General features: G+C 41.2%; 2 protein-coding genes across 11 annotated transcripts in view; one reads left to right on the forward strand and one right to left on the reverse strand.

The window, feature by feature from the left end:
- Nucleotides 1-223: 223 nt before the first annotated feature.
- Nucleotides 224-49,052, forward strand: KL (klotho). 3 transcript variants are annotated; one of them, XR_005257046.1, is made up of 6 exons: nucleotides 224-1,049; nucleotides 32,571-33,081; nucleotides 37,870-38,138; nucleotides 40,582-41,698; nucleotides 44,672-44,771; nucleotides 45,358-45,492. XR_005257046.1 is itself a non-coding variant. In XM_038137670.1 (5 exons), the coding sequence occupies exons 1-5, from the start codon at nucleotides 246-248 to the stop codon at nucleotides 45,693-45,695; spliced, it is 3,039 nt and encodes a 1,012-aa protein (XP_037993598.1). In that variant the 5' UTR covers nucleotides 224-245; the 3' UTR covers nucleotides 45,696-49,052. The 3 variants fall into 3 exon arrangements, 2 of the variants coding, with proteins under 2 accessions (XP_037993598.1, XP_037993607.1); XM_038137670.1 differs by lacking the exon at nucleotides 44,672-44,771 and having other exon boundaries at nucleotides 45,358-49,052; XM_038137679.1 differs by lacking the exons at nucleotides 44,672-44,771; nucleotides 45,358-45,492 and adding an exon at nucleotides 41,880-41,939.
- Nucleotides 49,053-55,251: 6,199 nt separating this feature from the next.
- STARD13 (StAR related lipid transfer domain containing 13) overlaps nucleotides 55,252-71,537 on the reverse strand; it is a 287,606-nt gene continuing 271,320 nt past the window's right edge. For 4 of the 8 annotated variants that reach the window (XM_038133168.1, XM_038133210.1, XM_038133201.1 and 1 more), the window contains exons 8-14: nucleotides 69,585-69,783; nucleotides 66,279-66,486; nucleotides 65,339-65,453; nucleotides 64,382-64,603; nucleotides 62,270-62,487; nucleotides 58,997-59,173; nucleotides 55,259-58,656 (exon numbers count right to left, since the gene is read on the reverse strand). In XM_038133168.1, coding sequence (XP_037989096.1) covers nucleotides 58,539-58,656; nucleotides 58,997-59,173; nucleotides 62,270-62,487; nucleotides 64,382-64,603; nucleotides 65,339-65,453; nucleotides 66,279-66,486; nucleotides 69,585-69,783 — 1,257 coding nt within the window. In that variant the 3' untranslated portion in view covers nucleotides 55,259-58,538. Of the gene's footprint in view, nucleotides 58,657-58,996; nucleotides 59,174-62,269; nucleotides 62,488-64,381; nucleotides 64,604-65,338; nucleotides 65,454-66,278; nucleotides 66,487-69,584; nucleotides 69,784-71,537 lie in introns of all 8 variants that reach the window. The other 4 variants (XM_038133183.1, XM_038133175.1, XM_038133160.1 and 1 more) reach the window with 3 other exon arrangements.

Genomic DNA, 71,537 nt, shown 5'->3' on the forward strand with positions numbered 1-71,537 from the left:
TTGAGGGGCCGTGGGGGTACTCACGGGCACCCTGAGGGGCGAGAGGGTCCACCTCTCCCCGGGGAGCCCACGCCCCGCTTCCCCCCTTTCCTCCCCGCCCGCCCCGTCTCACGTCCTGGCTCCCGCCCCCGGCGGCAGCTCTCCCCGATGGAACCGGCTGGGAAGGATGCAGGCGGCAGCTCCGAGGTAATTATTAATGGCCGTGCCCACCGGGGCGGGAACGGGGGGGCGCAAGGTGAGATAAAATGGGGCGGCGGGGAGCTGGGAGGCGGGAGCTGCCGTCGCGGAGCCCCGCCGGGAGCATGGCCCTCGTCGCGTCGCTGCTGCCACCGTTGCTGCTGCTGTTGGGGCGGCCGGGGCTGGGGGCGCCGGGGCAGGGCGCGGGCACCTGGTCCCGCTTCGCCCGGCTGCCCTACCCGCAGGACCAGCTCTTCCTCCACGACACCTTCCCCGACGGCTTCCTCTGGGGCGCGGGCAGCGCCGCCTACCAGACGGAGGGCGGCTGGCGCCAGGGCGGCAAGGGCGCGTCCGTCTGGGACACCTTCGCCCACCGCCCGGCCACGCCGTCGGGGGCCGCCCCGCCGGGGCCCGTGGGCGGCGACGTGGCCAGCGACAGCTACAACAACCTGTTCCGCGACATCGAGGCGCTGCGGCGCCTGGGGGTCTCGCACTACCGCTTCTCGCTGTCCTGGGCCCGGCTGCTGCCCAACGGGACGGCGCCGCCCAACCCCGCCGGGCTGGCGCACTACGGGCGGCTGCTGGCCCGCCTGCGGGAGCTGGGCGTCGAGCCCGTGGTCACCCTGTACCACTGGGACCTGCCGCAGGCCCTACAGGACGCCTTCGGCGGCTGGGCCAGCCCCGTCCTGCCCCAGCTCTTCCGCGACTACGCCGAGCTGTGCTTCCGGCACTTCGGCGGGCAGGTGCGCTACTGGCTGACCATGGACAACCCCTACGTGGTGGCCTGGCACGGCTACGGCACGGGGCGGCTGCCGCCCGGCGTGCGGGGAGGCCCGCGCCTGGGCTACCTGGCGGCCCACCACCTGCTCCAGGTAAATGGCGGCTGGCGCCAAGGGGCCCCGGCGGCTCCTCGGCCGTGCCGAGGTGCCGGGCTCGCAGGCCGAGCTCAGCCCGCCCCACTGGCACACCTGTCCCCTGGTCCGACACTGGCGTGGAACACAAATCCATGTGCCCGACAGGGTGCGGGCGGCAGATCTATAGGCAAAGAGGCAAAACTCGTGGGGTAAGGCAGGAGCTTTGCGACTGAGCGGGTGGAGAGTTAAAGACCTCTTCTGCCCGCAGCAGTTCAGTTGCCATTCCGGGTGGGTGAGGGTCTGCAGTCCCTGGACTGTGTCACTCCAGTGCTGCCTTTCTGAGGTGGAAATGCTTAATATGACTATAAAGAGAATTTGCATGTTTGATAAAAAAGGCTTACTGAATTAATGGAGATAGTAGAGATGGCCAGTATGTCAAACAGACATTTTCTTGGTGAAGTATGATGGTTTTTTGAGTACTTTTTGGGGAAAGAGACCCTTAATTCTCCAGTTAGTCTTGTAAGTGACACAAGTTGTTTGCTATACTTAATTTTTATTCTGAGTATCTGTATGATGTAGTTGTAATATTTGCTGGGAGCACCCAATGGGGATTTGCAGAAAGAATGAAGCAGAAGTGTGTACAAATCCTTCCAATGATAGGAGAAAGGATTCCTAAGTGGAATGGGGTGGTCATTTAGGCATGATCTCTTGTACTTTAATATACATTTACATTTCTGCTAATGTCTGTCTGTCAGCACACACTTGCTGGCAGGAGTTGTATCCTAATGAACATTGTATATTAGATGTGGGCATGAAGAAAACATCCAATGCATGCCTTATTTGACTTTTTTTTCTACTTTCCTGTATTACTTCTGCATTCTTCAATGCTACAAATAAGTCAAAGGGAAAATAGAGATGGAGAAAATGTGGGTAAATTTTCAGGTTAATTTCCTCGTCCTGAAAACTTTTAGCTCTTCATGTAGTTACCACGGTGTGTACTTGGCCATGTTTCATGCTTGAGTATATCCTGCATCACCATACTATCAGAGTCCCTTATAATCTCCAGCATGTGCTTCTTCTCATAAAAATTCTGAGAAGGAAGATACTTTTCTATTTAATAAATGAGAAACTGAGGCACACTCTTGGCCACACCATGTCAAAAGTGTGATTAAACCAGGAAGGTCTACCAATACCTGCTTTAGTGACAGAACCGTAGTATTTAGTTTTGTCCCAGTGACTGTCGGTCAGGATTTGCACATTAGTGAACGTTTCTTTTTACGTGCAGGGGAAGGCATCAAGATACCACTTTTCACCCCCCACATTTTATGAAAGAAGAGCTGAAACACAGATGCAGTTAACAGCCGAAGTGGCCAACTAGTTGTTAGTGCACTTTTCCTGGCGTGTGATCTTTGTAGCATATTGGTCAGTTACATTATACTTCCAGTGCTTCTACAAGTCATATTCCCAGATCTCAAATCACCTGCAGAGAAAATCAGGGACATACGTTATGTGCAGAGGAGCTCACATCCCTGACTTCTCCAGGTAAGAGTCTTCACGGAGGCAGAGGTAGAGCTTAGCTCTTGAAGTGAACAGCTTTCATCTGTTTCTCCTTCTCCTTTTTACTTCTCTGTAGCATATTATTAGACCTTTCAACTTGTGCAAGCATTGAGTTAGGAGGAAGCTATGTAGTATGGCTTCCACAGCCTGATATCCATAGAGAAAGTATGTGCATTTGTGTAAGAAAAGATTAAAATTCTACCATAGATGGTAAAGAGAGAATTAGATTTCACGTGGAAATTAAAGTGTCTTACACAGGTCTGGAGTGATTGACTTTGCAGCTTGAATGTTGTTCTTTAATATGTGTCTGTGGGTTGTATAATTTTGTAGGTGAGTTTGGTCATTTTTTGGGAGCATGCACGTCTTTGGTTTGTAGCAGAAGGGTGCACAGTAGTACTGCTTTATCACATAAGCTGCGGGATGTGTGCAGTGCTGGACAGTGTTGCTGGGACATACAGTCTTCTTAGACCCACTGCAAAAGATGTGGCTGAATCCTCTCATGTGAAAAAAACCCCTTTCACTGTCTAACCTTTTGCTCCTTATGTCATAAGATTTGGTCCCTGGTTTCTTCTTATCCTTTTTCCTTCTCATTGCCATTCCTGTATTTTATGTTTTTCCAGGGAAATTGAGTTTGCAGAACATGTTTGGTTTTTTTTTGAAGTTAGAATTTGTTGTCATAATTGCTTCTCAGCAGATGTACAGACTAGCTCTGACTATGCATGATTTCTGACTTTTTTTCCCCCTTATTTACAATATGCAGGTAAAGCTGGTGCCTCCTAATTTATTTTACTGGATTCTAATTATGTTAAAAAGTAAAATAATTTCCTGTAAGTTCTTTAAAATTCAGCAGATATAAATGTGGACTTGGGGCTTTGTTTTTCTGAGGGACTTATTTATTATCTGAAGAAATAATCAAATAAGAGTTTGATTCAATTTAGGTTGTTCAATTCAGACTGGTGAAAACAGGGCAATGAAGTTTGATTTAAGTAATGATGTTTGAATTCAGCTTGAATAGATTTCATCATATTGTACTGAATTTTTAATTACCTCTCATTTTTCTGAACTTCCTTAAGTGAATCATAACAGATACTAAATTGACAGAGACACTTTTTATAGACAGGACCAAATAAAAATAGTGTAAAAAACTTGTAAGGAAAAATTATTTCTTAATGCATTCTTGGTGTGTTCTTGAGGGATGCTCATCAGCATTCAGTGAAAATTTCACCCTTTTATAGTATTTCCACTGACGCTTGTCGCTTTTGAGATGTCTAAGCCCTTCAGATGTGGTAATAAATGGAGGAAGCAGTTCATGTTTATTCACAAAATAAATGGAATGGATCAAGTATTTTTCATAAAAGTTGGCAATCTCTCAAGTCAACAGCCAGAAAATGTAATGCCAGCAATCTGTCATGTATATGATGCATCTCTTTTCTCCAAATAGGAGGTGAGAGAGGTCAGTGTATTATGTTCTGGTTTTTGCAAATGCGTTTTTTCATTAATAGTTCACAGTATGTTGTCTGAGTTGAACATACTTGGATTTACTCAGTATAAACAGCATTTGCAGAAACAGAAGAACACGTCGTTTCCCCGAAGAAGTGAGTGGAACTGCTGCCTGGAAACCAGTCACATAGCAACAGACTGATTTCTATTCCAAAACTCTTTCCAAAACAGAAGGTAAGTACTCTTTTGTTGACCTTCAGTGCTAAACCTAATAAAGTGTCAGTAATTTCAGCGTAGGAGAGTGGTCTTTTCTTGGTGTGCATTGTTTCTTTCAAAATTGAGACAACCCTCAAACTTTCACTCAGTGCAAATGGAATGATTTGGGATTTTCCTGAAAGCATCATAGTTGTGAAGGCATGCCTAATTTTTAGGAAAAAGGAGGAATACTGCTAAGTAACAGTATTTTTTCCTATTTGTGCTTTCTTAAGGCATAATTCAAAGAAGAACAAAGAAGAAATTGATTGTTACCTGTGTTTTGAGTATTAGTTGGGTGGTATATGTTTGCACTTGTGATTATTCTACTCATTAATCATTTGAATCAGGTTTCTTTCAAGTACCAGATTTGACAAAGAAGTGCAGTCAAACTGTGCTACAAGTTCAGGTCTGATGCTGCAGTTTTCCGTGCCAGTAGCTGCCAAAAGCTAGGCTATGTTCTCAAATTATATTAAAAGCTGTAGCAAGTTGTTTTTAAGTTTTAATCATGAAAAGAAAAAAAAATGTAGTGAGTTTCATTTTAAAATGTGATAAACAGAGGAGTTTGGGTTTCAAGAATACTCATTTTATTAAAATTAGCTCCCAAGATAGACTACATAACTTTGCTTTTTGCCATTCCTACCTGATTCCATACATGTTTGCAAAAGGACTGTTGTTTTCAAATACTCCATTGTAACAAACATTGTAACAAAACCAAAAATCCATTGTAAAAAAAATTTAGAGATAATAGGAAATCTTAGCAAAACTCAACAGGCAGGACCTGGAAAGATCACACTGAAGTGACTGAAATGGAATGAAAGCAGAATTTGTTTGTTCTCTGTGTGGAAGAAAATCAGGTCAAGCCTGTAGGTATGTTAAGTCCCACCTCAACTCTTTTACTGTTCATTATGAGGATGGGGATTTCTTGAGAGTCTGTTCTTCGTGAGGTTTTTTAGTGCTTGGTAGTTGTGGCTGTATAGCTGTGAATCTCAGTAAATTCCATTGGCAGCCCCAAATCTGTGTTTGCTTGTCTCATTTTAAGTGCCAACTGCCTGATTTCTAATTGTTGTTGTAGCTGTTGCTGGAGGCGCCTAGGTGATATTTCTGTTTCCTGTCCAAGGTAGTCCAGTATGCTTCCTTTTTAAATAGCAGTTGTTCATGTTGGGCAGGGCTCTGCTCGGTACTGGGAAAATAATGACCGCTGGTTAGCAGCAGTTTGATGCAGATAGGGGTGTTTAGATTGGCAACATGGAATTCGCATGTGGTAAAATCTCACTGGGTACATGAATTTAAAGCTCCCTGATACTGTTCCATTTTGCATTAATGAAGCCTCATTAGGTGTGACATATTCTTTGTTCTTCCCTTCAACCTCTCTCCTCAAGCAGAAGGCGTTCTGTATTTGTTGTAGTTTTGTGGATTCCAGAATGAAGCTTGTGGTAGAACTCATGTCACTCTGTATTCTTTTATGTTACAAGCTTTCCCAGTTTCCATTTCACTTTGTTTCTATGGTCGGTTTCCAGTACTTAAAGGTAGTTGATGGACATAATTCCTAGCTGTACTTGGGAGCTTGGAAATAGAGCTAGTGAAACATCTATTGTAGTTCAAGATTGTTCACCTTTTTTTAGTGCCTGCATTTCCCTTTTGGCTGAAAGCGTGATAGGTCCGGTAGAAACCTCTGTTCCGCAACCATCAGCAGATTGGAAGTGCAGAGATTGTCCTCCCTTTTGAAAATGTTGTCTTCTGTAAAGAAGAAATGCTGTGTCATATAAGAGGAGGTGGTTTGGCTCATAGTGTACCCATCTTCTAGAAGGTCAAATACTGATTCTCTTGCTATGGTTGAAATTGTGCTTAGCTTAGGTTTGCTCCTCACACTTATTAACTAACATCTTCTTCCCAGTGTGCTCTGGGGAGCAAAATATTTTCCCCTCCTTCTTTAATTATTTCTTCATCCAGTTAGAGGCAGTGAATATGTCAATACCGCTGGTGGCAATGTTGGCAAGCAGTGACCATTAGGAGAGGATGTAGGCATTTAGAGGCATTTTGTTTTAATTATTTTGGTTACTGTGATGCATATCCTTCTAACTTTGGGAGAAACAGGAAAGAGCAGTTGTGTATGCAGACACATCTGTAGTTTGCTTAACTCCAGTTGAAGAGTCCTCTGGCTTTCAGTTAGTAATTGGCAGAGTTCAAAGGCAGTTTGATAATCCTTGCAAATGAGTGTGTGGTTTGTGTGTTTGGTTTTTGCTGATGAACAGATTAAATGATGACCTTAATCTGAAGGTCAATGTTGGCAAAGTTTTAAAAAAGCCAAGAAGCCAGCAATCAAAGGAGTCTATTTGTACAGACTTGTAGGTAAAGAAATGTCCCCAGGAGAATTTCTTCTATTTTTTTTTTTCCCAAGATGGTAAAAATCAAGAAGAGGAAATTATAAAGACATGCTTCTGAAGAAGTAGAGGGGGTGACCTATGCATACAAGGATGAGACCTGGTTGATTGGGGCTTTGGGCAACCTGGTGTGTTGTAAAGTGTCCCTCCTGCCCACTGCATTGGGGTTGGAACTAGATGACTTTTAAGGTCCCTTCCAACCCAAAATGTTCTGTGATTCTCTGGCAGGTTTTAACAGTTAAAGATGTGTGTTACCCATTTTAAATACTAAATAAAAACTACTCATGATTGCTTATTTGCCTGCCAAAGTATATAGAAAAATAACATAGTCAAATCTGTGATTTTAGATTAAATCAGAGGAATGGAACAGAAGGATATGGTTGTAGACAAAATCTTAGGATCCTTAGGAAATTACTGAAATGAACATTGGACAGATCTCTGAAGGAGAAGGTGACTCATTGAATATGACCATGAAAGAAGAGACTGGCTTCTGGAAAACAACTGAATTATTTCACATGAGAGAAGATGTGTCAGCAGAAGGAGAAGGTGAGTTTTCAAGAAGGAAGAATAACTAAGTACAAAAGGAGGAAGGGATAATTTGCCATGGCAAGAGACTGGAGCCTTTAGTAAAATGGTATGAGTAGAAGATGAACGATACTAAAGGAAGGAAAGAATTAGACTTACACTGTTGCTCTCTGTAAATACTCCTGGACATAAATATTAATGACAGGAAGAAAATCAAGAATTAAAAACCATATGCATACACACACAAAATTATATAAATACAGTTATATTGACTCTTAGAAGTCATGGATAGCTTTGGAAGAAAGCTGCTGGAATGGCCTTTCAGTATTAATGGTAGGAACAAAAATCTTATAAGACAGCTAGAGCAGTTGGGGAAAATAGACTTGATTCATTTGGTGGCAGTGGAGGTGACAGTAGCTGTAAATGTGAAATCTTCCTCTTTGCTTTGCAAAATTCTTAATAGAGTGATACGAGGCATGGTCTAAATCTGAGAACATCATTCAATGTAATGAACAAAATACAGGCTATATTAACAGTAAACACTTTGTTTAGTCTGTCAGTGATGGCAGCTTCTGGCTTGCTGTAGCTTCAGCTCTAATCTGAGAGCACAAAACTCTCATAAGAAGCCTTGCCTCTTAAGTTTGTGGTGTGTATCCCTGGAGATTTGTCAGGGTCCTCCCAGGATCCTTTGAGATGCACACTGGAATAAGAAAAAGGACTTTGAGAATATCTGGATTTGGCCACATTGAAGCCCATTTGTGTTGCTTCATCTTTATGTTTAGTTTGAGAAGAGATAGACTTCTGTATTATGAAAAATTTCAGAAGTTTAAAGCTTAATTTTGTTTTGATTCTAAAAAACCCCCAACCCATATTCTAAATTCTCCCAGTTACTGAAATCTTTACAGATGCTTTTTACAACAGTTGATACAGGAACAGTTGATAGAGGGACTGGGGCCACAGGTGGTTCCAGTGCCACCTGACAGCTGGACCTCTGTGATATCTGCATGATGGAGAGCACAGGGGCTTTTGCCCATCTCAGGATCTGGCCAGCCTGGGCAGTGCTGCAAGATATACCCTGCAGCACAATCTTCAGCAATGGGGGGAACTGACAGGGGACCGTGCATATTGCCAGGGCACTGTCACTTCAGTCTGCACATGATCAGTTTGTTATTTGTACATTAGCTCTCATGCTGACAGCTGAGATTCAATTTTTGTTTTCAGTCACAGCTCTAAAGACAGCTGAATGGTTCAAAATTGGCTGGGAGAGACTATCGTATGGAAATGCCTTGCAATTTTGTGAGTCTAAAACTCAACCTAGGTATCCTTTTCTAGGCTTATCAGTTTAATGCTCTTACTAAGGGCTAGAAAATGTTTTTACCACTGAGATTATATTTTACAAGATATTTGCCTTACAGTTGGGAAGACAGTAGCATCTGTTTTGATCCTGCTCCTAGGAAAGACTTCAAATGGTCGCCTGGGGGAAGGGGACAGACTTTTAGCTGCTGGTCACACATTCTGGTAAGAGTTCACAGTGATTTTCCAATGCCTTTTCTCAGTCAGCTTTTTTTCTTGTTCTCTTGAATATGCAGTAACTCCTCTGGATCAGTTGTTTTTCAGAGCTGAGGGCAAAATTTACTCTGTTTGTTTAACTTCCAGCATTCTAAGAAATGAAATAATTTTTTTGCTGCGGGCATGGAACTGTTGAACATAGTTATTGATTAAATAGTCTAATTATGTTTCCTTAGATATATATGGAAATGGTAGAATTATGCAGCATGTCTTTTGAGAAATCAGGCTGGAAAAATATTGCATTGTCAGCTTGGTGATTTTTTATGAAAATTTATTTTGTAAGAACATATTGCTTAAAAATCAGTTGAACAAATCTGACCTTATGGTTGAAAAGAAAGTTCAGCTGACACCTGGCTGCACAGAGGTGACAAGTTTGACATGCTCTTTGTAACACACTTATTTAATTCTTCATTTGTTTTCCTGTGACAGTACAGTGTTAACTTGGCTACAAATGATGCTTGCAGACAGAATGATCGCCACACCAGAATGTCCATGACCAGTTACATGAGCCCTCAGGAGGCAAAATCCAAAAAGAGTTGTAACAAAACATGGAGGGATAGGAAGGAAGAGTATTGGGAATACAGATAATGTGTAAGGATCTGGTGAGATGTGGGGGTGACTGGCCTAGAGTGGGAATGCAGGAGCTGGGTTTATGAGGCAATTTCACTCCATTTTCATGTGTGTATTTAGCATTAAAAATTAAAATGAGTATGAAATGAGATGGCCTGGAGTCCTCAAGCGTGACTTGTTTTTCCCTGTTTCATTTTTTTAAATAAATGTCCTATGAATTATTTTGAGGAAGCTGACTGGTGGTGGTTTACAGAAATCACAGACCATACTTCACAAGGATGGGGTCTGCTTCAAAGTCTGTCATGGCTGATGGTGTCCACTTGCTGTCCCCATGTTTACCACCAGCACTGGGAGTGGGGGACACCATGAGTAGCCTGCTAAAGAAAGGAGGGATGATACATTAGATCTGGGTTTCTCAAAGGAGCTTAAGGAAAGCAAGTTTCCCTTCAGCTTTTTTGGGAAACCCTGTCACTTTTAAGTAGATAAGTAAATTAGCAAATTGAATAGATGCATTCCTCTAATTTTGAGGAAAATATGCATTCCCATATTCAAACAGCATCTCTGTGTATGAAATGCAAGACCTTGGAAATACACTGAAGGAGCTCTTGAACTCAGTTTATCATCGTGCTTCCCTTACCAGCTCTGAACGTGTCTCTTGTTTGAAAGAGAATATTGGGGTGTATCATGCAGGTAACAGAGCTGCAGGAATATGATTCAGCTGCAGTTTTGCATCTTAATTATATGCTTGGTGGAAAAAATAATCCCTTTTTCTTCATACCCCCCTGTCATATCAGCTAGCCCATTCCAATCTTCCTAATACCTCCCAAATTCAGAAGTAATGTAATGTCATTAGAGCAAGTCAGAAAGGTCTAAAACCTTTGAAACGAATTTGCTGATTCATTGAAACTAAAATATTTGAGAGACTTCAGTTTTTCAGAAAAAAATGTGAACCAGGGAAAATAAATACCAATCATTTTATTTTGCTGTAGAAATTTTTGGTTTTCCATTTTAATATGACACTGAAAATACTCATTTTAATGTAGTGAGTCAGTCAGTCATTTCACACTCTGCCTTCTGTATTCTTTCGCTGGATGAGTGCCCACTGCTTCAAAGTGGGTCAGTTTACTCTTGTGAAATTGCTGTTTAACCTGCTGCAATATGACTGACTTACTGAAGCTCGAGATCGATGCTTTTTATTCTTTGATAAAAGAAATAAAATGGAGCTGTCAGGACAGAATTCTTGCACTGTAGAGGTTACTCTGTGTCTCATATTTGTAGCTGGGCTGCTTGTGCCACTTCTGTGTGAAACTGTAATTATTCAGTCATTTATCCAGCCCCTCTTTCCTATTTCTGGTAAAAAGAAAAGTGGTACTTGAAGGAGGCAGTTGCTTAAAAGGCGAAAAATTCTAATAAAAGCAGCATCAATTTGGCATAGTCATTCTGATTCTGAGTATTAGAACCAGCAAAGTGTAGCACAGGGAAGTTCAGAAACAGCCTTTTTCCATAGCTCAGCTTAGGATAATGAAATAGAAACCACTTCAAAATTGGTTGGTGGTGAAATGGTTATAGCAAGAGCATTGTAAGAGTAAGCCATGAAAGGCAGGAACCCTAAATCACATCAGTCAGATCTCACTTTACCCAAGCTGGACTCTTCTGGACAGTAAAGTTTTCTGTGTTACTGGTAATTTGGAATAGATTTGTAGAAACCAGAGGGGGTGAGCCTTGGTCTGGTTTAGATACTGATGCTGGCCTGTGGGAGCTGCTTTTGTTGACTCGTGGTCAGGAAAGAATTTAAATTGTCAAGGAACAGTGTTGTTTATTGTTAGGCCTCTTTTTTCCCTTCCTCTGTGCTGTGGCCAGGCTCTCACAAAAAAAATTATTTTACCTAAATAATTTGCCTTCTATTGCAAGGGTTTAGGATTGTGATGATATCTTTGCTTTTCCTGATTTATTCCTGTGGCTTGCTATGACATCTGGAGCATTTGGCATGGGTTTTTTGTGTTAAATAGCTTAGAATTGGCTTTTTGGCTCATAATGCTACGAACATAGAATAACAGAGTCATGGGATGGTTTGTGTTGGAAGGAGCTGTAAAGATCACCTAGTTCCAAATGCCCTGCCATGATGTGACATCCCACCCTCAAGGGGGATGGAACACCCAAGAGTTACAGATGCTCATGGTTGAAAAGGAATGACGAAAATCAGAGGGTCCACAGCTGATCCTCTAGACTTGTACACATAGGAAGGGACACCTTCTGCCAGATCAGGTTGCTCAGAGCCCTGCGCAGTCTAACCTTGATCAAAGGAATGGCACATCCACAGCTTTTCTGGGCAACCCGTTCCACTGCCTCACCACCTTCAAATTTCTCCTGAATCTACATGTTCCCTCTTTCAGGTTAAAGCCTTTCCCCCTTGTCTAATGCCCTTGTGAAAAGTCCCTCTGCAGCTTTCCTGTAGGCCCCCTTTAAGCACTGGGAGGTGCTATAAAGGGAGCCTTCGCTTCTCCAGGAGGGAGCATATAAGAGCCATTATTGTGTAGTGTTTGGGGCTAGAGGCTTGCTGTAATATTGAAGACAAGTAAGCTTGGTGATTCCTGAATCTCTTATTTTTTGCTTTGGAAGTGTTCAGTTTGAGTGAGTGCTCCCGGGAAATAAAATTTTAGGGATGAAGTGAGTATGGAAGACTGAACTACAAAGAGAACGAGGATTAAGAAAGGGTCAAATGTACATTGGAGCAGCATGTTCCCAGTATGGGAAAGGACCTGGAGGGTCTGGAAAGACCTCTGGGACACTAGCATTTTGTAGACCCAAGACCACATAGAGAGGCCTGAGTGAGCTATTTGAGTGTCCAGGGGCAAAAAATTATACTGGGAGGTAAACAGAGACAAGGCAGTTAATTGGTATGTGAAAAACATAGTTTATTTTTTACCAAAATAAACTGTTAACTGTCAGAGAGGGAGGCTTGCTGTGACACAAACTCTGACATTGGACATAAAATAGAAACAGTAGCAATGACAAGCTGCCAGGCAGAGTCAGTTTTTTTGTTACATAATAAAGCAGTTCCAGATTTTGAATGACTGGTGCAAGCGGCTGAAGATTTTTCTTGAAGTACCTTGTTCTGGAACTGCTTCAATGATAACGATATGGGCTGGAAACCCACACTCTTCTATTCTTCTTGTACAAGTGTAAGAAAATAGTACATTCTCAGTCCCTGCATTATGTTTCTGGTAAGATTAATTATCGACCCCACCCCTGAATAAGTCACTATTGTTTTGTACGGTAACTATGCAGAAGGTTTGGAAGCACTATCCCAGAGCATCAGGGCAAAGGTTTGGAAGCACCATCTCAGAGCATTTTGTGTCTCAAAATGTTCAAAGACTAGAATACATAGAGAAGACATACATACATGCATGCATACATACATATATACATATACATATATATAGGCAGTGATGTTGTTCTGGAGTGTGGCAAATGAAAGCACTGAAGTTCTGCACCAGAGGAATGAAGCTGCTGATGTAAATGCTGAAAAAAATGTACATTATTGCAACCGTAGCATAACATGGTAGTTCAGATATAGGTAAATACCTGTTCTAAGTGAAAAAATTGTCTTTTGTTTTGCTGACTATGAAATGGATGGTTTAACTGAAGGGTAGTCTGGCAGATATGCAAGTAATTTTTTAATCACCTTGTGTCATCCAGATTGAAAACACAGGACAATGTGCAAGGAAAACCAGTCTGCTTAACCAAAGCTGGATATGGCCCATACAGAACGATCTGTTTTGGTGTCAGCTGGCCACCAGCTCTCAAGCTGGGTTTCATGGGGCTCATAGGAGAGCTGGGTGGAGATCAGAGCCTGCAGAGTCCCCACACTCATCTTTGTGTATCCTCTACAGCATGGAAGTAATTTGTGGGTACAGCTGGGACAGTCTTCAACATGCAAAGATTATCAGTAGCAAATGGTACTTACCCAATGGCTGAGAAAACAGTGTTAAAGTACCCGGAGTTCACCACCCCCATCTACAGCAGTCAGCAGCAGGACATTTTGCTACTTTGAGTGAGGCTGTAGTATGGAAAATTACTCCTGTCCCGCAGTTTAGAAGTGTCATCATTGTGCTGGTCTTCCAGGCAGTGTTTGCATCAGCTCTGAGACACAGTTTGGCATCTGCTTGGCCTTGCAATAGCTGGCTTTCCAGTAACCATTATGAAATGTTGTTTAGCATAAAGATACTTCTTTTAAAGTGGTTTGGCAGCATTCCCAGTGATCCCAGAGGGAAGCGGAGCTAGAACTTGTTCTGTAGCTCTGAGGCAGCTGTCCACTGGGCTGACCAGGGTGGAGCTGTATGTACTTTGGCTCTGCACCACAACTAGCGAGTAAAGACATGGACTACGTTGTCCTTGGCTGCCTGCAATCCTTTTGCATAGGGCTGTGTAATGTGAAGTGATGGGCCAGCAGCTCCAGGGTTGTGCGGTGACTCTGTGCGAGGGCTTGGGATGGCTGGGTAGAGAGGGAGGAGTGCAATGCATGGGCTTTGCTATTAGATGCAGTAAAGCAATCTCCCTCGAAGACTGTGGAAGTAAATGCAGGGGATAGCAATCACGCTTGAGCTAATTTTAGGATGTGTTCACCAGAGAAACCTACTTGAGCTTGCCACCCTAGGTTCCTTTTCCAGGCAATGGAGAGTAGGAGCATGGTATCTCTTATTCTATGACCAAAAATATAATAATTGTCCCATTTCCATCTGTGGGGTATAGGTGAACCTGTGGTGACAAACTCAAGCCCAGACTTTTTGTAGATGGACTTCTACCTTTAATTAGTGTGGAGAGGTTCAGTAGATGACAGAGGAGGGGAGTACTGAGGGGCTAGTTCAAGAATGTGCTTGAGGTGCTTTCAGTTCCTGTGACTTCTCAGAGGGTGAGCTCTGACATATAGTCTAGATTGAATGCAGGTTTTGCCTGAGTCTCTGTCCCTTACTTCAGGCATGTGGTATCCTGCATATCTATGCCTATGGGGAAGACACATATTGTCCCCTTGTTTTCCTGGGCAGGGAGCCAAGTCTTTTTTTCCCACCCAGGAAAGCAGCTGATGTGATCCCCTGCAAGGGTAGTCACTAGTGCCTGTTTGGTCCTGTAAAGCCAGAAGAGGCAAATAGCCATGGTGTCCCGTGTAAGATGTCATGGACATTGAGTAGCCCCATCCTGCAGCTCTTCGTTCCTTTTTCCCAGTCATCTGCTGCTGACCTCCTCTGGCTGCTGGAAGCATTTAGTGCTTTTTTCCAAAATATGAAGAGAGCAGTCCTTGTAAAAGACTGTTTAAAACATAAAAAAACCCCAAACAAATGAACAAAACCCCCCCCTTTAAAATAACAATCTTTTTACCAGTAGTTGGAACTGATATGCAAATGCAAACATATAGTAGTTGCCACAGTCTCCTTCTGTCTGGAAGCAGAAGATGTCTGTCCTTTAGGAGCCCCATTATTTTCTGTAAGGACTTTACTGAACCCCACATCAAGGAATGGAATAGGTATTTACTAGCTATGCTAAAGAGAAAATTTAGAAGTGTGCATCCAGTCTTAAAAATAAATAGAACCTCTTTATTTTATAACAAAACACAGATATCTTCCAGTCACCGAAGAAAAAGTAGCACAAGGAAACACATACAACTATCAGGTAGCGGGGAAAAGAGAGTTAAAAAAAAATTTATATTTCCAAATTGCTTTTTGTCAGATCTGTCAAGAAAAGTGATCATGTTGAGCACTGGGATTCATAGACAGGAAAGGTTAATGAGGGTGACGATTAGATAAATGTCGGTAACTGCAGGTGCAATGAACATAAAATGCTATGAATTTACAGTATTGAAGTCAAGCCAGGCCCATCTGATAGCTTTCTGTGATAACTGATTGTCTAGAAAAAGAAAATATGATAAACCTAATCAATCTCTATTTTCAGTAAGACCCTTGAAATGGTGGCACATGGAGAGTTACTGTTTCAGTGGAGAAAGAGGAGAATGTTCAGCAGTAGCTAGGAAATTGCTAAAGCAAATGTCATAGTGAGTTGTGCTGAAAGTAGAAGTATCAGTGTCAAAGGGCAGTTGACAGCTGAACTTCTTAATGTATTTTAACTCCCATGCCTTGTCACAGGCTAGGATTGCACTACTTAGAGCATGAGCTAAAATTGAGGAAACAGTGCCAGTGCAAAGGATAATCAAAATAATAAACAGATGGAACAGAAAGACTCAATTTTTTTTTTTCTGTAAGAAGAGAACTTGCTGATCACAGCATGACCATCAGATGTGAATATAATCCAACTGTGACAAAGACACATTTGTTTCTAGTCTGTATCAGGTGATTTTTCCAGCAGAGATGAGGAATTGCTTACTAGAACATGGCTTATTTACCTGAGCAAGAACACTAGGAGAGGATATACTTCATGTCTATAAATAGATCAGTGATAAAAACAAGTGAAGGAAAATAACTTAAGTGCAGGGAAAGTTTTGCTGCAAGAACGAGTGTTTGGACTGACCATGAATAAATTCAACCTGAAAATCAGGGGGGAAAGAGAACCATTTGTGAAGTATGATTCTCTAGTCATCTTCCAGAGAGAGTAGAATGAACAAAATACGTAGCCTATGTTAAAGTAAATCTGGATCAAGTTATAAATAGGATTGTGTCATAAATGGCCCATAGAAGCACTGGATTGAATTTGATACCCTTAAGGCTCTTCTTAATTTTATAATCCAGTTTTCCTGATTCCTGGCAGATAGTGGACACAGGATCATAAATATGGTTATCAATTTTTTTCAGTAAGATATTTTTTGTGTTTCTGTTAAAATTCCCTGCAAGTCTGAATTCTTCTAATGGTAATATCACTTATCTCCTCTTTACTGTATCATTTAAAAAAGCATTTGCAGTGTCTTACTCAGAATGTTTCATGCTTTTATGTGACATCCATTGTTGGATCCACAATGAAAATATCATCTTGTAGGAACTTAGGAAGATTGACAATTAACAGGACTAACTCCTGCTCTGCAGTAGATCGGGCTTGTGAAAGGCCTCTGCTTTCATTCCTGCTTTTCTCCTGCAGCACAGAGTTATCCCTGAAAGGAGGGATTATGGAGGCAGCACTCTCAGAGTGGCAATAACCTTTATATATATATCTATATACAAAGTATATACATAAAGTATACCAAATATGTCCACTGGCTCATTTCATAATAAACATCTGATGCATCTTAGGTACTTGACTATAAATTGTATCCCAATATTTTATGTTTCAAATTACGTACATAAAATCCCTGATGTTTCTTCAGTATTTCCAACATCTCTGCTTTCTTCCATCTCAGTAGTATGAGGAAAGTGGATTTTGACTGCTATAAATGGAGCCTTGCTTTTTTCCCAGGTGCTAATTTCCACAGAGATTATTTTTCCTCCCAGTAAGGCAATAAGGACTTGTGTATGTGTGTCTCCTGCAGAGTATCTTAGCTCTTTTCTAAGAGTGTTCCTGTATAAAAGAACTTCCAGTGAAAAGTTCAGTTAATACAATGCAATTTCTTTGAATTACTCCCCTCCTTCCTTCCTGCCTTTCGTACTCCCTCCCTGCCTTCTGTACTCCCTCCCTGCCTTCTGTACTCCCTCTCTGCATTCCTCCCTTGTCTCAGCAAAAACACCTGGCTCTTCAAGCCCTTCACACCCTAATTCAGGCCAACAATTTGCTTTTCATTAGTGTTTGGGTAACTAGTTAATTGCTGCACTGCCCCCTGCTCTGCTTTCTCTAGCATCATTGATTGAATCATGATTCCACATAAACTGTATAATCTGTGAATTTCTTAGTGTCATCCTGAATTAATGTCTGATTTAATGTATCCTGTGGTAGACCCATTTTTTCCAATATCCTTTGTACTACATACTTGTTGAACGTTGTGTTGGCATAACTGTGGCTACTGAAAGCCTTTGTCTCTAGGATAAAATGGCTGGCCAGCTCTCGCTGCATGGGATCTCTCCAAGTCGATTATTATTTTCCTATTTGATTTCCATAAAAATACGAATTTCTGTACTATGGTCCATAGCCTGAAATAGCTTGGTTTGGTTTTAGATGAAGTTAACCTGGAAGCTGCTCTGTAGGAGTACACCTGGTGTAATCTAGCTGTCCATTACCTTCTGGTCCATGGGTTACTGTAGATACTGGGTCCTTAGCTCTGCTGTTTGCTAAAGTGCATGTAGGTACTGTGTCTGGAAATTCACCGGCTTCATATTATATTAGTGGTACACTTAATCTCCTTTTCCATCTAACAAGGCTGGAGTATCTGTAAGAACTGGTCTAAAAATTAAAGAGAGTATTTAAAAAAAATGGAGGCACTGGATTTTGTCTCTTCCTGTCCCACTCTGCATTTTAGCCTGAGATGTTGCTGTTCATTCTGTTGTCTGAAAATGGGGCTGCAACAAACACTGGCCTCTTTTACAAAAACCTCTGTGGCACTGGAGATGTTTCGATGGATGTCTTCATAGAAATCTATTGTAAGTTTTTGCTCTACCTGCATAACTCTTTGGTCAGTTTACTTAGAAACAAGGCATTTATACAGAATCTTTCCTTTGAACTGCCTTCCTTTAAAACAGGCAATATTTAAATGACAGGCATCTGTCTCATGATTAGATATTGACCTAATTACCCCATTGTACATGGCCTCCTGAAAACTGGAGATGCCTGCCCTCATGGTAACTGTGAAGCAGAGCAGTGCTACTTTCTGGAATTTCTATACCTTGACAAAGGAGGATGAACGATGCTGCTACAAGATATATCTGAATACACATTTCTATTGTTCTAGTGCAGTTTGCTATTGAAACTGGGATTTCTCCCAAAATATGTTTTATTTAAATAATTGAAGATATTATTTTATTTTGATATAGTATATTTACATGCTGCAGTATATTGGCAGAATTTCCATGGTTATACAGAAATAAAGGCCAACCTTAGAAAAATTGCTTAAAAAGTGTACCTGAAGCTCTGAGTTAATTGATGAGTTAAGGTGTCCTTATATTTTAGTGTCCTTATATTTTATTGTGTCCTTATATTTTTGTATCTATATTTAAAATAGCTGGGGGGTGAAAAAGTATTTAGTCATATCTGAAATCAGTAGGAATGAAAATAGGTAGATATGCATGCATTTTATTTTTTATATTCATAGCCCGGTGATGATTCTCATTTGTGTATACAAGGGTCTTGTCATCACTGGCTTTATACTTTGTTCTAGAGCAATTTGAAGTTTAGTATTGCACTTTGATATAGCAGACAAAAGATTAAATTTATTGGTTTCCCCTTGTGCCTCTTCCTTCAACTGAGTAATTTTTTTTTAACATTGTCAGTGTTAGCCGAAGGGAAAATAATATTTTGTAGGTTTCTTATGTAAAGAAACCCCAATATCAAAGAGAGACATCTGCTTTATCTCCAAAAGACAATGAGTGCACTGTCAGAGAGCAGTGAAATATGTTAAGTTGCACTTTAAAAAAGAGCACATGCTAGGCCCCCAGGAGTGCTCATTGTGCTGCTAAAGTCTAAACTTTAAATGTGCTAAGTATGTTTAAAATTTATCGGGTTGACAGAATGTTTATGAATACCTCAGTCTGTTAATGTGATGTTAATTCTGGTTAGAAAGTGTCTAGTACTGTGGTGGTGAGAGCACAGGGGCTGAAACAAGGATTGCTGAAAGAGCAGTAGCTAATTAGCATTTTCAACTATGTGTTAACCAGCGAGCGCCCTTTTCTGTGTGGCTTAGATTAAGCAATCACTCTAACAACACACCTCTTTTTCTTTTGCTGTATTCTAGTTACTTTTAAAATTTATTTTATTTAGGGACTGGATAAAAGCAACTTTAGGTGTTTTACTGTGATTTTTTTTCATTGCAATGGCTGAGATTGCAGTACATTGATGTAGTAAACCGCCTTATCCCGTATTGCTTCATAAAAAAGGATGGGATATGGTTTGAAAAAGGAAACAACTGTAGCTGGTATTTTTATATCAATTTTTAACATTCAGCTTCTTACCAACAACATTTAAACATTTACTCACTATTATGTCATCCAGACAAGTTAGATTCTTTGTTTACAAACAGGTGAAACAGTTTAATTTCAACAGGTAATCAACAATGTGAAGATTTTGCTTATAAAGTAAGAATTAAATATCTAATTTTAAATACTTTTAGTTTGATGCAGTTATCTGTTCTACAGGAGTGAAGCTTTTACTAGAAATGTTGACTCTTATTTGTTTGCTGACTACAAGAGTAAAGCAGGAAAACTTTTATTACACTTTTGAGTTAACACTCATCTCTGCAGTAAAGCAATTTTATATCTACCATTAAACATGCATTTAGAAACAGACATAAAGGGACTTACTCATACCTCAAAAGTGTATTTTCATGGTTTCAGCACGTTAGGAAGAGATTCTAAATGTATTTCCTAAATCAAAGTAGGTATAAATTGAATCCAGTTTAATCTGTGACTGCAGTATAGTCAAAAGCTTGTTGAAAAAACTGGATAAATACACATAAATCATCTTTGCCGCTGAAGAAATCCAAAGATTCAAAGTTTGTTTCCAGTCTAAAACTGAATGCCCCATTTTGTCTTTCATCTCTTGATTAATGTTGTTGCTGAAATTAAAAAAAAAAGGTACCCCAAGAGTTTCACTTCTCCTAATGATTCATTTTCCCCACCTTTCCTTGCCCTGGAATTCATCTTTCCTCTTCTGAATTTTGATTTGAATAGCTGCTTTTTATCTTCTTGGTGGCTGCTGAGGAGTGTAGTGATTCCCCAAAATAAATATGTCTGACTAAAGTCTGCCTCCTCCAGTGACTATATCCTCACTGACAAGATGTGAGTATGCTGAGTAACCAGCTTGAATTCCTCCTATAGTTTCCCAGATCCTCCTTTCATAGGCTAGCTTAGTGGAAGCAGTAACATTAAGGAAGAATTACAGCTAGTAATAACTATTAATTAAAACTTGTCAGTTAGCCCTGTGGTTCATTGTGCTGGTGCAAAGACAGACAGACCGCTGAGACATCCAGACCACTAGTTATGAGTCATTCAGTTCTGCTTAACTTGTCCATCTGCAGGGTCCTATGATTAATCTTGTCAGCCTTTCAGGGATTGGTGCTGGTGTAAAACTTCTGGAGAGAAAAAGTCTTACTTAGATCCTCTTGGTTTTCCTGAATCCTTTCAGAATTTCGATTCGTTCTTATATATTGTTCAAGACACACAGTCAGAACTTCATGCATTCACAAAGCTACTTGTTAAGAAGCCACTGGGGTGAAAGAAGTGGCACACATAATAAATGTGCACCATTTGAGAAGCCTAGAGTATCCTGTCTTGCCTCCAGTTGCCAGTCCAAAAGACAAGGTTTTCCAGACGTCATGTGTTGTGCAGATATCCTGATAGTCCAGACCATCCCAAATGGTACTGGGATGGCTCTGTTTGAGCAACTGAATCTTAGGTCACGCAGGGACATTAACCCTTCTCACTACTAATGCCATGTGTCAAGGTCAGGAGCTGCTTTCTTCTTTATAGGAGTGAGGTTCAGTGGCTGGAGGACAGGTATCTGCAGCCATTTGCGTTGTGGAGTTCTCATGACATTTGTACTGGCTCACAAGTTTGACAGAGATCTGCAGGTGACCCATACTCTTTTGTAGCAGCAGGTCCTGGTTAGGCAGGTTTTCTGTGGGATCTAAGTTGACACAAAAGCTACTCCAAAAGTTACTGGATTAAAGTTAATTTACTGTACAGTTTCAGTGAGTTTGCAATTGGGCATTCCTTTTAAAAGTGTGTGATTGAAATCACACACTCAGTCATTTCTATTATGTGTGCCCAAGCCAGAACATTTCAGGCAGGTTTCGCACAATGACAGAAGCCTGTAGTGGTTGCTTTTTATCAAGTATGCATAGAAACACAGCTGGATCTGACAGAAACAGTTGCAGACTGACTGGAAAAAGAAGGAAGAATTGCATATTCACATCTAGTCAAATTGTAATCTAAGCAGTTGTCTGAAAATTGTAAACTGGTACCTTCATTTTATATTGCTTATCCTGATGTGCTGCTTTCTGCATCCATCTAGAGGGCTGAATAGGACATTCCATCTTATTCCATAGCCTGTTGTCATTGATGCATAGTTCTAATCTCAGAATGGTTAAATTTAGTGGCCAAGCTTATAGCAGAGTAAACACAGGTTATCATGTAAGTGACTGAACTAGATTTGGGCATGAACAATCCAAATGTTTGATTTAAAAAGAATTTTGCAGCAATTGCTTCTAGCAAGTCTTCTACATTCTGGTTTTCATTTGCGAATATTATAGCATTCTAAGATACTGGTTCCATATAAATTTGCAATCCCTATGACAACTGTGTTGAGCTGAATACCTTCATATTACTCGTTGGTACCCTCCACTGATGGAGACTTTTCCACTTCCTTTGCTGTTGATATCTGCTGGTTGTTTTTTTTCTCACAGAGGAACTCACAATAGGAAAAGCGATCCACTGTCACATTTATCTGGAAATACCTTCTGAAGCCTTGTGATGTACCTGGGCACTGCAGTATCGGTCTGTTGTGAAACTGATTAAGGATCTTTCATTTTATATTTGCAACCATGGAACTGATATCTTTGAGTGCTGAAAAGAAAGAGGATTAGTTTACCTTCTAGAAACATTTCTTGTAATATACATTAAATAATTCTGTAGCAGTTGCTTAATATTTTCTCCCAGAGGGAGCTACCTTTTTCCTGCTCTAGCGTCTTTGAAGTGACTTTTCTTTGAATAAATTGGATGAGATCCCCATGATATGCTCTGGAGACCACCTATTCTTGTAGTTCACTCTTCTGCTGAGCCCACACTGTTCATGCACTTAAATGTGCCGAGCTTGGTAATTGCACCTTTCACCCACTCTGTAGTTTCTGAGTCACTGTGTTAAGTCTCCCAGGAGCACCATGTGCTCATTTTGTACAGTGAACTGACTGACTTCCTTTGGTTTTGCAATAGCATAACCTCTACTGCTTCTGGAGGGGGTAACAAAGTGCAAATGAAGTAGCCATGCTGGAACAGCATCCCCAGTGTGGCTGCCTATGTCAGCCTTTTTGAATGCTGCTGAGGTCAGGTTTTGTCCTGATCTCCACTTCTATGCCTTCTTTACCTTCTATTCCTTCTGCACCTTCTTTAAAAACTTGGTTAAAGGCTTAATCATATAACACCGATACAGAATGCTAGGGAAGAATAAAACTCGCAAAAGATCACAGCATATGTGAAATTGTAGGGCAAGGATCTTCTTATTAATTTTTATCATTCATCTTTCTAAGGTCATCAATCTATTCCTAAATATTTTTCTCCTTAATGTACCACTTGACCTGTTCATCAGTTCACTTAGAAGCGAACAGCTCCCAGAGTTACAGCTTATATTTGTATAATTCACTCTTTCGGTGGTGTTTGAATCTGACTCTAGGTTAATGCATCATCTGTTTGTGAAATTACATGGATTTTATCTGCCTCTGATAAATTTTTCCATGTTTAGTTGATATGAATATTGCATAAAGCTAGAGCACAGTGAAATCCGGGGCAGAAGATGCTTCTAAAATGGTATTGCTGCCCTGCAAATGTAGGGGGAAATTCTTCCCATCCTTGCCCTCATAACAAAATCCCAAAGACAGCATATGCTAAATCTGTTCTGCCAGATTCTTGCGTTTTTTTCCTACAACAGGTGTGGTTTATGGTGTAACAGAATTAATTGCTCAAAATCCAACCGTTACCCAGTAAATCCTGCTGTCTGCTTTTATGATAGGCCAGATTGGAGCATCAGAAATGCCTCATCTTCATGCAGTTATTTATTACTCCAGTAAGCTTTTTTCCATGGTTTGGGGGTATTTTTACTGCTTCTGTGGTTGATGGTCTGGGCTCAAACACTTTGCCATACTCTTGCAGTCTAATTTCTTTTGAGACTCTGAGTAGGGAAAAGCCTCTACCCATTCATCTCTCGTTGAACTTCTGGAGCTTTTAGGGCAGCACATTCATGCAACTCCGAAGTAATTTCTGACTGCCAGTCTGACTTTCCCAACTCTACAAACATGGATTTTCCAAATCCAGTATCATTTGATGTTCTTGTAATAATAGCATGACAGCAATTTCTTTTTGTCTGTCTTTTGGGAGCATGAAGTCACACTCAAAATGTTCCAGTACCTCTCCAGGAGTAGTTGGGTCAATTTATTTTTAATCTAGTGGTGTGCCCAGGGTTAATTATTAACACCAGAGCATCAGAGCATCTGTTCTGGGTTCTTCAAATGCAGGGATGGTGGTAATGAGTAACCTGATTTCTGTATCCTATAATATTCCTGCCAAGCTATAGGCTTTCTTCCAAGCTGGGTTTGTGGTTTAGCTAGTTAGATTAGGTCCAGCAAGCTGAAATCTTTTTGTCGCTTCCTTATCTGTCAGGTACACATATTGATGATGGACTTTAGTCTTATTTGTGTTTACCTCTATCTCTTGCTAAGAAAATTTTTCTTTCTAACCCACCATCTTGTTTTTTTAGCTTCTGCTAACTGCTCAGACTTTTCAAAGCAATTTTCTTCAAATGCTTCCACTAAACCATCAGAAGTACATTATTTCTCCCCGTGAAACACCTGGCTTAGCAAATTGGGAGAGGTATGTTGAGGGGCCGTATATGAACAGATGAATATTGGTCTTCCCTATATGCATGTACCAAAGAAACATGCTTGACATTAGGCACCTCTTCCAGAATTTTTACCCTTTAAGGTATGGGAGACATTTGCCTTTTTTTGTTTATTTAGTTACTTTGTTTATGTTTATTTTAGTTATTTAACCAAAACCAGTTTCCTTTTTTTAAGACTGATGTCGCTGAAGATTATGTGTGCTACTTTGGTTGTCCTCCTCACTGTTACTTCGGAGGGCAATAATCTCATTTGGCTTCTGCCTTAGCACAAGGAAGGGTCATGAATTCTGGGGTTTGGCCTTCTAAAGCTGTGTTCTGTAGTTTGACAGGTTCTGTCGGCAGTCCTCTTTTTCCTGCTGGTTTTCACTCTTTCCATCCAGTTTGTACAAACCTTCGTGAAACCGCAGGTTTGGAGTCTTAATGGATGCTTTCCCTTGACAGTACCAATACAAAGATTGGGAGTTTCGGTTTTTAGCATTCATTTACTCTCAGTGCTCTGACTGGGCATTGCTTTATCACTTTTATATATTCTATGTATGTTTTTGATATATCAGTTTTATGTGAGTTTTATGAGAGTTTTATATGCTTAACATTTTTGCTCACTGCTGATCATTCTTTCCAACCAGAATGTGGCTTAAAATCCACTAATGTTTCATTTGTTTCCCTGGCTAGTGACGTATTCAGTTGTCATAACAGTCACCATCATTCCCATTATGAGTTTCTCCAAAGTCATGGTGCTTTTTTTATCCTCCTTGTTTACGTGTCTGACAAGTATCAGCTCCTGCAAAGTGGAGTTTTCTTGGTTTGTTCTGTTGACTACAGCTTTGGCAGTTCTTTGTGCTTGCTTTTCTGGATTACAGCTAAGTTCTTCATGTGTTTTCCCTTGTATCCATGTTTTGTGTACTTGGGTATGGTCATGATGATTGGAGCCTGGCCTTTCTTGCAAGAGGTTCGTGTTTTGGTAGAGGACTTTGCAGGTCATTCTCAGTACTGGAGCTTTTGTATGTTTATGTATCTCCAGCATGCCCAAAGCAATTTTGATGGCAATGATTTTATCTTGGTCTTCCCCTAAATACTGCCTGAGCATTGTGTCCCAGATTTCAAGTCTTTTATCAGTGACTATTTTAGTTCACTCCAGTACTGCAAGATTGTCTCTAAATCACTCAAGAGTACTGCTTTGTACTTTTATCTTCTTTTTGTACTCTGTTTAAGAATCTCTCATATCTTTAATATTCACATGGGTCACAACATTCCTTGAACTATTTTGGTGCAGTTCCGTAATTAATCTTTTCTGTCAGAGGTAAGGAAAATGATTAAACACATCAAGTGTCTCAGAAGCACTTGTTGTCAGAAATAAAGCTATTTTTATCTTGTCTCCCATTGCTTCACAAAGTCAAATGCTGCTTAATTCTTTTCCAGATGACCTTTATATTTTCAGAGACTGTTTGCATCTCATGAGACTTGAAACTTCTTTCCCAGCCCACTTGTCTCTCAGTGCTTTAGTTTATTTGGACAGGATGTCGACTTCAGTGGTTGTGCCAGCCTGTCTGTGTGGTGAGTGGAATGGAACAGGCAGTTTTTCGTCTCGCTTGCTCATCTGGGCATTAAAAATGGTTTGAGTGAGTTGTGGCCCAGAGGTGTCCCTGCCTGAGGGAGTGCTTCAGATGCAGGTGATGGCAAAAATGAAATGAGATGAGTACCTGCCAGAGGATGTGTCGTGTGTTTGCACAGCCTCTGATGGTGCTGGTGGGTTTTGCAGAGTGCTCTGTGCAGTCCAGCTGCCTTCTCTATGGCTTCCATGCCCCAGGGTGCTGGCCCAGTGGGTGGCCTTTTCAAAGCAAGGTGAGCCTGAGAGAGGTTTAACTCAGGGCTTGCGGTGTGAAATCTCGGCTTTCTGGACTTCAAAGGAGAAGTTTCTGGCAGCAGCCACCTGACACAGTGGGATCAAGAGGTGTTTGTTTCCTTCCATCCCACTATGGTCACTGTGTCTCCGTGCTGCATATCTAACTCTGATAATGTTCATTATGCCTGTGCATACAGTGTGTGAAAGTAAAAGCCTTTCAGGACTTTCATCTGCTCTAAAATTCAATAGCAAAGTGTAAAAATAACTCTTACCTGCATTCTTATCTTTCAGGTTTGTTTTTTCCCCTTCTGCTAATATTTTTGGAGTACCTGCAATGCATCCTGGTGCCTGTGGCTTAGCTTCATGCTTTCAGGCTGCCTTCTCCCTTTCATTCTCATGCTGGCAGAGCTCTGTTTTGCCTAGAATGAGGAAAAATGATGTTCTATCTAGCCAGTGTGCCTTCAGACATATACTTAATGCTTTTTTGGGTATTTTTTTTCTGTAGAGGTGAGTATCACAATAAACAGAGGCACTTCTTCTGGAGTTAATACACCGGTCTATAACTTGGGGTATCTGGTTTAATTTGTCTTTTTCTGTGCATGTTGTAATATCTCTGTTTCCAGTTCTTAAAATAGGGATGATACTGTTTTGTGCCTAATGTGTGGCTGCCATGAATTCGTTCATGTTCATGTTCCAATGACCAGCACAGTGTGAAAAACAGTGGCTAATGGTTATTGAGAAAGGAACTGGAACAAAGGGTGTGGTTTAGATGTGTGATCAATACTTAGAGCTGTAATTCTAGCAAATGCTACATAGGATGGTTGTAGACTGGAAAAAGTTCACTTGGTGTTCTATATACCATTTACATAGCCTAATTCTATTGCAAAGTTGTTGAGATTGGTCAAAAATACTAAATTAATTGAAATGGTCATCTGTGGTAATGTTGGCTAACAGACTGTAAAAATAAAACTGGAACACTACATATTTGGGAAGGAATAATTGGGGAAGAGCAGAGTAACTATATAAATAATATCTATAAATATCTTGTGCTTTATATATGAAGATGTTATTTTACTAGTTTTGAAATATGGGAAAAACTGTAAGCAATTTCTACATATCTGTATCTGTTACTCAATATTAAGAATATGGCTTGATTGTCAAAGACAATGTTTGCTCAAAGTCTGTGTGTATAAAAGTGACTTAGGATCTAAGGGTGCAATTTAAATTTAATGTGTCATCCTTTTGTCGTAGCTTTTGATTAAAATACTTTTTTTTTTGATGATATAGGTGAAAAAACACATTTTCCCCTTCCAGGTACAAGGCACATTGTGACTAATACATACTAGATTTTCCCATGTCATTCAAATATTTATTTCCATTTTGGAAGGGCTTTTGATGTGGAACTGAATAATGATATTTTTGTTGGAAGTATATTATCCCAGTTTCTACTAATCAAAACCCCTTTGTACACCTTTTTCAATTAACTCTTCTCTTTGTATTGCTAAATCATAGAATCATAGAATTATAGAATCATTTAACTTGGGAAAAGTCATCCTCTCTAGGCAGCCTGTGGCAGGGCTTGACAACCCTTTCTTTCAGTGACAAAGTTTTTCCCACTATCCAATCAAAACCTCCCCTGGTGTAACCTGAGACCATTTCCTCTTGTCCTGTCACTTGTTACATGGGAAAAGAGGCTGACCCCCACCTGGCCACACCCTCATTTTAGGTGGTTGTAATGAATGATAAGGTTCTCCCTGTCCCTCAGTTTCTCCAGGCTAAACAGCTCCCTCAGTTGCGCCTCATCAGACTTGGGCTCCAGACCCTTCTTGAGCTCCAGATCTCCAGACTTGAGCTCTGTTGCCCTTCTGTGGACACACTTGAGCACCTCAGTGTCCTTGTTGTAGTGAGGAGCCCAGAACTGTAACACAGGATTGGAGGTGTCACCTCACCGGTGCCAAGTACAGTAACACTTTGCAATTCAGTTTCATTAATACACAAATAGACGGTTAAAACAAGATAATTCATCTGAGCGTGAAGAGCAAGATATTAGTGCAATTTATTTGTGAAATGAATGGTGTTATTACTGGTTCAGAAGACACTGAACTTAAAATTGAGAAAACTTGTTCTGGAGGAATGAACACAAATTATGGAATTGTGATGTTCCAATTAAAATTCTTGATTTACTCTTGTGAAGGCTGTGCATCATGATAGATGTAAATACTGAGAACTTGCAGAATAAACCATATCAGTGCCAGATTCAAGAAGATCTTAATGATCATGGAATTTAGAGGAGTAGTCAGGCAAACAAATGTCTTAATATTACTACATTGTCTACATGTAGTGATTCAGACTGTGTAGGTCTGTCCTGCCATGGAGTGGACAATCTCTGACACAGTAAGACTTTGTCAGATTATGAAGCTTGTGTGCCTGTGTTGAATTACTTCTGCTATCACTGCAGGACTTTGGTAGGACCTAGCCCATGCTATGACATTGCAGGTTTGTTTGGTTTTTTTTCTGCCTTGGAAATGTGTTTGACCCTTCCCAGGCTATTTATGTCTCCTGCATGGAAATGGCAGGTGTGACCTGAGTCTTTATAATTCTGGAGTGGCAACTAATTGCCTGTGTTAAGGCAGCTGGTGGAGCCAGAGATCTCCACTGGCTGTAGTGGGAGCTTGGGCTCACATATGGACAGTGAAATATAAGGTGTCTTCAGCTCAAAAGGAATCCTCCCCTAGAAATAGGATTCATTTGCAAATGATAATTTGCACCCTGCCTATGAGTGCAAATTATCGTTTGATGTATTCTGTAGTACCTCACGTGTCTCTGTGGAGCTAAGAGATGTGATTTAGGATTTTTTGGGAGACTCACAGCTTTCTTAAACTGGCTGGAATTTGGGCTGGAAGTCCGGTATGCTCTGAAGTCTCTAAAACTGTGTTAACCACCTAGTTTTAGTCAAATGAATTCTGTTCCAAATTTCCATATAGGCTCTCTGCTTTGTCACTGGCTTCTTCCAGATTTATTTCTATGTCGTTTTTGAATGCTTCATTAATTTACATCCACAGGGGACTTTAATGCACTGTTTTCTACGTTTAGCATTTTTAAAATGGAAATAATTCCACTTCATGCACACTCCAGAGAACAGACATTTAAGTGAGCTGCTTCTTGCCACCTTTCATGTGCCTATAGAATATATCGTGTCTAAACTGAGTAACAGGTTTTGTCATCAGTGGAGAGAGATGGACTTGCAAAGAGTGACGCACACTTCATATCTTAGACAACAGTCTTCTCATTTTCTGTAGAGGCAGACCAGGGGACTTAGAAAGTAAAGGTGAGTGAGATGATCCCGCATTGCTACACTTCATCTTTTTTCATTGCACTGCGAGAGTAAACAGCACTTTGTAATGCTTGTAGAGGGATAATCTGAAAAATTCTCTTTCTCCTTTCTTCATGGTAGATCCAAAGCTACTAAAATGCTGGAAGATCTCGCTCCACTGATGGGAAACAGGGAGGGCTGAGAGTTCTGGGAGCCACAGTCCTCAAGGTGTTCTGGGCAGCATACTTGCAAATGAAGATGACATAGATGAAATGATGTGTTTGAGAGTGTCCATGGTGGTATCTTAACATCTGAGATGGTAAACTGGAGATGAGTCACGTCCAACAGAGGAAAAATATACAACCCCTTTGTAAGAGAAAATTTGGGTGTGAAAATTTGAGTTGCAAGTGGTGACAAATTTGTTCCCGATGGCATTTTAAAAATCATATTTTAAGTGTTGGATGTTGATCCTGATGTGTAATGTCTTTTGTTCTTTCCTAAGCATAACAGAGCTTTGGTGTGAAGTAAAAGGAAGTCTGTACTTAGGTCAGCTCTCATTTTTGGCATGAGATTTTGAAGTTGTTACTAAGTTTCTCATGAGCAGCAAAACCCATTGTATTAGTACGGACAGATGGTCAGGCTGCATCATGTTTATTGGAGCTATTGATGTATTATAAATGAGAGCATCTATATGGAAGTCTGCAACTCAGAGCTTGATTCAGATATATGCACATAGGTGTGGACTGTGATTCACAGTTTCTTAGATTGTTTTCTTTGGTTTTTGGTGACCAGTCTGGAAGGGTGTGGATCTAGTCTCCTGTAGGGCCTGTGTCAGATCCGTGCAGTTGTTTTGTATACCCCTTGATGACTCAAAGGCAGCAGGTTTCTGTATTGGCGCTGCTGAATTGAGTCTTTATTATTGATTTTGCCTTTAGTTGTCCTTTACTTCCAGTGGCTTTTCTCTCAGCAATGATAATTAAAACTCTGCTAGAGCAGTAAAATGGTAGAATTTGCTATTTTCCTGGGTAATTAACAATGTTGATGTCAAAAATTATATTCCTAATAGTGCTGGCAACTGGAAGTGATTGTACTTCTAAGTTTAAATGGTAAGAGTGTATGAAAATAAAACTCTAAATGGCAGCTGTCAATAAATTGATGATAAAATTTGCCAACATGCCCACTGCATGGAGTGAAATTGTAAGGCTTTCTAGATGATTTGTATTTCAGGGAAGGCTAAAAATGCATGTGACATTTTGATATATGTTCATTTGATAGGCGACTTGGTGTGGTGAGAGTGGAGGTTTGTGTCAGCACATACGAACGAATACTGAATGATGAGTCTCAAAATACAAATGCAAACTGTTAGTAGAGTTACTAGGTAGCTTTTTATTTTAATGAGTGGATCACAGAATTACAGCATCACAGGATGTGTCAGGCAAGAAGGGATCACAGTGGTTCATCTGGTCCAGCCTCCCTGCTTAAGCAGGGTCATGATGGATCGCATTACACAGAATTGAAACCAGACAGTTCTTGAATATCTCCAGTGAGAGAAACTCCACAATCCCTTTCAGCAGCTTATTCCAGTGCTTGGTGATCTGTACAGTAAAAAAGTTCTTCTTTATATTCAGGTGGAACTTCCTTTGCATCAGTTTTTGCCTATTGCCTCTTGTCCTATAGCTCAGCATTGCTGAGCAGAGTCTGGATCCATCCTCTTGGCTCTTCTTTAGATACTTAAAGACACTGATGAGGTCCCATCTCGGTCATCTCTTCTCGTGGCTGAGCAGGCCCAGCTCCCTCAGCCTTTCCTTGTAAGAGTGATGCTCCAGTCCCTCACTCATCCTCGCTCTTCTCTACTGGACCCACTCCAGGAGCTCCGTGTCTCTCTTGTCCTGAGGAGGCCAGACCTGGACACAGCACTCTAGATATGCCTCACCAGGTTAGAGTAGAGGGGCAGGATCAGCTTCCCCGACCTGCTGGCACTGCTCTTCCATCCTAATCCACCCCAGGACACCAATGCCCTTCTTGGCCACAAGGGCACTGCTGGCTCAGGGGAAGCTTGTTGTCCACCGGGACCCCCAGGACCTTCTCTGCAGAGCTGCTTTCCAGGAGTTTTCCCCCAGCATGTTCTGGGACATAGGGTTATTTGGTGCAGGACCCTGTATGTGCTTTTCTGGAACTTCAGGCAGTTCTCTGCATCTCTCCAGCCTCTTGAGGTCCTTCTGGAGGGTTGCACAGAACTCTGTTGTATTGACCACTCTCCCACCTTTGTGTTGTCAAATCTCATATTTTTACATTTTCAACAATGACAAGAAAAAATAAGACAATTTCTACTAATGTATAGATTACAAAAGATTGAATATGGATTCACAGAACAGTCAACATTCTTTGATAAGCTAGGTTCTAAGAAAAGATATGTTTTAGATGGTGAAGGGCTCTGGAGAGATGGTCGTTTAGATGTGCATATGCTCACACTGTAATTCTGTGGCCACATGAGCAGAAATAGTATGGTAAATCGTCTCTGGTTTACTGCTGGCAAGACTGCCACTGGCATTATTATGTCCAATTCTGCTTCTGCAGTTGAAGGACAGATGATGACAAATGGGAAGAGAATCATAGGAGAGCAGTGAGAGTGGTTAAAGAGCTTGAAGGTAATGCCTGAAGATAATGCAAGGCTTCAGGAACTTAACATTTAGCTTTTTAAAGGAACATTCAGAGACTGTTAAAACTGACTCTGTAAGATCTCAGGAAAGAAATTTGGTACAAAATATGTTCTTATAGTAAAAGATAAAATTATACTAAGATAAGTGGTTAAATTCTGATGCTAGATATAAATAGTATATTTTAATAGATTAAATGGAATTATTGGAATAATTTTTCAGGACCTGCAGCAATTTTATTTTCACCATACTTTCTAAAGTCCAAATAGGTAGTTCTATATTCCTAAATTGTGTGTTCTGATTCAAAGAGTATTAAGTTCAAAGTTATTTCTTTGTTTTGTATTGTTTCAGAGTTTTGGGCAGTATTTTAAGGTTCTTTTTTTATATATCCATGAATCTGCAGATAAAGTGATATTCCTATAATGAAAACCTTTTTTGAAACATGTTTAGTTAAATGCATTTTCATTTTTATAAATACTGGCAGTATGTCTGAACTGAATAATATAAGTTAATAAAGCCAGAAGTGTGTTTAGTGCCTGTAATAGTATCCTATGGAGATGCTCTTTTCCCCAACCAACTAGGAATTTCTGGTAGATACATGGTATTAATATGGTATTAAGACGTAATTTAGTTTTGTAAACTATTGATGAATTAATAAGACTGAGCCCCAGTACTTGAGAATAATTGTGTTACTTAAAATGGATTTTTGGGTCCATTAATTGCAGCCTTTCTTTTCAACAGGCCCATGCTAAGGTCTGGCATCTCTACAATGACCATTTCCGTCCAGCTCAAAGAGGAAAAGTGTCCATTGCCCTTAGCTCCCACTGGATAAAACCCCAGCGTATGACTGAAAAGAATATAAAAGAATGCCAAAAATCCCTTGATTTTGTGCTTGGCTGGTTTGCTAAGCCCATATTTATTGATGGTGACTATCCAGAGAGCATGAGGAGCAACCTCTCGTCTCTGTTGCCTGAATTCACTGAGGCTGAGAAGAAGTATATCAAGAGAACAGCAGACTTTTTTGCTCTTTCTTTTGGAGCTACCCTGAGTTTCCAGCTTTTGGACTCCCACATGAAATTCCAACAGTTGGAATCAATAAGCCTGAGGCAGCTCCTTTACTGGATAAACAGTGAATATAACAACCCCCAAATATTCATTGTGGAGAACAGCTGGTTCGTTTCTGGTACCACCAAGAAAGATGATGCCAAATATATTTACTATCTCAAAAAGTTCATTATGGAAACTTTAAAAGGTAGGAATTTGTATTAATACATGCTTGAAAAAATCATAATGCAGTATAGCCCACAGAGGTGTGTTAAGGCACCAGGCTGAAAACTGATTTTAGTCTTTAGCATTCATCTTAGCACTTATGAAATGAGAGTTCAAATCCCTTTCCTGGGTTTATTCTTTACTTGAAGAACTCTCATATATGCACATAGCATTTGGTGAGCTTGATGCTGCTGTCCTTGAAGACAGTGGGAAAATTTTTACTGTCTTTGGTACAAGGAAGTGCAAGACATGTAAACTATATTCTCAGTGGCCTTAGGAGAATTTGCTGTATTAGATATTAATAGCTTCTTTCTTTATCTAAATGCATATGTACAAAACATAAGAATATATATATGGAAAGGTAAATACTATGCAATAGGAATTCCCCTGAAAAAAAAACATAAGGCTGAAATAGTACATTTTAAAATTAAATATTGTAACTTTTTCATTCTGCATCTTGCCCTTGCCCAGATTTTACATTTGTACAGCTGTGGGCATCAATCACAGTAATTTAAATTTCCATCAGTCTAAGGAGAACTGAATGGTTGAGGATATATAATCAAAGTAATCTGTTAACCTGTTATTTTTTCAAAACAGTGGGGAAAATATACCACCGTAGATAAGACCTATTTGCTGTTTTCCCGTTTCCTTCTGGAAAAGGAAAACAGTAGTTTTCCTAGTAGTTGCCAATAAGTTTTTGGGGTTCCCATTTCCACTTCCATTGTCTTTTAATTTTAAGTTTACAATTTATCAAGTGATTTACATGTCTACAGTTTACTGTTCTTGGTTTAAAGAGTATTATTGTATCTATTAGTTCAGATGAAATAGACATTGTGTTACATTGCCATTTTCGTATGGTGAATGAGAAAAAATTGGTTTCATTTTATTCTCAGCAGTAATGAAGATGCAGAGGACTCCCAAATTGGTTTCATCTGCTGTTCTAGAAACCTAATTATTGCAAGTAAATTAAAAGGTTAATAAATACCTGAGCAATACAGTAACTAACTGTTTCAAGTACAGTATCACTAGTTTGCATAAAGTCAGATGAAGAGCTCATCTTCATGAAGGGGTCATAGTCCAGTTACCCCTATTTCTGCTTAGATTTTAAATTGTTGGAAATACATGGATCTGTCTTTTAATCACAGCTGGAAGCAATCTCAGTTTACCAAGTGTCTTTCCATTTATTGTATCACTCAATAAATAATAATAACAGCAACAATAGTATTAAAAACTTATCATAAGACACTGGCACCTGCCTAAACCTTTAAAAAAACAAAACAACAAAACAAAGAAAGCAGAGACAGGCTGAGTCTGCAGGAGGGACTTTGGTGTCATTACAATGGAAAGTATTGCACCCAAATCTTCTGTTGTTAGAATCTGCAAAATCCAGTGTAAATACCAATGTTCTCCATGCAGTACCTTGGGGAATGTAGTTGAGAAAGATCCAAAAAAGGCATTGTGCTGGCTGTGAGCAGAGTTGTTGGACAGCATTAAAAACCAAACATAAAGGCACAAGCTTTCTCTCTGAGAGATGTAGATATGCTTATCCAGTGCAATAAAGTACTGTAATATGAAGATTTTTGAGGTATTTACCATGAAATTCACTACAGTGGTGAAGGGACAGTAAAATGACACTGGAGCTGTAGCACTGAGAAGCAAGGATGATTAATTTAGACATGGGGCCACATAACTGGGGTTTTTCTGCTTGCTAGCTCTTGCCAGGATCTGTGCCTGGTTGTGTGTATGCACTGGTTCAGACAGAGCTGCTTATTTCTGCATCTACTTTAGCAAGTAAGTGCAGCCCAGTTGGAGCAAACCTGTAGAGTGAAAAAGAATTGGTGTTGAGGGCCAGGTGTCCACACTGTATGTATTCCTGCAGCCCATTTCTGGATTAATTTTACCTCAAAGGAGCTCAGGCCATGCATTCTGAGTCCACTGTGTGATGTGAACTGAAGCATGGTGAGGGAGATTTGCTCAAAAGTGTGCTCCTGATTTCCCTTGAAGTGCTGATGTAGGTGTCTACTCTGATATTGCATGCTGTGCACAAACTCTGCACATTTTTTTTAATTAATTTTTTTATTTTCCTTTGGGAAAGGGTATTTATTTGTGATTCGCAGCCCTGTTTGCTATTTTTGGTATTTGTCTCTTTTTTTTTCTTTTTTTTCTTTTTTTTCTTTTTTTCAGGCACCATTTAGGGTTGATTAGAGTAAATAGAGCTGTAATATAAAGTTGTTAAATATTAATTAGAACCATTAATTGGTTGGAGACATCTTCTCCCATGCATGGGGATCTTACTCTGGGGTCATATTCACTTCCCTTCTCTGTGTCTGGTGCAACAAACAAATGGATTGTGCCTTGTAAAGCAGAGCATGTTGCCTGGAAGGGCTCCTCTGGGTCATGTTGACTGGTAGAGGTCAGGTCATTGTCTGGGGAGTTACCAGGTCTGAGTCTTAGGCAGAAAAGGAATAGCCAGACCCATGACAGGTTGGAACAAACTATTCTCAAGTCCAGAGGCAAAATATAGATCTTGGGCACCTTCCAGATGGAAGCACGGGCAGGGGCTTCACACACTTCCCCTTCAGGCACTGGGGTTGGAGAGCAGCTGAGCTGATGGTTTTGAAGATCTGTACTTGATATTTATGGGTCTGCCATGTTTCCTTTCATGACTTCTATACTATTGAGCCAAACAAGACATGAGCTAAAATGCTGTTTAATTTTTAACCAAGTTCTGGCAGAGTTCGGATCTGTACAGAATCACCCTTGTAGGCGTGCTCTGGGGGATTGCTCAGATCAGGAGTCACTTGCAGTGGTAGTATGGACAAGGCCACTGAGTTTCAGAAGCAAGGACACTGTAGTTTTCAGTCAGCCTTGTTTGGTCACCAACAGACATGAAGGAAAAAAGAAAGACATACACCAAAAGAAAAAGAGAGAAGAAAAAAGAAAAGAAAAAAGAAAAGAAAAGAAAAAAGAAAAGAAAAAAGAAAAGAAAAGAAAAGAAAAGAAAAGAAAAGAAAAGAAAAGAAAAGAAAAGAAAAGAAAAGAGAAAAGAAAAAAGAAAAGAAAAGAAAAGAAAAGAAAAGAAAAGAAAAGAAAAGAAAAGAAAAGAAAAGAAAAGAAAAGAAAAGAAAAAAGAAAAAGAAAAAGAAAAGAAAAAGAGATACATTACTTTTCATTGTGGTAATATGCAATCTGTGTGGGATACAGTTTTTGAGACTTCCAGACTTCTTGGAACTTCCAAACATTTTTCGAATTACTTCTTTCCTAGGTGACACTTAAAAGTTAATACATTTTTTAAAAAGGATTTGAGGAGAATTTTTACAAGGTGCTCAGGAAGTGTGGGAGTGCTGTGTGAAGTGATGACTTACAGAAGGGTGAGATGCTGTTCAAAGAATTTTTCACTGAGACTGGTTCACACAGTGGACCTGTACTGGCTTTTACTCTGCTGTATGGCAGATGTCATCATGGGTGCATGCAGAGGTTAGAAAAATAGTGACATTTGCCAAATACAAAAGAATGGTGCCTTTAGGAGGAGAAATATTCCATTTCCTTAGACATTTTCTCATGACCTCTTACAAAGGCTGGGCCAAATTTGTTCCTTATTTAATTGCATTGTTCCTTTAATTGATTCAAACAGGGTTACAATCAAGAATCCATGTGGTGCCTCATAACTGATTGTAATGAGGTACGTTAGTAAATGTACCGCAGGAAATTAGGATCTTGTTATTCTGCTTGCCTGAAATAATGCTTTCAGTGTTATTAGGCTGGTAAATATTATCTGTCTTTAGTCAGTATCCAGTTAGGGCTGACAGAAAATGGTGAGTAATAAAGATGAACTTTGCTGGCTACAGAGCCAAACACCAGTTCAAAAGAACACTTAAGAATGTGCTTAAATGCATTGCTGAATTAGGGTGGGTCTAATTATGTAATTAGAATTAGCACACTCTTTTGTGCTTTCTTGGAGCTGAGCCTTGCCCAGGAACATTTTGCTGAATCTCAGTGTTTAATACAGCTAAAAGGGAGTATCATTTGAAATCTTGTAATAATGCTAGTAAAACTAACAGATGCCAGTAGATCCTGACATTAACCTTTAAATCATGTGGTGATTTTAGAAGTCATACAGTTGACCTAGAACACGCACATATTTTTAGAAATCCTTAAATATTTGAGCCGGAGAATGCTGTGCCATAAAAGATGTAAAGAGACAGAATTTCCAAATAAACAGAGTCTTTCTGTATTATCACTTCTGCTTGGAATCTATGGTAATAAAAATTCAGGTGTACACCAAACATGCTGTCAGGTTTTTCCCAATATGTATTTGGAGTGAAGGGGGAGGAGATGAAAAGGAGTACAGCTTTTGTTTGCATACAGGTAGTGCTGCAGTAGCAGCTACCCTGGAGTGAGCTGCGGCATGAACAGAGCAGAGGGCAGTGCAGGGCAGTCACCGGCTCCGTGGCTGCAGATGGCTCCAGCTCTTCTCCGAGGCTGAGGTTTGGCACGTCTGATGAGCTGCTCAAACCACTGCTGCACAGCTTCTCTTTCTAAATCTTGCTTTAAAGCCAAGCCAGGTGCCTCTGCTGCCTCCTTCCATAATCTGGCAGCTCCCCTAATGCAGCTGAAATATGTTCCCTGAATAGGCTTTGAGGGGGCACTGAGATACTTATCTGACCTGTTGCATTGTTCTTACACACTAATGCTGCAAGCATTGCTAATAGGGTGTGATCTACAGAGAAAAATGAGCACCGTGCTGAGTTTGGGTTTGTTCTTTCCTCAGCTATCCGGTACGACGGAGTTAACGTGTTTGGCTACACAGTCTGGTCCCTCCTGGATGGCTTTGAGTGGCATAGGGGGTACAGCATTAGACGTGGACTGTTTTATGTTGATTTTCAAAGCCATGACAAGAAGCTGATGCCCAAATCTTCTGTCTTGTTCTATCAAAAGCTGATAGAAAAAAATGGCTTCCCACCTTTGCCTGAAAACCAGCCCATAGAAGGAATTTTTCCCTGTGGCTTTGCTTGGGGAATTGTTGACAACTACATTCAGGTGAGTCTGATAATAAAGCCGACAGGCTGTCCAGCCGGATCAGTGCACAAGTTCACTGTGACATATTTGCTGAATGGAGTGTCTTTGCCACAGTGCTGCAGGCAGATGGGAACAAGGCTTTTGAGCCAAACTGTGTGTCTTGTCATTCTTCACCAGACTTGCTGTGTGTGACCAAGGCAAACTAGTCAGATTGAGACACTATAAATAACATTATAGAAAAATGTATGGAAATGGAAAGGAGTCTGATGCTTGTTTTCCCTGAACATAGGTGATCAGTTATGGGAAGTCAGCTCTTTTCAAAGTGAAGTCAATTAAATCTGCTAAACTGTAAAATGCATGTTTTAGAAAACTTCCTGACAACTCCTAAAACTCCAGTGCCATGTTTCTATATCTTATGCATATACATCCTGGTGCTGTTCTTAGAAAGATTTTATATAACAGGAAGTGAACAATATTAGATTTAAATGATAGTTCTGTATTCCTTCTAGTTCATTTTATGTTATACTGTGTCTGATGAGGGCCTGCAGTGCCCTGCACAGAACCTAGCTAGTTCACAGTCCTCAGTCTTTATTTCAACTGATTTGATACTTTGGGAGAATGTTTCAAATTATAATACTTTATAACATGACAAAAAATTCTACCTTAGTTGTGATCACTTTAACTGTTGGGCTCTGTAATTTTCAGATGCTGTTTTGGGTTGCAGAGCTCTAACCACAGTAAAGGGGTGTAAATTCAAAGCCAAGGCTTCATCCAAAACCAGAATTTTTAATTTATATTTTCCACAAAGGCAGAATCTTTCTTAAGGCTTGAATGTGAGGAGCTTGTTTGTTTTTTCTCACTCCAGAAGTAAGATTTGGCTTTGTTCTCTTGAGAAATAACACAGCCTTCTTACCTCATGCACTGATTTCCAAGAAAATTCAAGTCATCCTCCTAGCTCTCAGATAGATTAGGAATTGGAAATGGAATTGCTGCTTTTGGAGTCAGTAACAACTATAAAGTTGCGGAGTCAGTCAGCCTACAACAGCTAAAAAATCCCTCCCATCCCCAAAACCTTCAAAGCTGAATATTTTCGTTTCAAAAGGCCATTCAAACATTTTGTGCTCTAAGGCTTAGGTTGTTTGATTTGTAGATGCATCACGGTGGAAAAACTGTTTTGACAGCATTCCCACATTATTAGTGGCAATGCATGCTTTAGTAATCTACAAGGGACAATTCTCCAGAAAAGCAATTTCCCTCAGACATGCTGTTTTTTATTACTTTCTTCTACAAGCACAGTACTGACCTCTCCGGAGAAAATAGCAACTGATTTTCAGCAGCTTCTTTTATACAGTCTGCAGAGCCTCAGCTACAAGTTGAACACTGGTTGTAGGCTGACACCTGCTTTTCAAACAGAGGGCAGGACAAGGAATCTGAACTCAGGGGGAAGCCGCACACCAAAGATTAAAAAGAAATAGAAAAGGACAAATAAAGACCATGGTACCACTATCCTGTGGTTTGGATCTAGAAAGAATTACACAGATTATGAATGAGGAAATTTCACACTGTGCCTTATTATAAGTAGTTCAGTTTTTCATTTTCTAATCCTTACTGTGCTGGTGATTTTCATGAAAAAGTGAAAGTACAATTTTGGGTGACCCTGAGAAGCTCATCTTGTACTGTGTTACTGTGTGTCATACAGGCAGTTGTGACATCTGAAACCCTAAAGCCTTCTGGGAAATGCATTTTCTGTTGGAGTAGCATACAGTGGGTTTACTCAGAGGCCCAAAAATTTGATTCAGACCTCAGCAGCCTGCTGAAATAACTTGGAAATTACTTCAGTATGAATTAAATATAAAAGGGTGTCTTCAGCAAGAAGGAAAAAATTTGCTTGTCCACTAAATTTTTGCTAAAAATCATGTGCAGAGCATTACTCATCTTTCATCATAGTCAGGAAAAGAACAGAACACAGAAATTATGTTGTATTCATTATTTCTTCTCATGCGTTCAGGGAGTGGTGTTGAAATTGACTGTACTGGGTAATTCACAGCAGACAATCTCTCTGTATACCCTCCTTCAAAGAAAAACATTTTAAAAAATACTGTAGTCTTCACTGGAGATCTTCTTCTCTGGATATCTGTTGCAGACTTAGTGCCCTGTCCCTGAGCAATCCCTTGTTTCTTTTGGAAACTGGAACAACTTATAGAAGACATAAACATGATGACCATTAGCATAAGCTTTTTGGGAAGGTAGGGTGAAAATAATATATAGATTTGGTACTTTTCTGACATCACTTGTTAACAGAAAAGTCATTCATTCATAATAGCCCAAGATGCCAGTATCAGAGATGCTAAATGCAATGTTTTGATTCAGGATATTCTTCCACTAGGCTGTGTCTGATGGTTAGGATGTTCCCATCTACCTGGAACAAACAGCTTGAATCTGGTATGTTTCCTATTCCTCCTAGGTAGACACAACACCCGCCCAGTTCCTTGACTCCAGTGTTTATGTGTGGGACGTTCACCAGACGAAGAAGCTCATTAAAGTGGATGGAGTTTACGCCTCGAAGCGCAAGCGTCACTGTGTTGACTTTGCTGCTATCAGGCTGCAGGTCTCTCTTCTGCAAGAAATGCATGTCACACACTTCCATTTTTCACTGAAATGGTCTTTAATCCTTCCTTTAGGTAACCTTTCTCTAATCAACCACACACTTATACATTACTATCAGTGTTTTGCTAGTGAACTTCTCAGGGTTAACATAACTCCTGTTGTTGCTTTATGGCAACCTATGATTGAGAATCAAGAGCTTCCAGTTTCTCTTGCCAAATACGGTGCTTGGGAAAACACAGAAACTGTTCAGGCTTTTGTTGAGTATGCCAGATTCTGCTTTACAAGTCTTGGGGACCATGTGAAATTTTGGATCACCATGAATGAACCATCTGTGAAAAACCTGACATACACAGCAGGGCACAACCTGTTGAAAGCCCATGCGAAAGTCTGGCATCTTTATGACAAAGAATTCAGGAGATATCAGAAAGGCAAGATATCTATAGCTTTGCAAGCTGACTGGGTAGAACCAGCTTGTCCCTTTTCCAGGAATGACCAAGAAGTTGCTGACAGAATTTTAGAGTTCGACATTGGCTGGCTTGCAGAGCCCATCTTTGGGAATGGAGACTACCCAGAGGTGATGAGAGCGTGGCTTCACCGAAGAAACAGTGTTGACCTGTATAATTTCCACTTGCCTTACTTCTCAGAAGATGAAAAGAAGTTAATACAGGGCTCATTTGATTTTTTTGCCTTGAGTCACTACACTACTACCCTTGTGGGCTCAGAGAAAGAAGATGCAGTAAAATATGACCACTACCTTGAAGTTCAAATGCTCAATGACATCACGTGGCTTCACTCTCCCAGCAGAGCTGCAGTAGTGCCCTGGGGACTGCGTAAATTGCTCAAGTGGGTGAAATCAAAGTATGGCAACGTCCCAATTTATGTCATGGCTAATGGGATTGACGATGACCAGAATATGGTGCATGATAAGCTCAGAGTGTATTACATACAAAATTACATCAATGAAGCTTTAAAAGGTAAGGAATCACAGATGGTTTATATGTCACGAATCCCACTATTAGTGTACACTGTGGGATAAAGTATGCTTAGCTTTATAATACATGTCCTCTGTAGAATACTCCCTAAATGAGATGTTACTAGAGTGTAACAGGTATTTTTCCCCTAAATTTATGATTGATTGGTGTTACTAAACATCAGGAAGACTGACCTCGCTTATATTCTGCGTAAGAAGATTTTTATGGATTCAGTAAATTTAAATAGAAATTGTGTGAGTATCTCCACATGTATTTACTCAGATTTTCATCTTACTACACTTCTACTGTTGTTTTGCTTTGCTGCTTCTCTCCACTGATGTGCCTCAGGGCTGGGTATCAGTTCTGTTCCTCAGTTGTCTCTGTATCTTATCCAACAGTGATCTTATCCAACAGTGATCTTCATAATAATTCAGCTGTCTACCTCATTATGCCATTTCCTGGACTGTTTCCTGCTATTCAGAACACATACCAGTTCTTTTCTCTGTCTCAAAGACTCATAAATTATAAGGCAAAAAGCATTTTGAGTCATCCTGTCATAGAGCACATGCTGTTTTTTCAGAAAAGCACAGGACCCAAATGAGATAATTTTTACTGATGAAGAATCTTTGGCACCTCACAGTATGTGTGTACATATAGATATATAAAAATCTCATTTCTACTATTAATTGCTCTAGCTTCAGCTTTAAGCAATTTCGTTGTGCATTTCCACATGTATTTTATCTCTGTAGGTATTTGCAGACAAGACAAGCCATCTCTCTTTTATCTCTTTGATAAATAATACAGACAAAGCTCTTTGTGTCCCCTGCTATAAAGCATAATGTCAAAGCTCTGAGTTATTAGGTTTTTCCCTGCATGCTGATATTTCTCTGAGAGGGGTAAACCCACACCTGGACGCACTCTTCTTGTCCCAGCCACACTTAGGCAGGTATAACAAAACCTCTTACCCTCCTCATTTCTACATGCAAGCAGGCTGTTGGCCTTGGCCATGGCACCAGGTTGGTTACACAGCTTCTGTGGTGATTTACTGATATTTTAAACTCAGTTACAGATTTCTTCCCTCTCTTTGAAGCAGGACTGCCTCTTCAAAACTAGGTCTGCTTGTTCTTCACATTTGGTCATGTTCAAATGCCTGCTGCTTGTTTGTGCAAACCTTGCTACACTAGCTAAGTTGTGTCTCTAGTCTTTGGGACTTGCAGACTGTGAGAAAAAGTTTTACATTTATTTCAGGTTGCTGATATATTTAAGATCATTAAATAACTTAGCACTAAAAGCCGAGCTCTATGAGCATGGTAGAAATATACACACTGCAACACTTACTTGCCTTCAATTACATTTCTAGACTTCTAGTTCTATTACTTAATTCTACTTGAGACTAGTTGAAATCTGTTCATTATGGCTTTCCCTTGACCTCATAACATTCTATTTTCTTGTTCCAAATGCCATATAATATCAAGTCATTTGCCTCGTGAAGCTCTAAGTATTTAACATCAAACATCATTACTTTTATTGATCTGCTGGTCTCAGAAAAAAAAAAGTCAAGCTATTTTGACAAGATTTATTTTTCATAAAGCCAAGCTGATTGGTATTAATCATGTATTATCTCCTAAATTTTATATTTATCAAGCTTTATATAATCTGTTCCACTCTTTTGATAGGTAGTGAAGGATGGCTGGCAGTTCCTGTCCAGGGTATTGACTATTTGCTTTAACTTCCTCCTCTGTAATTTCCACCTCTTTTGCTGATTACTGAACATCAATATTAAGTGCCCAAGAGTTCATTCTCCACCTTTTTGTATCATTGAATGCATGTTTTATAAATCTATAGTTCAAAATATTTTGGCTATATTTGGGCTTGTGGTTTCAAACTGTTTTTTTTTTTTTTTTTTTTTTTTTTTTCTGTATTGCTTGTCTCCTGGGCACTTTTGTGTCTGTGGATATGGACTTTTCTCCCAGTTCCCATTAGCAAGAATACCTACATGCCTCTGTTTTTTTACAGAACTTTATACTGTTCTGGTACCACTGCCCCTCAGTCACTTCTTTCTCCCTCTTCTGTCCAGCCTGTAAATAGCTCCTGTGTTTTTCAGCTTAACCTATTTTCTTAGCTTTTCACCTTCTTTGTGATGGATAAATGTGTCTCTGCTAACTAGCTGTAATACTTCTCCTAAAACTTAATCTCCCCCTTTAGACACCATACACTCCTCCATAGTGTTTGGTCCATTAGCTTTTCCATTTTTTCTTCTCCCTCTCTGGTACTGCACTTTCGTCCATCTTGTTGTTACATAACCTTGGCATCATGACTGATCCAGGTTTCTCCAAGACATGCATTTCTTTTATGCAAGACCTTGTACAGTAACTAACATGAATTAAAAATCTTGTGTCCTTACCTCAGTGTCACAGTGTAGAGGGGGATTGGTATGTGTATGCCTCGGCCTTAAAGTCCCTATTCTGCCTTCTTCCTCCAATTGATTTCAGGCACTGCATGTGGAAATTTTTGTGTGTGTAATATTGCTCACCTGCATTATTCCAGGGGAGCCAGCAGGTTTATGCAGATAAATGATTCCAGGATACAGTATGGGACCTTTTGGACTGAGGCTGTATTTTGAAGTGCTTTGTACTGTCTTTAAGTACATCTTTGCCAATTGAAAACAAAGAACAGCAGTAACCATTTATGTAACACCATTAAATCCACCTGCAGTTCTGCAAACACAACTAATTATTCTGGGCAGCAGCTCTGTAAAAGGCCAGGTAAATATTATTTCATTCTACACATGAAAAGTAGGTTAGAGGTGCTAAAGTCTTGCATGTGGCTTCAGAAAGAATTGTTTCCAGAAGCATATGAAAATTCAGTCCTGTGTTCATCTGCTTTGATTTGCTAAAACAGTGATTTTGAGAGATAAACGATTACAGTTTGTGTTTACTACCTTGGATTGATTTTTTTTTTTTTTTTGTCAAGCAGGATGGATGGCTCAAGGTTAACACCACAGCTGCTAGGCCTCTTCCAGTAGCTGAGTTAGCAGTATGGATTGTGGACATGTTCTCAATACAGTCTGATACAGGTCATCTTGGATCAGAAACTTGGGTTAATAGCAGGAGAGGGTTGTAATTTGCATAAACTTTCCCCTTGCACCGGTGATATCCCAGTACACAACCTCAGCATGGCTGTGCGATATTTCTGGTGTCACTGTGCCTTTTCTATTGAGAAGTTTCTCTCTGTTTCTTTACCGTCCCCATCGGGATGTGCCCTGCAAGGGAGAAGGAGCAACCAGAAACAGGCTGCAGAAAACTAGGGGCAGGAAGCCCAAAACCTGTATTCTTTGATAGATAACAAAGAGAGCCATCTTTTCATGATAGGCTCTGTGCTGATCATTAAACGCCGTCAGGCACTCACAGCTGTGTTTGCCAAGCACAAGGAAATAAATTGCAGGATACTCACAGATCACGTTGTCTGGCAGTGGCTGACAGATTCTTACTTTTTATGAGAAACACTTCACAGATGTACATGTACCTTACTTAATTTTAGAGAGAAGTGCAGATGTGGATTTAACGTTCCCCTACCCCTCCTTTACATATGGACATATGGTACTGCTCCTGATTGCAAAGCGGCATTGATTCATTTCTTCAACCCTTTGTTTTCTTTTGCAGCTTACACCTTGGATGACGTTAACCTTCAAGGCTATTTTGTCTATTCTTTTAATGACAAGACTGCTCCTAAGTATGGTCTCTACAGCTACGTAGCAAATCAATATGAACCAAAACCTTCTCTGAAACATTACAGAGAAATAATTGGCAATAATGGTTTTCCTGGTCCTGAAACTCCTGAGCTGCTGTGTCCGGAAGAGGTTGCCTCATGTCCCGATTGCCACTTCTTCCGAACGAGAAAATCGTTATTAGCCTTTATCTCTTTTGTATTTGTTGCTTTTATTGTTACTATATTCTTCATTACTTATTACACCAAGAGGGTAGAAAGACGGTATAAATAGAGCTTCTCCTTTGAATACATCGCTCACTGTCCTTTTTCTTGCAATCCCTTGGGAAATCTGAAATAAAAATGCACAATGCTGTGATTGCTTCAGCATTAGGAAGGCATTTACATTGCTTGATACTGCAGGATATCGACACTGAGAAGCTATTGTTTGCATGTGGCTTCCAGATATCATTTTGTCTGTTATAGTACCTTGGTTTATAACCAGTTCTTGATTCCTGTGGTTGGAGTTGTCTCACAACTTTCCCTGAGACCTTTTGTTAAGCGCATGCTTTCTCCCTCTTGGATTTCCCTTGCTGAACTGTACAGGTGAAAGTAGGTTTTGAAAGAAAGGTTTTGAAAACATGGTGTGATGGAAGAGTCTAAATGTCAAATTCTCCAAGACTGGGGTGAAACAAGAATTTACTTTTCCAAATTAGGGTTAACACTGATGTTTCTTAACCAGAGCTAGAACCTAACTGGAGCAGGGATCATGAATGAGAAGGAAGATGGAGGAGAATTGCAAAAAGCAGTGCCCGGGGAAAGATTAACCCCTTTCCTAAAGCATATGCAGGAGGAAGAATGGGGGGAAATGATTCTGTACTGCTGGGAGCTGTTGGTAAATCAATAACTAGTTCTGAGACTACATCTGAGTTCAGGATGCCATTGGGGAACTTGGGTTAAAAGAACTGTGTCATTCTCAGGGGAGTAAGAAGAAGGGATGTATCCAGGGATTGCAGGGGTCATGTCATCTACTGGGAAGAGATAGGAAGGGTGAAAGGGCTTCCCTTTGTTTAGCTCAGGAAAAAAATGTAAAGAACAGGAACTAGGATGTCTTCACTGTCTCAGTTGGCAGAAAGCTGTGTGCCTGACCCCGTGCCTCTTGCCCTGTACCCAGGGACATGGCACAGCTGGGACACCCCATTTCTGCACTTCTCACAGCCAGTTGAATTCAGCTGCCACTGCTGCTGCCCAGCCACTTACCTGCTGCAAACTTGTGGTAACTTAGCAGGGATGGTCTCTGCATGCTATTTGTCTTGAGTGCAGAGACTTCAAATGCCAGCATTTTGGTGTAATAGTGCAGCACTTTATTGCTGCCAGGGTCTGAGACTCTGGAGCTGTTGGGCCAGACCTCTCACAGGTTGGCTGGAGGTTCTCCTTTGAGCAAGGGGACCTGGCAGCATTTGATCCCAAAGTATTACTGGATGTCTGAGGGCCTCTTGTTTTTCTCTCAACAAGATAAAATAGCAGAATGTTAGCACCGTTGTTTATTAGTAGAAATAGAGAATGGGAAAGAAACCTATGTCATTTTGCCTGCCTTGTGAATTGCTGCATTCGGAGGGTCCTCAGTGTAAAGCAGTATGGTCATTTTTGTCTGCTCTCTAACTCTAGGCCTGCATTACCTTCAGCTGTAATTGTATATTTATTGTTATGTGAACACTGTCACTCACTGGAAAGAACATTTTAAAAGAAATGTGCTCTGTGTTGATCAAGAATTGTTTATCTACTAAAGCTGATTACATTGTATTAAATGTGATGTTTACTAGATTACTAGAAGATGACTAAATAACCTCCAAGGGTTCTTTTCAACCTGAACACTCTGTGATTCTATACTGTATATTAAAATTACATATGAAATATGATTTTAATTTGTAATTTAAGATTATATTTTTTCTTAAATAATGTATAGAGAAAAAAATAATTAGTATCTTCTCATAATGATTAATATATTTTTCTTCCAGTTCTAGTCTTTAAATGGTCTCTCTTTGCAATTATGTATATTTTGGTATTGAGATTAAGGTGCACACTTCAGGGTAAGTGATGAAGTATTAAAAATACGTATAAAAATTATTTATAGACTAATAGGACTTGCTGTAGAAGAGAACTTTTCCAACTGCTGTATATTTATGCGTTGGTGCCTGGTGCACTGAGGATTATGAAAAAGAGCTCTCTCCCTGAGTGTATGAAATGTGGAATGGCTTTTGCCTGGCACAGCAGTGAATCACCGTGCAATACGTTATGCCAGCTGCCAGATGCCTTTGCAGCACGTAACAAAAAGTGACATTCATTTAGCACAAGCTGCACCCAGGTCATGCCCAGCCTGTGTGTTCTGCATGCCTGTGTGTCTGTGGTGTGTATTTTGCTGTTGGTCAAACGTCGGGGCCTGATGTTTCTGAGGAGCCAGGTGTACCTGGGTTGTACCTGCACCCCTGGGTTTGAGGGGGGCTCAGGGGGCCTGGGCAGGGCAAATCGAGAAGAGCACAGGTGCCATGGGCACAGTGCTGATGGACGTGGGCCCGACCTGCTGCTTCACAAGCAATTCCCATCCATCCAGCTGCTGCTGGGAGCTGTGGAATGGCCCAGGCACAGCACAATGTGTGAAACAGCAGTTCCAGCACGGAGGAGACACAGCAGGCTCTTCCCATAGAGGCTGGGTGATATGTAACCACTGACAGGCAGATGGCACCAGCTGGATAGCTAATTTGTAGGTAAACTGGGATTTGTTGCTGTGTGACAGTATCCACTCATGGAGCCATGACCCATGGAGCTAAACAGCCTTTGGCATAGTTGTCTTCAGAAGAGGTTTTAAATATCACTGCAGAGCACAGCTGGCTTGAGCAGGGCACAGTGGTTGCCAAAGCCTTCTCCCAAGCATCCTGCCTGTGGTGCTGCCTGGGCCACTGAATTGCACAATGATCGGCTGTTCTGATGGAGATAATGGTATGGTTTTTGCCTCTGGAATCTGCTTTATTTTATGTAATCAGGGACAGTGCAAGTTTCCTGTCAATTGTCTTGAAAAAAAATCACTCTTCAGTAACAACAAAGAAGCCCTTGGATAAGCAAACATTGGGTACCCGTCCAAGGTGTGCTTATGCAAACTGATGTGGCAATCACCTCCTTTGGTCTTCTGTGGGGCACTTGCTGCCTTCGATGCTCACATGAGAGCAGTGATCTGGTGCTCCCAACCCCATCTGGGCATCCTGAGCAGAAATGCAGGCAGCAGCAAAGACTTGGAGCAGAGGGGGCTCCCTACTCAGGCTGCAAAGACTGCTTGGTGGTGGCTGGTGGTTTGTTTTCTCAAGAGCAACAAGGCTCAGCATGTTCAACTTGCAGTTTTTTAGGTAGACTTCTTGATTTTTAACTGTGTTTATAGAAAGAAATGTTGTTGCCAGTTTACTCAGTGCTCCAGATTAAACATTATATCTGTTCAAAATGTTTTTATGACATGTGTGCAAAACTTCTGGTTTATTTCTTGAAAAGATTGTGCCGAGTGACTGTGGGAGGGATGTCTTTGCTAAATGACAGGATGAATGTTATATTGTTTTTATAACAATCGCAGAAGTGAAATAAAGATACTGAATGCAACAAATTGTAACATGATCTTACTGTTTAATCTGTCCAGTTTTTTCGCCTGCAGCATCAAGTACAGAGCATCTCAGGAGAGGCTGTTGTGATAACTCTGCAAGGAGTTTGTGTTGTTTGTTTTTTCAGTGACACAGAAATAACTCTTAACTATTCTTGAAGATTTCTGGGGCCTGTGGCTAAACAGATGTTTTTCCAACAGACCTAGGAGTTTGGAGAGTTTTTGTTATTTGAGGGTTTTTTTAAATTATTATTTTTTAAAGTGACTGTTGCTATTTAGATAATCTGTGGAAGTAACCATACCAATTTAAGAGTGCTTTGGTGCAATATCTCATTCCATAGTAACACTGCAGTAAATTGGAAAACTCTTCTATTCCAGTAGAGTTACTCCCAGGCTTCAGGGATTCTGTCAGCATAATTCAGCACTGAGCAGTCTGTTTGTGGCATCGTTGTTAAACATCCTCAGGAAAGTAAATGTCAAGATTAAGGGATGTGGGAGCAGAACAGAACAAGCCCAATGAAAGGAAGAGGGACCATACAAGCCTCAGCATGTTTAAACACACAATTTTCCCTTTTCTCCTTGCATTGTATGTGTTGGTTCAAGTCACTTAGAGAACTCGATCTGTTCATTCTGCTTCCAGAGACCGCTGAGGTGAAAATTTCCTTATTCAGGGTGAAGAAGTCAATTCTAGGTGCTAGACTTTAGCTTTGGCAAGGAAAGTTCAATCCTGTTCCTTTTTTGCTCAAGCAAAGCCAAGAAAAAGAGGCATGGAAAAGAAAAGGGAAAGTTCTTCCTGTCTTTGATGTGCCACTCATTAATTGCCAAACGACTGTTCCTCAGCCCTCTCACGGCTATGGCTGGTGCAGGCTTCTTAAGCCCACCCTTCTTGTTAAGCCCGCTCTTTTTAGGAGATTGAAAAAAAGGAATAATGAGGTGAGAGGAAAGTGTCAGGGCCCAATGTATCAGAGCCTTTTGCTTTGCTTCATGAGTTGAACAGAAACACCACTGTCAAGCACTTCTGAGAAAAGATTTTTAAGAAATCAGAAAGTTGAAATAACAGCAGCCTGCAGCCAGGATGCTTGTGGGTGCTGACATTTCCCTGGCTATTACTTTTGTGATGCTTTCTGTGTTTCTGAAGGAGTAGCAAAAGCACCAGTGAGGCAGAGAGAAGCCCGGGAAAATACTAACGAAGTAGAGCAGAAAAGCCACAGGGACAAGCAGATGTGCAAGTTCCTCATCCTGGGAGCTGAGTGAGCAGTCCCCCCTTGTGGGGATGAGCCATGGGACTTTAAATATTCTTCGTTAAAAAAAAATAAATTTCCACATTTCCCATATTTCTCCCTCAGTGATATACCTCCTTCAATGATACACCTCCTACGTGAGGAATTTAACTGTCAAAAGCCTTTTTCTTGTCACAGGAATTACTCAAAGCATGGTGAAGCCTTGTTATCTGATCCCAGCTCTCCTGAGGTCATCCAAATCTGGCCCAAGTCCCAGGAGACCCATGGGAGTCTGAGGAGCAGGAGGGTGGTCAGTCACCAGCCCTGAGCAAAGCAGTGGGAATCACAGCAGTGATGTTTTCTAAATGCTGCAAGTTCACAGTGAGTGGGATTTGTTTCTGCCTTAGTTCTTTTCTGTTAGTGGAAACAGTTTTTTCCTTACTAAGTGTAACACACAAAACCCCTTTTGGGGGTTTTTGGTTGGTTTGTTTGTTTTTATGTTCATCTGGTTTTTGTTTTTTTATGGGAAAGGGTGAGTTTTAACATTTCCTCTGTAATCTGGAATGTATGATGGACTTCTCCCTGATGTTTTTTAATGGCATCAGTCCTTGCATGGGAAGAGAGCACCTTGGTAGTCACTTCTCAGTCCCACCTGTTTGGTTCTCAGGAGCTTCCAAGCCAGAGCTTCCCTTGGGGCTGTGCCTTATGGGGTGCATTTCTGAGCTGGAGCAACACCTCCCAAGTGGGACATGTGCTGGGTCCTGAAGGAGAAGCAGGGCCAAGGGCATGTCCTGGTGAGATCCTGGCTGAAGTGGTGGTTTGGCTCTGGGCACTGAGCTGGCCATGCATCGCTGCCTTCTGCATCCAGAGCTCTGTAAAAGGCCCTCGTCAGCTCTCAACCAGCAGGGCTGCACAAACACAACACCTGACCCAAGAAATCTGGTTTTCCTCCTGCCAGAGGAAACTGTGAATTGGCTGAGTGTTCAGTTCAAGAGGTGTAATGGTATAAACTACCTGCGCTGTAAAGTTTTACGAGGTGACAAAGTTTTGTAGTCTGGCAATAGTGCAGTTGAGCTGGAGGCCGTAGGGTGCCCTGCCAGGAAAGGGAGGGGAGCAAGAAGGTGAGGAGAGCTTCCCAGCAGGCTGCAGCCTCTCTGGGCAGCCTGGAGGATGCCTTGAGGGGTGCAAGGCTGCTACTCCTTCAGTATGGAACATGCATGGCCCAGGCACTTAGTGCTGTGTGAAGAATGGAGCAGAACAAGCTCCAGCTCTCTCACCACCCCTTCTTCCCCCTTTGGGCACCTATTTATATACACTTGGGCTATGAAATGGGGTGCTAAATACCGAGGTATGACAGAGGTATGTCAAGGTGTATTGCTTACTTAGAAGGCAAAATGCCGTTTACAGGCCTTACAGATTTTTTGTCGATAGTTTTCACTTTGCAGCAACCCTTGTACCTCCCCCTCTCCACTAGGATTAGATGGGTCTTATTTCCAAAAGCTAAGAAAATAAGTGCTCATAAAGGAAACTGCCAGTGGTGCAGCTGCCTCTCCCAGCACTTGCTGAGCTTTTAAGTCCAATCCTGATGCAAGTTTGTGAATTTTATAGACATTTGTAACTCATTTATCTGCCACATTGCTGCGAGATCTGTGCGCGGATATTGCCTTTCCTTGCACCTCACAGCAGAAGGTGGCGGGGTCCTGCTCTTGGCAGCACGTGGTTGCTCCTGCTTGGTATTCATGGGCACATTCCTCTGGCCGATGATATATTATTATTGGGCTGGAAGAAAAATAATGCAACCAAGCTCTTATTATTTTCTCCTTTTATCTGTTTAGTCATATTAATGTGGGATCATCGTTACATAAATGAGCAGGAGATGCCGTCAAGGACATGTTCATTTTTAAAGTCCTCCAATGCTCTTGTACTTCAGTCATTCATCTTCTGTCTTTAATTACAGCAAGTGATCTCAGAGGCACTTAAAAGATTAAATTACTCAATTATTTGAAAAACCCAAATGCAATAACTGTATCTTTTTGTTGATAAATACCAGCCATTGCTTGAAAAGGTTGCCCAAGGCAAAACATATTGGGAGGCCAAGGAGGGAGGCCATATTGTAAAATTTTGTCTTAACCCAGTGATAGCCTTTTAATTTTCATCATTTATGATCTTTATTTTTATTTGTATTGATAATAACCACAAACTTTTCCATTGCTGTCCTGGTGGTTTCAGCAGTGCAATGAATGTCACTGCCCAACACTTTACAAGTGTCCTGGCACCTCCTTGTCTGTGGAGAGAAGGGCATGAGGACAACCATAGGTTAAAAAGGCAGGGCATCAGCATGGCCAGGCGGTGAACCCCATCCAAGGTGATGCTTCGGGATGGGGGATGTGTTTGGGATGGGATGCTTGTGGATGGGGGATGATTCAGTGTTTGGGAAGGGGATGTAATTAAAACACATCCCCAAGGTGGTGGCTCTCTCCATGATGAAGTGGGTGGGTTCCCTGTTGGTGAAGGTGAGCATCCATGCTGTGCCAGTGGGCAGGCTGGTGTGGGCTCCCCAGCCTTGTAGGAAACAGGAAAGAGGGACAAAAACTGGCTCTGAGATGGTGTTCTGAGTGTCCCATGGCCGCAGAGGGAGCTGTTGATGTGCCCTGTGTGTCGGCAGTGCTGCCAATACTGCATCAATGCATCTGCAGCAGCAGAGTTTGTCCTTCCTGACCAGCAGCCCCATTGCTCACTTGGGATCCTGAAGTATATCCACTGAACAATGGGAAGTTTTTCCTAAACAATTTTTTTGGCCTCTTTTGCAAAGCAACAGATGGAGTTGCCTGGCTAAGGCACTTGTGTGATTCCTCCTCCCTGGGCCAGGAGAAAAGGAACATGACTCTTCAGGGAAAGAGAAATCCAGGGTAAAGAGTTAAAGTGCTGTACTTTCTCTTCATAGGTCCAATTCTGAGTTCCTGTCCTGCTGGGCACCAGACAACACTGGGCAAAATACCAGAGCAGCCATGAACCCAGAGTGCTCTACACTTTGGCCATGGTGGGCTCCTTTCTCATGCTGGTTGGCCAGCAGTCAGGCACAGGCACGGGGTTTTGGTGTTGATAAAAACTTCCTGATTTGGACTACCTCTAAAATGAAAGAGTCGGGGGGCAAAAGAAGGACTCACTGTTTCTTGTCAAGCCAGACCAGCTGTGGTGTTTCATGTCCTGCTGCCATGAAGAGCAAGCCTGGCTGTTATTAGCAGGGAACAGTGGGGTGGCCACGTGGGCTGGCAGACCCTGGGTGGGTCTGGGGGTCAGCCTGCCCTCAGCTAGCATCTGTCTCACATGCGTGGTGGGGCACTGCTGGCCCGCAGATGCTGCTGCTGAGAGGGTTACTGTCCTCTGCTCCACCACCTGTGGTTCCCACGTTTATTTAATTAAAAAAAAAGGAAAAAAATGAGTAAGTAATTCGATACACATCCTCTCAAGGAACAGCAGTCATTCCAGCAAGGAGCAGGCCAGTGGTCTGGGGAAGGACAGATGGCCTTGCAGCTAATTTGCTCCCATAAATTGCAAGCTGTTGCAAATCCTCCCTGCAGTAAATGCTGGCTCTGAGTTTGTGGCCATGTGGAGCTTGGAGCTGCTATGAGCAGGAGATAGAGCAAAATCTGTAGTTTTAGGCTTCCCTTGTGTCTTTTACAGAATTCAGCATTTTGGTTAAGAAATAAGCTGTAATCCTGTAGCTGGCTGTCAGCAGAGCTCCATGCAACTGCTCTTGCACCAGAACTAGGTATTTTCTTGTTGAAGCTCCAGTGCAGCCAGAAGCTCATCCTGTCCCCTTGCAAACTGCTGCTAAGGATGTACCCACTGCAGTTCAAGTCTCTGCTCAAGGCAGAGAGCAGTTCACTGCCTTTAGCCTCTCCATCTTACAGGATTCTCATCCCTGGGAGAGGATCAAAAGCTCCAACTTGTCATTGCAACGGGACAGAGGCTTATGGTTATTTTAGTGCTCTGGCTTTCTTGAAGAGAAGCAGGAAGGTGACAAAACTCACCCTTGTGTTTTGTCCCTGTTGTGGGACACAGGACATTCTGTACTCAAGCCCTGTCAGGCTGGCCATGACTGACTCCCTGTTGCACCTGGAGCTGGGACCACCTGGCCGTGGTTACCCTGCCCTAAAGGCTGTGTCCTTCTGTGCATCCTGGGCTGGGTTAGAAGGCAGACATGCAAGGACTGAGTGGGACAGAGGGCATGCTGGGCTCAGGGACTGGGCTCAGGCAGTGTAAAAGAGCAGTGGAAAATATCTACCTGTGGGAGGTCAGTACTAAGGTATTGTGATAGAGATCCTTGTTTCAGAATAAGGCGTGGAAGCAGCTAAGTGTCAGGGTTACTTTTTGTGCAAGAGATGCTGACCTCTTCCAGAGGCATAGAGGCTCTGGTATCTGGAACCTGCTGTGGTGTCAGGGAGGGTATCTCAAGTGTGTGAGACCTCCCCAACATCAGTCTATGTAGGACAGGCAAATAGTTCTCTGCAGTGTTGGGACATTTTCTCTTGTTTACTCATTAACCCGGACCCACTGCTCTGGCCTGCGTTTGCCCTTGAGTTCCACACGTCCTTGTGTTTGCTGAGCAGAGTCTTGCACAATGGAGCAGAGCAGTCTGCAGTTGCACAGTGGGTTCTGCTCTGCATCCATTGCTGCTCTGGGGGACTTGTTGGCTTTCTATATTGTATTGCTTGCTCAGTGGCCCAGGATATTGAGGGTCACAATTTGAAACTCCTGGGGGAGTTGGCTGGGGGGACAATTGCTGTTCAGGGAAGTGCTGGGCATTGGTCAGTGGGTGGTGAGCAACTGTATTGAGCATCATTCGAGTTTCTTGGATTTTATTCCTCTCCTTTTTATCTCCCTGTTGTTGTTAATAGTAGCAATAACAATTATAACAATAACTATTAATAACAACAACAATAATAATTTTGCTTTATTTCAATTATTAAACCCATAGGTTTTATTAACTCATGGGTTTTACCTCTTTCTGATTCCCTTCCCTGTCCCTCCAGGTGGAGGGATAGAGAGAGAGGGTTATACCAGCTGGGGTTATACCACAACACCCATCCAAAGGAACACTGAATCCATCTGTAGAATGTGTATGACAAACCACAGAAGTCACTATCATGCCACTATACCTTTTACTCTTTTGCAATGGCTTCATGGATTTGAGATGGCTGATGTCGGATAATGTGAACCCAGCACTCACCCAGCTCCAGTCACTCCTATGAACCTAGACCCAAATTATTGACAAGAACACAGATGCAGAAACATGGCTAAATTGGAAAACATAATCTTTGCCATGAAGCTCATGTATACATAAGGATACTACAGCCTAAGTATAATGGACAACAATATCATTTTGAGCCTGCAGTCATTACTGAAATCCCACCCCAGAACAGTTTAGTGCATAGCAAGTTGCAATAAAGAAATCAAGGGCTTAAATTCAGCATTTCTTGAGCCAATGGATGGAAAAAGAGCACAAAGAAACATGATTCTTTAGTGTATGCAAATTTATTCAACTCTGAAATTATTTATTTACAACTAATGACTGATACCAACTGATGAGGTAAAAATATGAGGTATTGATATGAGTATAACATTTAAAAATGCAATTATCGTAATGTATCAATGTAACAATACAAAATACTGTGGTAGCTGAATGGTAGACATGGCATAATGTGCATTTTGAAGAAATCTTATTTCAACAATACATGGCTTGGAGATGCCAGAAGCTTATGACAGAGCTTCTGCAAGGGCAGGAAAACAACCCTACCTTGCTAAGGGTGGCAGATGGCACAGGGCCTCTTCCAGCTGAGCAACGACTTGTGAGACAGGATAAAAGCACTGTCCAGGTTTTCCCTGCTTTTCCTTAGGACATTATTTATTGCCAGACACTGCCGTTCTCAGTGCTAGAAATTCTGTGCCTGTTAATGCTGAGGCACCGCTGTATTTATTTATGTAAACTAATGTAGCAGAAGTACTCTAATTGCTCATGTTTTGGAAAACAGCCGGCATGAAATCTGCTGCCATGGCCACAGGCGTTTGGGAGGAGGTGCTGCTTTCTGGAATGGCATTTCCAGCTGGGGAGGCACCGTTTGCTCCTGGGAAGGCTGAGCCTGGGCAGTGAGGGTGCCCTGCAGCCAGCAGGTGACTGCCAGACCCCACTATGGCCACGTAACAGCCCCGTGAGTGCTCCCCTGTCTGCAGGACTTAAAGCTCGTGATAGCTGCCCATCGCAACTATTGTTGGCCATAAACTTGAGGCAGGAGCTCCAAGGCAGCCAACATCCCTGATCCTAGGACTTGCACAACAAAACACGAGTGACACAGCTCACGGGTGGAGATGACAGTGACTTTTTGGAGTCCTGCTCCTTCACAAGGACACGCTGGAGCACTGTGGGTCACCTTGGGTCACCCTGTTCACCCTGGGCTCCCACACCTGTGGAGCTCAGGCTGCCTGAGCTCGCAGGGCTGTCCCCTGCCAGCACAGCCCCCATGTGCGTGCAGGATGGCACGTGGGGTCATGCTCTAGCAGCTGTCACCAAACACAGTCCACTGCACAGCTCCCACACCTGGGGAATGTTCAAATCTCTGGCTTTGAAGGGACTTCCTCATTCATTGAATCGGGGCACAAAGCTGCAGCTTCACATAGGAAATGCATCCTGCTTAATCCACCTCATACTAATCTTTCTGGATTTTGCTGGAAGGACTGAGCTGAAACACTGGCTGTGAGTGACTGTGCTGGTTTATGCAGCAATAAATAAAGTCTAAGTGAACAAATGCGATTAATGAAGAACAGTATTAACAGGCTTGTACATTCTTACTGAGTCATAGATGTAATAACATTTTGGTCGTAGGTTAGTTAAAAACAAAATGGAACCCTGCCTCAAAGGCAATGTCGACAAATTATTATTATTACTTTTAAAGCATTCTTCCATTAGCAAAATAATAGGTCCCTGAAAATGAAATTATATAATAGGCTTAAATGGCTCCTACTCCTCATAGTCCTAATCCTGCTCCCACCAATGCCTACAGAGGTGGGATCATGCAGAACAGTGCAATATAAGATGAAAATGCTTGCTGTTAGTATAAAAGTGATCTTTCCAAGAACAGTATTTATTTAGTCTTTTAAATTTCCAAGATGTGTTTAAAATCTTAAAAAAGCATAGTTATTTGTATTATAAGAATATTAAAAGGCATGGTGTTCATCTGCATGTCTTTGTGTCCACTGGATGTGGAAAACCTGCTTTGGATTAGCCATCTCTATGGGAGAAGGAAAGAACACAGAAACACTCAGAACCTAGACAAAATGCTTGCAAAAAAAAAATTAATTTACAGCTTAATAAGTTACCAGTCTGATTTCAGCCATCTCAGGACACACAGCATTACCTTGTGCTGTCCGAGGATGAGCAGTTACCTGAACACTGCACACAGTGAGGTCTCTACTGACAGACACCAGTCATTTAAGGCAACAGGTAAGTTTTCAACACCTTCTACTAAAAGTCACAATTCTGCAGCTGAACATAAATGGCCTCCACAATGTCTGTCTCAGATGGATCTCCATGTATTTTATTTGGTGAGACTGATTCCCTCCTCATTGTTTTTAAATGCACTGTAACCTCCTTCTTCCTTAGTTCCTGTAATTCTTCCTACATCTATTTCTAGGTACCTTCTCATAGCACACACAAACACAAAACATATTTGGGAACAGGCGTTTGTTATCACACGAATTAGGCCTGGTAACTCTGTGACAACAGCAAACACAGCTTATGTAGCAGTGACACACTAAGAAACAAGTGACAGGTCCACTTAAAGTCCAACTGATGCAAGTGATTTGCACTGAGTTATATACAAAATAATTAATTTATACATATACATATATATAGATAGAATATAGATAAATATATACATACTGTACATTATTTATTTACAATTAAAATATGCTTCTTAGAAGCCTTTAAATACCAGAGTTATGTAACATACAAGTAATGGCAATAATCTGTTTTTAAAGTAATAAAAGCTCTCTGAAGAAATGTTTAGTTCAATAATCAAAATTATATAGAGTGGATGTGGGGGAGGGGGGGAAGATGAAGTCTCCAGAATAAAAGAACTTTCCTATAAAATTCCTTTTTCAGCTTTGTATAGACCCAGGTCTGGTCAGATTTCTGCAGCTTAAATCAGACCTTTGCTTTCAGTATTCCTGTTCCCTGCCAGACCCTGATTTATGCTCACATGCTCCCAGGAACACTTCCTCAGATTTTTGTTTCTGGTCCCTCAGCAATCAGAGGTTGAAATGAGTTTCTGATCCTGGCAACTTCTGCTGCACACAGATGTCCAAAGCCTTTGTTGTACCACTCTGGGGAATGTCCTCTGAAGAAATGAAAAGAGAATTATTGAGAAACTCAAATACTCAAGAAACATGCCCCACAGAAACGTGCTTGCCATGCTTCCTGCTCAGCACTGGCCACGATGGTGGTGGCCATTCAAATACTTGTCTTTTAAATGTACTCTGAAGTTCTCCCTTGCAGTACTCAAATAAGCAGGTTCTGTTTCTAAGATCACTTTCTAACAGTGGTAGGCACTGAGCGGAGAAAAGACCGCAGGAAAACTCTGAAACAGCAAAGCTACCCTAACTGTGTCCTCTGTTCCCAACATCTTGAGGGTTTTGTCCTGCTGAATGGACATTACTTCGTGCAGGTGGAATACTTACTTTAGGTCAATCCTGCAGATGTGGGTCAGCCTGGATTTTCCTGAGCCGCAGGGCTCTATCAGGTACTGGGAGTCCATGACGATGGCTCGCACAGCTCCCATGAGAGGAGCCTCTTCATGCTCCACAGAGATGGCAACCAGCATGCACATCCCCTTGGGCAAATCTGTCCTCCATGTCCTGCAGGAACAGATGCAAGACGGAATCACATTAGCGATGAAACTTTTGGGCACATGAGTAAGAACCAGAATTTAAGTTACAGTCTCCTTGTCTGCCCATCTTTATTACCTGCAATGCCAGTGGACTGGAGTCCCTGGAGTCCCTGGAGTCCCTGGTACAGTTTCATGGCCATGTGGAATGGCCACCCATCTATGGGGCTCCAGGTGGAGAAATTTTGCTTCTCCACAGGAGTATTTTGTAACCATCAGTATTCTAGGGTGTGATAGAGCCTTTTGCAGTCAGACAAAAAATTTTGGAAAGGAGAAAGACTGAGGATAAGCCATTCAGCAAAAGCTGAAACTGTGCATTGCACCCATGCAGGCTTGCAGAACAAGAAATGCAGTTCAGCAGAAATCCTCAGTATTATGAGGATATGAGGATACTCAGAATATGTTTCAAGGGTGTTTGAACTAAAAACAAAATGTCCTTCGATTTCTTTCCTTTCCCATGTTTCTAGCTTCTCTTACATGCTGGAGAAGTTTTCCACCAAGTTGAAGATTCCTAGACTTAATACTTAACATTTTTTGTGGTTCTGTAAGCATTCTCTACATACCCTTGTATCTCACATCTTTCTCATCTGCTCTGAATCTCAGAGGATAGGTCTGTGCTCCTTCCTGTGCTGTGGGAAGAAATGAGAAATTCCCACTGTGCTGTGCAACATGCATCATCTTGCTGTGGATTGTCTGAGACAGGGGTTGTGCTGCCTTGGGAAGTATCATATTTTAGCAGGTAAGCTGCTTTCAAGGACTGTTGAAGTTTGGACTTCAGCAGATAATTTTAACTTTCTGCATTTTTCTTATATGAAACAGAGCTGTTATTCAAGACACTGCAGGAAGATACTGACCAGAAGGTTTTACATGTGCCTGGGCATTAACAAAATTGATGAGCTATTTTGGCAGATGAAACATATGGGAGAAGGAAATCACAGCTGAGATCCAGCATGAGAAATGCTGAACCACCTCCTGCGAGTGCCTGCACAGTGTTTAGATGTGCCCACATCATTTTGGTAACGACCCAGCACTCCCTGGGCCATTTGGGAAGTGGAAAGTTCTCTATCCCAGAGATTTCAGAAGACTTTGGTTTCCTGTTCTCAGTCATATAGATTTAGGCCAGTTTCGGTGGTTCTTCAAATACCTTACAGTACTAAAATCAGGCATGGCACCTAACTCACCAAAATGCTGTCATACTTAATGAACATGAAACACTTGTGGATTCTTTAATTAAAGTGATGCCTGCACAGGGCAGCTGAGAGCTGTGTCATATCCCAGGCATATGAAACATTTCTCCTCTCCTCTTACCATTAGAGTCTTCTCTAGGGAGCCTAATCCCCTTGTTATGACTGTCACATTGAAAAAAAAAAAGGAACAACTATGTTGATCCTTTCACAGCCCAAAGTTTGACTGAGAAGGAGAAAATTGCCATCTGTTAAAATATATTTATTCATGTCCCCAGAGGTGTATTATAATTTCACTGTTCACTTCCCACCAATCATAAGGTATCAAATTGACTGCGGTATTGCTGGGTAACCTTGCTCTAGACTTAATGATATCAATCAAAAGAGATAAACAACAGAATCTGACAGATCTGCCTGATGGCTGTTTTCAGCCCTTAAGAACCCACCAGGATTCATTTTTATGATATATATTTCAGTCCTCGGGGGTCATTCTGCCTGGGTCAGTGAAAAGAATGAGAACTCGATAGCAGGATTTTCCTTTAACTGATGTGACTGCACAGCAGGTCTTTAAAGAACATAAACCACCACGAAACCTAATAGTGAACTAAGTGGCAAATGAGAGGACCAAATTATGGTCATCAAAACTTCCCCGTCACTCACAGACCATCTTCTCGGTGCCATGCAGAGGGCCAAATTTATCACTGGTTCAAGCTAATGACATTATATAAGAAGATTAATTATAAAATAATGATAGATATATAATTATAAAAAATATATAATAGATATTTGATTATAAAATAGTTAATTTAGCCCAGTATTCTGTGGTAAGGCATAGGAAATAGAGTAATGGGAGAATTGGTTACAGAAAGCATTTTTAAATCTTCCCCTAAGAGTTCCAATAATTCTTCCCTTATACCAACAATATTGCATCCTTTAAGAGACTACTAAAGTTCATAAAAGGGATGTTCTTTTGTAATTGTATTTTATTTGGCCCATCTTTTTCCTTCAATTTTCATTCCCTTTAACACAATCCTGACTCCCTGTACTCCTTCCTTTGTCAAAACTGCTTTGTATTTCTCTGGCACATCATTTCAATCAAAGAAAGCAGGGACCAAAAGCAGGAATGCACAAAATAGTCCTACAGTAAATAACTGTAGGACTGACCCTGTAAGTGAAATATGTCAGCAGCTCCACAATAGCTCCTAGCAAGCAAAGGCCCAGATTTCAAAGACAGAAGAGGGGTTTTTTTTGACTGTTCTGTACAGGCAGATAGACAATGGCAGAACTGGGATTGAATGTGGAATATTGATACACAGCTACACATTTATTTGAGAGAAGTCATCCCCTGGAAGAGAGAATACAAATCTACTGCCTCTTTCTGTTCATTTCCACACTAGGATTTTTATGGATCAGCATTTCTTCATGTACAAAGACTCCAACTGAAAATTTAAGATAATAACTTATATAGACACTGTATAACAGCCTTAGCTTAAAAGCACCACTATCTTCTCTTCTAAACATTTGGCTCTTAAACATCAAACATTCCCCAGAGAACAGCAAAAGCAGCGTAAAAAACAATTGGGTTCTCTTTGCACTGTTTTGACAACAAACAAAGCTAAGAGAGAAGAACAGCTATTATCAGACATCTGTTCTGAGGAAGAAATTATATTTATGGCCTCAGGAGTATGTGCTGCTCAAATTACATCAGAGAAAAGGTCAGCATGCTGTAGGTGTATGACTAATTCAGTTTGAGAAATCAACACTGCTGCCCAGAAGTAGAGTTCCTGGAGAGCAATTACACAGATGTGAAGGCTGAGATAAGTCCAGATCTTCCTTCATGCACTGCAGGAGGCAAAGGTACCAGAAAACCACCCTTAGCTTACCTGAGAACAACAAAGTCTCGGACGGGATGAGGAGCCATGGTGTTCAAAACATACTGGTAAACTTCTGTCTGCTTGTCCAGGCTCTCCACCACCTTCCACTGCAAGAAGTCCTCATCCCAGAGGTGACGTTCTCTCAGCACTCGATTCAGGACAACTGATGGGGGGGCTTCAACTTCAACTGAGGCTTTCCAAAGCCTTAGTGGATTCCCATCCCCAACCTGAAGTGACCAAGAAGACAAACCCCGATAATTTACATGCCTATGTTCAGCAGATGATAACTGAGGACAAAATCTCAATGTGTGTGTCTGACTTCAGCTTAAGAGCATTCATATTTCCCTGCTAATCATTACTATTATTGCTATTGCTGCTGCTCTACTAGTCCTGGATGGAAATCTGAAGTGATTCATTACTCAGCTCTCACAACAGAATATATCTGGACTAGTTCCCATAGTGCCAGTGAGGTTCTGCATTACCTCTGGTGTGACAGACACTTTTCCAAGTCCAAACATCCTAAGTGTAATGACAAATATGTGTCTGCAGAAGTAAAAACAGATGAGAGACTGATACCCTGGGCTGAAATGAAGCAACTGCCTCAGGCAATCTTATAAACTACCTGGGACTGAGGGTCCATTTACCCTCCTGGTTAATTCTGGGGGAGCAGAACATACACTGATTCAGTTATGTGTCAGGTACACAGATGTTTATATACTGTTTATATTCCTCAAAATAGCTGCAAGGAAGGTGCTGGGAAAACACTTTTCAAAGAGCACAGACTATTTGCTAACTCCTCCTTGCTCACAGATCCTGTTTCTTGAAACACCTCCACAGCTTACAGTAAGGGGAACAGAAAGTTCTGGGCTATGCACAAGGTAAATATCCTAGATTGCACACATCCAGCTTTTCTGCATGGTTTTAGGGGTCCTATTTTGGGCAGTAAAGAAGTTAACTGTAATCACTGGATCTTGCAAGCCCTGCTTTTCTAACCCTTCTCTACCCTACCGTTCTCATAGACCAACGTGACTACTTCGGAAACCTCTAGTACCTCCTACAGATCCAGGACTGTTTCCCCAGAAACCTACCTTCCACACCTCCCACATTAAATAACTTTATGTTGTAATTCTTTCTCCCCAAAGTTTTCAGTTCCCCATTTCCCCTGCCCTGGGGAACTCCCAATCCCCTCTGTAGTCTCACAGGTCCTTGACCACCTAAGCCCTGTTACTCTCTCCTGAACCTCCCACAGTCCCTCCCTGGAGAAGTCACTCACAGAAGGTGGCTACAAACCACAGTAACTTCAATTTCTTTGCCCTGACAGAGGGGTTGCACTTTCCCAAGCTGGGGTAATGCTGCCTCCTGCCCCCTCACCATCCAGATCTGGCATTCCTCCCAGTGCTCTTCTCTGGCCTAATTAGTGTCACCCACCCCTAATTCATCCCCTCCTCTTGCTAGCTGCTACTGGTTTGGAGACCTCTGCTTTGCTATTCAGTTTCCAGCATCCCTGAACTCCACTGTCTGCCGGGACCCTGCAGCATCCTCTGCCTCACTGCCTCACAGTGGTCTGGCTTTCTCTGAATAAGTGATGGAGCCTAAAACAAATTCAGAAATTTGAATAAAAGCTGCAGTATCAAAAATCCACATGAAAAATGGACAGAAGGATCAGGGATATAACTGGCATGATTAAAAAAGCATAGGAGAGCCTGAAGAAGTTTTGTAATTATCTGTGTTCTAGCTGTGTTTTCCAAACTGCTAGCAAACAAGAACTGGTCGGAAACTTTTCATGTCCCCCAGCCAAAAAGCTTGCTCAGGTAATGTTCTCTGTTGTTTCTCATCTCAGCTCACTCTCTGGTTGTGCTGTTTGCTGTGTCACTTACTTGATCGATTTTGGAGACCCCAGCTTGCTTTGTGTGCCTTTTTCTGGAATCTTATACTTGAACCTCTATTACATTACATTACATTTTAACTGCTTTTAGCAATCTTTTAAAAAATAATAATAAAAGAGTGGCTTGCCAGAAAGAAGGGTGTGAGTTTTGCCATACAACATGCCAGGGTGCCCCATATCTGAGCTGCATTTTGCTTTGGTTTCTTTACTGCTTCTTTCATGTCTCCCCAAATTACCTTTTTGTAGGCGAGTTCTGTGTTCTCTACACTGGAACATGTGACCCATCCTTTGAATTTCTCTTTTGCTTCTTTCTGGAGATTCTGCATGAGAGTTTCTAGGTACATCTGATAGTTCCCTCCTTCCTCATCCACTTGTTTTCCAAGCTCATCCAGGGTAGGAGAATGCACTTCTGCATCAACATAGGAGTTTCGGGATTGGGTGATCATCTCATGTGGGACCTGTGCCACAGAAGGGAGGGAAAACACACAGGGAAAATCTCCTGCTGAGAACTTTTCCTTAAGACAATGTGTTTCTAGGCTGATGGACCATTCAGCATCCAATTGCAAGAACCTAGGATCTGTGAAATGCACACCAATTTCTGTCTTTTGGCAAGATGAAACATCAAAGTATTCTAATGAAACAGCCCATGGCTCTGAACAGCACTACTCATGCAGAACCGTGTTAGACTGATCAGCTGGATGGCAATACACCACTGTTACTCCTTTAGCCCTCAGAAATATTGCCTTGTGCTTCTGGGGAAAGAAGATATGAGCATTTGCTCTCTTCCAGCTGCAGTGTAAGTAGCTGCAGGAATGACTCCAGGTCTCTATGACACAGAAATAAAGTATACAGGCAATTATTTTTAAGATGAATAAGTTTTAACTGAGGCTTTAAAAGCATTGTAATAAAATTTCGCACTAACAGATTTTGATTTGAATTAGTCTAAAATTTCCTAATCCAGTGGTTTGGGTTGAAAACTGTCACAGAATAATTACCCTGCGTCTTTTGAATACTAAAAGGGAACCGCCATAAAGAAGTGTGATAAATAAACTTTGGATGAAGCAAATTTACAAATAAGTGAGGCACCAATCTCTGAGCTAACACAAGACAGAAAATATAAGCGTAAACATAAATACTTCAAAGGGTGCTGCATTATGTGGCCATGAATAATGCTGTTTGAGTCTCTCACTCACCTCAAAAAGTTTGTTGCATTCCATTATCATGTGAGCAAGTCCCTGAGTAGCTGCCAGGTTTTCACTGAGGTCCTTCTGATCTGGCTTCCCTGTTGCATATTTTTTCTGTATTACTCTGTAATTGAATTCAGTATCTCAGGTAAAGAGCTGAGTCTTTTTAATATGAAAGCAAAAACCAGCAGGATACTCCCAACATCAGAGAGAAAAACCCCCTATCTTTAGTTTCTATTTATCAACAAGACTGCTCAAACTGTTGGGCCATTTTTAAAGGAAAAATGTTTACCTCAAATATTGCTCAGCCAAAGGTAAAAGCAGGAAAGGTTATGCATATCTTGCATGATGTGTTGTGCATTTTGAAATGGATTTTTAACAGACATGATGTAAAGTGGTTTACATTGTTACTTCTTAAAGCCCTTGTTCAGACATGGGTTATACACGTACTTGACCAAGAATCTCAGTGTATTCTGAACCAGATGGGAGGGAAAAAAGTCGAGAGGGACCACTAATGTTTAGCCAGGCTATGCCCTGTTTAGTCTACACCCACCATGTTACAATTTTAATGTGGCCTGAAATAAACCCTGTTTCCTGAATGGCAGAATGTAGTAAATTGAAAGTGAAAAAACCCACTCATTGAAAATCTACATATCAAAATCCTTTAAAACATGCATTACTCATGCAAAACTCACTAGTGCCCCATTGAAAATTCCACGTGGAAAGCAGGCACTGCATGTTCACAACAGACAACCTGAAATGCCTGCTGGGCTTGTGAAAACAAGTGTGCTTCTGGCTCTGCAGCAGGGGTTTTCCCCTCTTACTGAAGCCATGCCCTGTTTAATGTGTGCTGGAAAGCAGATGGCTTGGAAAATTTTTCCTGCATACCACTGAAAGTATCACTCCGTTTTCAGGATGTGACTAATTATAACGCTGAGAAGAAACATACCTTGGAGAGCTTTCTTTCTTCACTATATTGAGATGGAAGAGGGAAGGGGCCAGACAAACAGCGATGTTCATGGGAGTCATCTGATTTTCCTCCACGGAGGTGACGTCACTGAGGAAGCAGAGCAGAGTCTGCAGAACCTCCCTGTTCTCGTCGGCCATGAGCATGATGGCCGCCTGCACCGCCTGCAGCCGCTGCTCCTTGGGAACATCTGGGAAGGAGCAAGTGACGCCCAGGGGGTCAGTTGTAAGATCAGGTAAGGAGCCAGAAAGATAAAGTTGCCACAGACATTCACAGTCCCCTCAAGTGCTCAAAACCTGTGCAGAAGTGGTGCTTAGGGACGTGTTTCAGTGGTGGACCTGGCAGTGTTAGGTTAATGCTTGACTCACAGAGGTCTTTCCTGACCTTAGCGATGGCTTTGTGAAGAAGCAGGAGACAGGAGACCAAGGGGAAAAGATCACATGGCCCTGATCAGCTTCTCCTTCTGCTCCTCCACAAAGCACAGCTTCCCTTGTCAGTGTTTGGCATTTCTCTGTGAGTTTGAAGGGCTGCTCCCAAGAAAAACACTGGACTTCATTTGAAGTTTATGAAGGGAGAATAGTACTCAGTACTCATAGCTTTAAATGGTATTTTCCAGGTTTTCTTTGTCCCCTGGAAAGACAGAAGTTTAAGTCTTAGGGAAGCTTTGGGAACACTTAGATTTGTGTCCTAAACCGTAGAAGAGTTTAATGAAAGAAGGAGTGGAAATGCTTAAATAGCACCTCAGACAGATTCATTTCTAAAACTACCATAAGTTCTCTCAGTTTGGACTTTGAGTCCTCCTCTGGGCATTACGTACTCTCTATAATCGAGTGGAAGAAGAGCAAAAACAGATTTACAGTAGAGGGAACGGCCAGCTTTTAAGATTTGACTGCTAGCCCTGTACAAGCACTTTATTTTAAAAGCTTTCAGACATGAAAGACAAAACGAACACAGCTCAATACTTCTAAAGTTTCTTAAAGCAGCAAGGCAAGGTTTTTCTGAGAAGTCAGAGGAGCCTTTGCTAAATCCATGCAATGTGTCTTTTCTTCCCACAACACCTTCTGGTAATCCCTCCCTTCCCTTTATTGTTGCTCTGATGGGTCTGGTACATGAAGCAGAAGATCAGCCAGTGCTTCAAGTCACAGGTAAACATTAAGCAACTGTGGGTTTTAGGAAAATGGTGAACGTTTCATTAATGGGATGCCATATAGACTACTACACTAATAATCTCATCCCAAATCCTATGTGTTACAGCAATTCAAGCCATTCTGGATATATGAAAAATATCTTCAGAGAGTCCCAGAAAAGCAGAAATCTCCTGCCAATACACTAGGAGAGGAAAAATCCCTCCTAACTTCACATTAACAATTTGTTAAACAGAACAAAGGGCAAGAAAAAGTCTCAGCTACAGATTAGTTGAATTGCAGATGTTATGAAATACAATTGGTATCCCAGAAATTTTCAACTTTTTTTTCTGTGAAAGGAGTTTTGTCAGTACTGTCTGAAACAGAAAAAAATATTTGTTGTTTGTCACATGGAAAAAAAGCCCTTGCTACTCATTCTTAATCCAAACAATATTTTCTGGTGTCTACAGAGCCCATATTTTCTTATTTCTACCTTGGTTTAAAGAGACTCATCCTCAAGTCTTCCTGAAATCCTGTAACTCCTGGTTTATTTTAGCAATCTTAGCTCATCTTTTCCCCTTCTGACCAATGGAAAGAGAAGTTCTTCAGATTTCCTACTGCAGCACCATGCAGACATTACAGAGTCAGCCCATGCCTCTTTTTACATTTTTTGTCGGCTGGTATCAATGTTTCCCCATTCAGCCTCATGTCTTGGAAAAGGGGAGCCCCTTCTGGCTACAGACCTGCTTATCCTGATGCCACTGGCATCTGCCATCTCTCTCTTCCTTTAGCAAGGGGGTAATTTACTTGCAGTCTCTTCTGTGCAAAGAGACATCCCCAATTTTCATCAAGCAATAGTTTAGAGGTGATTTGTCACCAAGGACATGCAGAACATGTCCTTGCAGTGGATAATCTTCTCCTTGGCCACCTCCCCATGGAGGTGACTGCCATTTTATTAGCAGCCAGAATTCCTGTTGCTTTTCTGAACAAGCTTATTAATGTGTGTGCAGGCAGACAACTTGTGAGCAGGAAAGATGAAGGGGAAATGATGGTCCAGGGCTAGGCACCAACTCTTGCAGTTAACTTGTGTTCCAAGACATCACGTACAGCCAAACCCACTGAATTTATTTGCAGTGCTGTCTCTCACATGCACAGTCCCAGCATTCTCTACCAGCTACAGACACTGTGGTGGTAAATTCATTAGTGACTGCACACCACAGACAGATTTTTACAGTAAAGGGAAGCAACGGAAGTATCTGAGATTCTTAAGCACTGGGATTACACAGTGTTTTAAAATGGCTTTTTATTGTTTTGGCAGCTGAAACGTCTGCAAGTGAAAAGACTAGACACACTTCTCTTTAGTGCTTCCAATTATTTGGCTTAGGCTGGCTGCATCTGCCAGAGTGCTGGCTGACTGGCCCTCATAATGGACATTGTCAGGGAAAAAACTCTAATTCCTCTGGCTGTTCAGTGTTTTTCCCACTGTTTATTTCTCCCTCAGTCTGGAGAAGAGATACACAGTCATTTCCTGATTCACAGGGACTTTCATTATTCTGATGCATCTCAGATTTTTTTGAAGATTGCTTATGCTGGAAAGAAAAGAAGAAATCCCCTGCTTTCTTTCTTTCTCTATGAGTTCTTTACATAGAGCTTATGATCTACATGAAGGCAGCTTGTTTTTGCATGTACATTTTATTGACTATAATGAAAAAAAAACAAATAATGAGAAGTCACAGCAAGGAAGGGGACTACAGAGACACATATTCTCATGGTCAAGTACCACTTCTCCATGCTCAGAAGACTCATTTATATTGAGATATAAATGAAATGAAATGAAATGAAATGGGCCCACAGTTTAAAGAAATCTGACAAAAATATGCGTCTTCATGTTCTTTGTGTCCAGCAGCCTGTTCTTCTGTCTTCTTTCTGATTGTGAGGCTGCTATGAAGATTGTCTTCCCATTAAATTTGACACTGAAATGTTTAGGTGGTTCTAAAGACCTGTTAGTCAAAGATTTTGAGGGCAGAGGGTTTTTTTATATCTCAAAGGCTAGCAGAAAGAAACCTATCCAGTGTTGATAAATTATTCATAGTATATTACTATATAATATATAACAATTTCTAATTGTTTATAATAAGAAAAATATGTAGAAATATCAACTTACATTGATAGATGTGCAGAAAAGTCTCTCCTAGTTTACTTGTGAGGAGAGGTTCTGGCAAGTCCCTGAAGAATTGCTTGACCATGTCAGCCACATCATATGCTGACTGGTCTTCATAGCTGACGTTTTCTGGGGAGCTCTCGTTCATCTGACGCAGGGCCTGGATTCGGGATTTCACTCCAGATTTCCGAAACAGACCCACCTAAAAACGTACCATATTGAGCTGGGTAAAGGGCAAAGTGGCACTTGAAGAACATATATGTGGTATATCCATTTATATGTGGGGACTTGGATCATGACCAAAGCTTGGGTTGCTTATTTCACTCCAGGCAAGAAGGAGGAGAATGTGCGAATGCAATTGATGGTCCTACAAGTCTCGCAGGCAAGCACAGGCTCCCACAGAAGGATTGCAGGGGTTAATGATGCTGCTGCTCTCTGTCCCGTCTGAGAGAGACGGTTCTGAGTGCCTTGTGGTTTCTCTGCTGCCTGAGAAGTTTAAGCAAGATGCTCTGCTGATATAAATCAGCCTGGCTCGCTTGGCTTGGGTGACTGTCTGTTGATTTACTCCAGCTGAGAATCTGGCCCCTCATGTTTATTTGGGTATATATTTTGAAGACTAACAAGAAAATATTATGCTTAGCTAAGTAATAAATGCTGTGGCAAAAGATTAGTACTTCCTGATAGAGCTTCAAAATCAAGATTAAATGTATTTTTTCCCTTTCATGCTCTCTGCTTCTAAGAGTTCTCCCAAATCCCACCGAAAAGTCCAGTTGGAGAGTGGGGGCCATGGAGGGATTATTTGTGCAGTGTCACTAAGATACATTTTTATCCTGTTTGCTTTCTATTTTGAAAGGAAGTGGTAATACTTCAAATGATGCCTTCAAGGCAGGGCTGCCCTTTCTTGTCCTTCTCCACCGGTGGAATTCCCCCTGGGGTGAATTCCTGGGCCTCAACCACATTATTTATTCCCAAGTGAGTTTACAGTGTTTCATTTGGGAAGTGTTAACACTGTTTTCCCTTCAGTTTTGGAGGGAAAAAGGTGAAACATTGAGAGAGACCTATGGGAAAGGCACATTTCCAATTGGGAATTATGGACCCTTTTTCCTCTGTGGTTGCTGTCTTGTTAGTGATTCATGCAGCTTCCTGCATGGCACAGTCCATCAACAAACAGTAAATGCGAGGGAATAATGCCTTCTGACCCCTTACTTCAGAGCAAGAAGCAGCACAGAGTTCACAGAGGACCCTCCTCTCTCTAGAACACCTCCCATGCTCACCTGGAGGGTATTTAGGACTTTGGTTAACTTGCACACTCATGACACTAATTACATAGATCACAGCTCTGTGAGGGGTTATATTTATTTAATTACTTATACGGAGAGGAACTGCTGCACCAGACTGGTTGTGAGGCAGCTCTTCCATGTCTTCTTACTGATGAATTTAGTGTCACTTGAGAGCTAAATTTATGTACAGGAAGTAGAGAACTGGAGTGTGCCCTGTGTTCTGTATTTATGATCCCAAGTGAAGCTCTGCTCTTCTTCCTGACAAGAGCATACAAGAAAGAACATCCGGCTCTTTTCATCTGGCTTTCCCGTTCCCTTTCTCTTCCTCTTTTTAAATGCCTTTTCCTCTTAGAAATGTGTGCTGAAGATGAAGAAGACGGACTTGCTAATTCTGTCCAAAAAATAAGGTTTTAGCTTGCGGTAGATAAACGTCAGACCACAGGCTCAGTTCTCTCCTTTTAATGGAAAGTGTCCTTGCTGGTATAAACAGCCATTAAAAACTTCTAGCTAAGTCTGATTTGAGAGGTCAGATGTCAAATCTCACCCATGCTATTTCCAGCTGCACATTGTTCTACTGCTCTTGATCTCTGTTTAAAGACATTTATCCAAATTCCTATTTCCATTTTTTTTTTATGAATGGAAAAAAATAATAATTAATCAAAAGAGTTCTTCACTC

The sequence above is a fragment of the Motacilla alba genome, chromosome 1 (genome assembly GCF_015832195.1).
Source record: "Motacilla alba alba isolate MOTALB_02 chromosome 1, Motacilla_alba_V1.0_pri, whole genome shotgun sequence".
Lineage (NCBI taxonomy): Eukaryota > Metazoa > Chordata > Aves > Passeriformes > Motacillidae > Motacilla > Motacilla alba.

What these genes read in the sequence shown, in the direction of transcription:
- KL (XM_038137670.1), top strand. Translation starts at nt 246, where the DNA reads ATGGGGCGGCGGGGAGCTGGGAGGCGGGAGCTGCCGTCGCGGAGCCCC. An exon ending in CGGCCCACCACCTGCTCCAG is followed by an intron (nt 1,050 to 32,570) that starts GTAAATGGCGGC and finishes TCTTTTCAACAG; the next exon opens with GCCCATGCTAAGGTCTGGCA. An exon ending in CATTATGGAAACTTTAAAAG is followed by an intron (nt 33,082 to 37,869) that starts GTAGGAATTTGT and finishes TTCTTTCCTCAG; the next exon opens with CTATCCGGTACGACGGAGTT.